Source organism: Anabas testudineus, chromosome 10 (assembly GCF_900324465.2).
Source record: "Anabas testudineus chromosome 10, fAnaTes1.2, whole genome shotgun sequence".
Classification (NCBI taxonomy): Eukaryota; Metazoa; Chordata; class Actinopteri; order Anabantiformes; family Anabantidae; genus Anabas; species Anabas testudineus.
The window spans coordinates 3,405,204-3,477,292 of record NC_046619.1 but is presented as its reverse complement, the minus strand read 5'-3'; the positions used below and the strand labels follow the sequence as shown (position 1 = coordinate 3,477,292).

General features: G+C 39.3%; 2 protein-coding genes and 1 long non-coding RNA gene across 3 annotated transcripts; 1 reads left to right on the top strand and 2 right to left on the bottom strand.

The window, feature by feature from the left end:
- The first annotated feature begins 43,954 nt into the window (after positions 1 to 43,954).
- Positions 43,955 to 45,274, top strand: LOC113160778. The gene is made up of 3 exons (XR_003298713.2): positions 43,955 to 44,100; positions 44,433 to 44,597; positions 44,999 to 45,274. It is a non-coding gene; the product is annotated as an uncharacterized LOC113160778 (long non-coding RNA).
- A 4,454-nt stretch (positions 45,275 to 49,728) lies between these two features.
- LOC113160887 (intracellular protein transport protein USO1-like) lies at positions 49,729 to 52,055 on the bottom strand. The gene has a single exon (XM_026358349.1). It carries the CDS (start codon positions 52,053 to 52,055, stop codon positions 49,947 to 49,949), a length of 2,109 nt encoding a protein of 702 aa, XP_026214134.1. The 3' UTR covers positions 49,729 to 49,946.
- A 2,462-nt stretch (positions 52,056 to 54,517) lies between these two features.
- LOC113160886 (intracellular protein transport protein USO1-like) lies at positions 54,518 to 56,843 on the bottom strand. Its single transcript, XM_026358348.1, has one exon. It carries the CDS (start codon positions 56,841 to 56,843, stop codon positions 54,735 to 54,737), a length of 2,109 nt encoding a protein of 702 aa, XP_026214133.1. The 3' UTR covers positions 54,518 to 54,734.
- Positions 56,844 to 72,089: the final 15,246 nt, after the last annotated feature.

The following is a 72,089-nucleotide window of genomic DNA, read 5'->3' as shown; positions in this document are numbered from 1 at the left end:
CAAAGGGTTCACATATTTTTTCATGGGCTTTTTCATTAGGGTTGTTCTTAATAAAGACATGAAAGATCAGGATTTGTATGTGTTATTATTTAAGCCTCATTATATTTGTTAATACGCTTAACAAATTAATGCAGAAAAACACAAAATTCAAAAAGGTTCATATAATTTTCCTTGTCACTGTATATAACACTGGTTTAATGAAGTAGAGAAGTGCAACACTCCAGAAAATATTTCCCATACATCCTGGTCTTGTGCTGAGCGGATGGAGTGAAATGGAACACTAACTTGCTCGCTGTGAAATCTCCAGACTATTACCTGCAGTGTTCACACATGGGCTGAATCGGACTGTGTACTATGGAGCTAGTTGGGTAATGTCTGTTTAATGTCGTTGCTGACTGACTCTGAATGGTTTCCTATAAACAGCTACTCCAAGTAATGTCTCAAAAGGTTAACGGTCCTAGTGTATGTTTGAAAATGACATATACAATGTGTTTTCTGCCAAAATATCTCATACACATCATACACCAACATCACATTTACTTCCCTGTCTGAATATCAGGTTTTGCAGTACAACATTCAGTTTTGACTCTGAAGTTGAACTTTGGCCTGTGGTTTATCAGTCATGGACATTACACACCCTCCATCCACCCCATCTTTGTCACTCGCTCTTTTAATAAACATAGGCCCAAGTGAATTCATTGCATGAAAACATAATAGGATTACATTCCCTACAACAATACAATGGCATTTGTAGTTTACCTTGAACATAATTTTAAAGAAAGAAAGAAAAAATAATTCAAGAGACAGGTGTGTCACGAGGCTTGGATCAGACTCTCTTACCAGAGACCACTCGGATACAAGAATGAATTTAAAATGTTTATTACAATGAACTGTACAAATGATAATGTGACGAGTTCCTGTCGGATACCAGCTGGAAGGAGGTGATGTCGGGTTAGTATGGAGGTCTAAGAGAGGAGACAGAGTTAGGCCGGGTTCAAACTGCGTAGTAAAATAGTAGCAACTATGTTGGATACTCACTGGATAGTGGTGGTAGAAGCAAGTAGTTGACCTGGGTGAGAGCGGCCGTAAGTTACAGCCAAGATGGCGGGAACAAACCGGAGAGCAAGTCGGGCTGAAGGGGGCAGGTGGAGACTGAATGTACTGGGATACGTGACTCAAACCTGTGGACAGGTTCCAGGAAAGTGAAAAGGTAATACAGAAGCACAATGAATAGTGAGCCCAATCCAATCACCGATGTAGGCAATTCCAAAATCCATTTAACCAGAGTCATACACAGGTGAGTAGTTCCAAAAGGCGACAGACAAAACAGGTCCAATAGGCTTAATCAGAGAATGGGAGATGGTCCGAGGTCATACACAGTGAGGTCCAATACAGAGAGGAAGGCAAAGGCGAGGAAGGGAACCAATCAGATTAGGGGAATACACTCATGGCACCGGAGGTTCACTCAGAGGCAGGTCAGAACGGAAAGCAGGTCCGATAAGGGGGAGTCAGGTGAAGACAGGTTTCAGGTCAGGCAGGATTCGTATCAGATGAGCAGTTCGCGGATAAATGCTGGATAGTACTGCTCTCAGGTAGATGTGAGACTATCTGGCAACGTAGGAGACAAACAGACCTGCTTATAAACGGAGGGGAAGACAGAGGGGCACGCAATGGGTAATCAACAGGTCACGTGACAGGAGGGAGAAAAAAACAGGAAACAGGCCAAATGAGGGAATCAGGAGCAGAAAAGCAGGAGGAGCTGGAACCGTGTCACAGGTGTACGAGTTAATAACATTCAGCAATAGAAAACATGAGGACACAAAAACAACAAACTTAACACCTCATCATCACCAATCATCAAGAAAGCACCTGCTCCTCTTTTGTCACATTTTAGTTCAATAAATTCTGTATGTCCCCAGAAGTGGCAATTTAGCCAGTCAGTTTCTTTGAAGATCTGATGCCTGCTTCCTTCACTCATAAATGATTTTCATCTTTTTATCTAATGAAGAGAAATCACTGACTAAAGTACATCTGGCGTAAATGGACACATACTTTTTACTGATGGAAATTTCCTCCACAGCTGGTGTTTGCCACTGCAGAGTGCCTTTCTCCCACAGTGCCCTTCCCTCCTGCTCTTCGCTCATCCTCTGCGTCTTCTGCAGAATGACAAATGAAGGATTTTTAGAGGATTTCTTACTCTGTAACCTCAAAGAAGAAACAAAACAAACATTGACAGACAAAATGCAAGTGACCTAGAAATAATTCTGTCATACAGGCCACAGTTGACTTGTCTGGTCTTGTCTCAGGCAGATAAGACCTTCCAAGTACTTTCTGTCTCCGTTTGTGGAAATGAGTTTCCCAGGTCACGGCTAGACAAAATTTGGTTTTCGTCCTTCAGAGGTGAGTTGTAAACAAAAGAAAAGTCAGGTCATGATATGTTACTTTCCTCCTCTTGAGGCTAACTTTCTCCATTGCTTCCTTTACCACCTTCTTTTTTTCTTATCTCGCATCTCCCTTTCCTCACAAATCTGCATCTCATCTCTCCTACAGTCTTATCCTCCATCTTTCTCCGCTCCCTTCCACTGTGTGAACAGCTGTATATGTGTGAGGGTGTCAAAGTGTGCATTTCGGGGTTATTTCCTGTGGAAATTCTCAGTAAATAAGGAGATAGAAGAGTAAAAGCACAATTGGCTGGAGCTTAACTTGCTTTACATAATTGTTGCCTATAAATGCATTCCAAGCGTCAGGGATTTAAGCGCCTGATGTGCTTAACAGACAGAGAAGGAGGGCTGAGGCTGTTGCAAGCCAACTTAATGATGGAGACAGAGAGCGAGAGAAATAGGCAGAGGCAGGGGTTATATGGGGAGACAGAAGAACTGAAGAAAGGAAAACAAAAGTCAGCAATCTACCAAGCAGGCAAGATTGGACCGTTCACCAGCACGTTTCGGCTGTTACTTTCACTAAGCTTTCATTAAGATTTTACAGGACAAATGACCTGCACCTCACAACAGTGTGTACTTCCTAATTCTATTGTTCACATGCTGATACATGCCACCCTTTGTAACAAAGGGATTGCACACACGCACTGCACAAACTGAAGTGCAAACCAGTGTGAACTTCGAGGCAGGTCCATTAAAATAAACTCCAGACCCAGCAAAATCCTTCCCATGTATAACAAATGTTTTCAGCCATGCTGCCTCGATCGAGGTGGTGTCAGAGGTAAATCTGCACCATGTGAATAACCTTAACTTCATTATGAATTCATTCATAACTTCTTTGCATAACCCATACATTAAAGTTTGCTGATCACGGTCTCGGAGAAGGCCTGCAGCCTTGTGGGGGTACTGCGATAGCAGGTCAGGGCCAGAGCTGTCATCCAGTCCTTGTATAACTGGAGTGAGAGCTGTGTGAGAATTCTCTGCGTGAGGAAGATGCTCCCTGTAGGTGTTGACCTCAGCCAGAATTGTCCCATGTCACCAATACTGTTTGTGGTTTTGATGGACAGGATTTCAAGGTAAAGCTGGCAGGAGAGATCTATTGATATGATTTATTGCCAAAAATGAATTCTTTCATGTAGAATAGAGAAGGCTGGACTTGGATAGTTACAAATGTGACAATACTTGCCTCAAGGACTTTGTTCAATTTGTTTCTTTTATTTGTTTGGTAGACTTACTCAAGATAATGCACTTTGGTAAGAGTGCTCTTAATAATAGAAAAAAAAAAAACCTTAGAATCGTGCTTTCAATATTATGTTTAAACAAGCATGAATAAGGTGAATACATTAATTTCTAATCTTATATCTGTCTTTTTTCAAAGTTTTATTTTTGTGCCTACTATGTTTGGCCTGAAGGTGAATCTAAGCAAAACACAATCTGTAAAATGATTGGATGAAAACTGCTATTCTCCGTCCTCTGTACCATTTGTTTATGTTTTGATTGTTGGATTGTTCAAAATGCTGTTTCGTCAGCTTGTCTTGCACCGTGATTGTGGCACGTGACATTTATTCAAAACAAGCAGGCTGATGATGACATATTAGTAAGCTGGTGTTTTGAAGGGTACAACGCCCATTTGCACGCTTGTTACGAAGTGCTTACAGATAGGAAAGAGAAAACCTAAGTGGTGCTCCGTCAGTTCTTATCCGCCTTGCTAAATCATTGTTGGATCGTGCAGTGCAAATTGTGTTCTCTTTTTCACCAAGACTGCCTAAGCATTCCAGGACTAACTATGTTATTATTGTAACCATGATGAAGTTAATCGAACTCACATATAATTAGCCACTAGAAACAAAACTAAGATGTAGTTCCAAAACCGAGAGGCAGATCTTAGGTTGGGTCGTTTCATGTCTATACTTAGTCACATAAAAATGTCGGATCAGACAAAAATGATTCATTAGCAAGAAATGCCTTTTTCCCCCTGTTCATAAAATGCCTACTTTGTTTGCATGCCTGACATCGTCTGACATATTTAACCTGTATGTTACAAAAAACTGTGGTTGCTATGTGAGAAATGATGTGATGTGATGTCATTTGCTTTCTGCTAGAGGTAACATACTACAATTATTCATTGGCGTACCACAAGGGAATCATTTGCTTAAATTGTTCTGAAGGCAAAATGCCAAAATAAAAAAATAAATAACAAACAGTTTTTATTATTACCTCTTCACTAGATGTTTCTGCATTAATGTCTCTGCTTTAATTACCTCATTGCCTGCTCTCTATTGTAGAAAATATGGCATTAGTGTTTGTGTCAATTATAGACCAGCGATGTCTGTGCCAAGTTCTTGTCAATGCCTCTTCCTTCCCTTGCTGGCTGATAGAAGTTGATTAAAGTCAGAGATTGCTTAATGTTTCTTTAAGCAAAAATTGAATTACTGACATCAAAGAGCACTCCATTACAGTAAGGAGAGTAAATGTATTTCCATCCTCGGGTAATGCCAGCAAGGACATCCTCTGACAGTAGCACTGCTTTTTGCTGCCAGTGCCATCAGCAGAGCCATAACCCCTCCTGTCACTCTCCACCTCCCGCTGCTGCACCTCCACACAGGGGACACATTGATCAAGTGTCAGCAGTGGAAGGGGGCCCAGCGGATCAAGAGCTGCTGGAGGAGGCCATAAAGTTGGAGCCCATCCACCTTCCTGTCTTTAAATCCTCTAGGCTGTTGGCGGCCGCTGGGTGTATCCTCTCCCATCCTGTGCTGGGTGCTTTGTCCGCCAACCGTAAGCCCAATCATCTGCAAGAGTCCACTTCCTCCTCTGGCTGCAGTCCTGGTCAAAATCCCGGACACTGCCTTGCTCCTGGCCTCAGTGCGGCCCAGATAAGAGGATTTCCCCCGACAGCATTTTTCTAGCTCAGACGCCAGCTGCTGACAGTGCTGAGGTGAGGCTGTCAAATGTAGTTTCACAGCAATGTCATGTCTTGTCAGGGGGTGTAATTTCTCTCATGCAGTTTCGCCATTTCTCCTACTGCTGCCGCTTGCATGCTTGTTGCACAGTGCAACATAAGGAGGAATCCATCCAGGAATCCTGAACTTTAGGATAACCACTAGAAATGCTGAAGACATTACTACCTGATAGCACCCTTACCTATGTGTGAACCCCTGGCCAGGATATTACCTTTGTTTTATTTCTTGTGAACTACAGACAATATTTCTCCTAAATTCTAAATAAAACGTTATTTAGAACATACATTTAAAGGAAATGAACACACAAAATAACTTGACTAATTTTTTTCAGAATTTACTGAATAAGTCAAAGAAAACTCTATACTAAGAACTAAAAAGAAATGTATTCACTTCAGAAATCACTTTTTAATTGAATAACCCCAATTTGCAATCACTGCTTTCTGCACGTTGGCATGCTCTCCACCAGTTTTTCACATATAACCATGTAGCACAGACACTTTCATATAGATGCTATTTTATAAAAAATCAATTGCAGTGGTCGGATTCTTTCAGTGCTCTCTCAAACAGTTTTCTCTGTCTGTCTGGCCTACACGTAGACAGTAACACATACAATATTGTCCTCAAATGAGTGTCCTTTGTCCCCTGAAAGACAAAGTTCACCGCTGGACACAACACAGTTGAAAGCCTTAGACACATTTCCACTCCCATTTCTCATTATTTCCCTTTCATCCATCTCTTTGAATATTAGGAGCCTGTTTGGCCACAACTAAAGATCCACTGAGGGGTATACGGCCTTGTAGGGCTTGGAGTCACGCTCCCTAGAGCCCAAAAACCTGGGATCAACTCACACCCTTGAGCCAGTAAAGAAATGTGCTGAAATTAATTAATTAAAGAAATCAAAACATTTCAAAGTAAATTAGAGAAGAAAAGTTAGAAAACTATAAAACATCCTGATCGAACAAACACCTGAACAAACCGATCTTAGATCAGGGGAGAGCTCATCAGCTGAGCAATGTGCGTTGTTTTGTTTGGCCTGCTACAATAAAGCAATATAATTCTAGCTGCAAATGTCATTTAAATGTGAACTGAGATAGTAGGAAGTGAGAATCGTGTGTGTGACTATTTTCTCAGTCCTGTCTAGGCTTTGTCTCTGATATGGGAATAAAAATCACAGTGTGCTGGAGGGACTTCCACCTCAAATCTGAACTGAGGCTTCGGGTTGCAGGTATGTACTTGGGGGTCGACCACTAGAGAATATTGATTAACGTGGCAGCATACCCATCCTATCTGATGTGAGATGTGTGACAGATTTCCTAATCCTACACATATCTATATCATCACTAACATATAATCAATACAGCTAAGGGGCAATGTGTCCAGGAACTGGGTTTTCTCACTAACACACAGATCAACAGAGAGAGGAATGGAAAAATGACTCACAGTATTTTCAAGTGGTGGAACATAATGATTCTATTGGCAGCATATGTTTGTGTTCGCAGTTGGATTTCAGTGCCCAGAAAAAGTCACCGGAAAAGACTTGGTATGGTACCTGCTCACGCAGCCGCTGAGTGTCTCAAATGTTATTTGCCATTTGAAGGGTCATGGAGTTTTCAGATTGGTCTGTCTTGTCTTATCTGACCATTTCTATCAGACGTTTTCTTATAGACACTGAGATATTTCTAAATATGTGTGCACATTGAATGGTATTCACTAAGCTGGTATGGATTTTAAAAGAGAGACACTCTCTACCGAGCAGAAACATAATTTCCCATAAACTCATGTTGTTCTTTCTCTGGGTGTTGAAAGTCTCTCACAACTTGATCAGCAACACCAGGGGTCAGGTCCAAACTGTCCTCACATGTTCTGTGAGTCTGTCCAAGATAAGAAAAGACTCGATTGATCCCCGTGGGTTAAATGTGTGAAGAGGTGGCTGGCCAACACAAAAACACTCCCAGCTTGCCGTGGCCCATCGCTGCCAGACAGTGTTTTGTAAGAAGTGCAACTTTTGTTGCACCTTCTAAAACTCTCCCCTACTCCGTTCTTTTTTAAAGGTCAGCTGTATTATCTCCACTTCTGGTTCATTTCGGGTTATCAAACTCAGTTTGCTTCACAGCCCGCTTCGCTGATGTGCTGAAACACAAACACTGCTAATTACTCCTGTCTCTGTCACTAACCACTAATCAAGGCTGATGCTGATAACAATCATACACACATTCACAGTTATTCAGCCAAAGCTAAAGGCATGCAGTGCTTTTGGAGAAAAACAAAATCCCACACACAGACACATCTAATGAGTTTAAATGGATGTGTTTTGAATAGGCTGCGTAAATAAATGTAATTAGTAATATAAGACAAGGAACGGGTGGCTCTCGACCACTTTCATTTTGTTGAGGCAGCTCTGTGGGGGGTGGGGGGTGGGGGGGTTTAGTAACCCATGCTTTAAATTATTAACTATGTGGGGATGCACTACCACCTTCATCCATCTGTGGGTGTTCAACCTCAAGGACCCTGACTCCTATATATTATCCTTCTCTATATGTTTTCATTTAAAATCTTTCATACTGCTTTTATGTACTTATGTAGATCAGGTCAAACATTGTGTGCACAACAAATCAGGACAACAAAATACAACATCTAACCACTAATAGTAAAAGTGAATATAGACGTATAGATGTATGGGGATTAACTGTGTTAATAGAGGAACAAGTCAACGATGGGCATCGATTTTCAATGTGACTGACTCTAATCTTTATTAGATGCTGAAAAAACAGTTGAGCTCTATGAGGATAATTATTCAGTGCTCTCTTAATGCTCTTACACATCACATCTTGGCAATTTCCATTTCCTAGTTTTATTTAAATCAAAATTTCCTTTAGGTGGCATAAACGTAACCTTGCCTTTAAAAGCATGTCATCAAATATGGGGGCTGTAAGTCTCCAGGCAATAGAAGTCATCACCAGGCGCCACATTCGCTTTGAACATGCAGCCAACCTAACATGCCTGCTGAGCCCTCTTGATGTATAGATACAAATATTCAGACCAGAACAGAGCATAAAGGAACATTTTGATCTGTAAAGGCTGCTATCCAAGATGTTCAAAGGTTGGTAAGAAAATTTAGGAAACTGAAAGACTAATGATACTTGTTGGTGTAGAATTTGCAAATGTGTGAAAAAAAAGTCAGCTTTAACTGCAGGCTACCTGAAGTGGTATCTTTCTGACACAGACAGGTCACAGCCCCTCACAACAGAGGCCATGACAGGGCACGAATTACTGTGATTATGCTTAATGGTTCGGAGACAGACAATGGCAGGCTGACAGTACTGTTAGTGTGGTATTAAAATGGTTCTAACACATTGTTGTGCTTGAAAATAACACTATGTTTGAGAAAAATATTTTAAAAAATGTTAATCTAGGCCATTAGTGGAAATCTACTGTGTTTGTACTATTCAAATGAACAGCTAAATGCTCACAGATGACTGTTGACTGTAAAATTATATTATTTAAATTGACAGTAATGTGATTTCAGTAGTGCTCACACATAACCAACTAATAAAACTGTGAAGTTAATAAAGTGCTTATTTATGAAGGTGTGCTGAGAGTACAATTGCATGCAGTTTTATTTGCAAAGACATGCATGTAAAACATACACTGCCTGTCCAAGAAAAAAAAAAGTCACACATTCTAAAATTTGTTGGACTGCTATTAGCTTTAATTACAGCACACATTCGCTGTGGCGTTGTTTCAATAAACTTCTGCAGTGTCACAATATTTATTCCTGTCCAGAGAGAGTTGCATTATTTATTTTATTTTTTTTTGTTTTTCTTGTTTTGATGATGGGAGAGTTGGACCACTGCATATCCTAAAGATTCACAATGCAGTTAAGGTCTGGACTCTGTGGTGGTCACTAAATATGATACACAGATGTGTCATGCGCCCTGAACCACTCTTTCACAATTTGAGCTTAATGAAGTCTTGGCATTTTCATCTTGGAATATGCCCGTACCATCAGGGAAGAAAAAAATCCATTGATATAATAACCTGGTCATTCAGTATATTCAGGTAGTCAGCTGACCTCATTCTTTGGACTCATAACGTTGCTGAACCTAGACCTGACCAACTGCAGCAACCCCAGATCATAGCACTGCCCCCACACGCTTGTACAGTAGGCACTAGGCATGATGAGGGTAGTGTATATTACTGCAAATAATAATAGTATTTTGTCACTGATCCAGCGGCAGAGGTCAGCACCCAGTCAGCAATGTGTTGTGAAAATGTTGTAGTCATAAGCACTGTCAATGGTTACTATTTCCTACATGGCAGAAGACATAATATTCTTAGCCACACTTATATTTTTACAATAGTTCAAATGTCAGCTCCTAATCCTGCTAAATCAAATAATCTTCAAAGCCTCTCTCTGAATCTCAGCATTGAATTCTCTTGTCTGAGATACACACTCCTACAGTTACCAAGTCTACATGTTTTATGATTTCTTTTTCCCCACTGTCAAAGACTAACCAAGAAAAAAATGTCTTCAGATGCCAAGAAAAACAAATTGCATATGGAACAGAGGGTTTCTGCTGAAGCTGGAGTTCATCTTTAGTGTTCAGTTGTGACTGGATCAAACATCACCTTTTACTTCACTTCACGAGCCAAAGGTTATGATGTTATTTTAATAACCCACCCTTACAGGTTGTGTATAATTCCATGTTTTCTATTCACTTCACCTTGCTAGCTTTCGCCAAGGTTTAACAAGGTGCAGCTCTTCTATTGGCTTCAGCTATACTGTGAAATGGTACAGTGTGTTTTCCTTAGAGAGGCACACTGTATCTTTCATTGCAGCTAACTCCCACTCTACATATTAAGGTCACAGAGTCCAACAGGTCACTCCAATAATTGGAGTGAACTGTAATTCACATGCTTAGCTGATAACAAAGTCAATGAGGGAGCTATCTATCCTGTCATGCAAACTGTGTAATTTTCGAGCATTAACATCAACTTTGGGCTCCCATCACAGATTGTCAACAGAACTGAGATCACTCGATCATCTTCAGGACCTTGATTTTGGTATCCCAAAGTTTTGGACCAACGTAGATGTATGTGTTCAACATTGTCTTGCTGACAAGACCCAGCTGCGACCTGAATTTTGACTGCCTACAGATTTTTCTTACATAATCCTTCAAATATCTACATAATCTTCTTTCTTCATGACCCCATGGAAAGCAACATTAAAAAACAGAGAGTTGTCTGTGCAAGTTTGCTAAAATAATGTTGGACTTCATAGTTTTCTCAGGACCTCTTCCCAATCTGACCAGTGACGACATGTTTAGCCGCATGTTGTCATTTAACTGCTGGCTGTCTAAGTGGTGTCCCGCAAACAACGTGGGCTACATAGACAACTGGAAGAGAGAGAAAACCTGGGCGGATTGGAAAAGACGGCATCCATCCCACTTTAGATGGTGCAGCTCTACTCTCTAGAAATATGGCAGAGTTTATCAGGAGACCTAAACCCTGATATGTCAGAGTGGAGCCCAGGACGCAGAGACTCAGTCTTACACACCTCTCTGCAGAGACAGTGTCTGCTCCCCAACTACCTAAATTATTTATTTATTTATTCAAAATAAAAAGAAAACAATCCAATATCAGATCTCTCTCTTCTAAATCCCTGTGAGCAACTGATTTAAGTGGCTATCAAATAGATTTATGGTCTTACTGGAACCTGGCTGCAGCAGGAAGAATATGCCCATGGTTTAAATCATTTCCACCAGATAGATTCCAGTATGTGCATGTTACTGATAAGTCTTCCATGCACACAGGTATCCTCGGCCTTGGAGTTGTATATCTCCAAAGTGGTCCTATCGACCTGCCCAATGTTTTTGCTGCTTGCTGTTGTTGTTGATTTTTGTTGCCTGTTGTTCTTTTTTCTCTCTTCTTTTTCCATTCACCCCAACCGGTCGAGGCAGATGGCCGCTCACCCTGACCCTGGTTCTGCTGGAGGTTTCTTCCTCCATAGTCAAACGGCCACTCTGCTGTTTGCATGCTACTTGACCAGCACCAGTGTTTGACTGCTGTGTCTGGAAATGACAGTAATGAGAACAGTCAACAATGAAACTAGCTGTTGAACATATAAAAAATCACATACACCGTTTTAACACTTTTCTGCAGCAATACTGTAACCGGGTACCCAAGACAAATCCAAACCTTCTTGCCCTGACTGGAGGTTGGCAAGTTAGTGGTCTCGCCCATCCTGTCCCTGTGCCATCCATTCCTCTTCCTTCCTTCCATCCTCTTCAATCCACCCAGTCTCTCAGTGTGTGAGTCATGTATTTCATAGCAATGGGGAGCCATGGGGAGTCTGGCAGCATGTCTGCCACATCATCACTGACCTTCCTCCTTTTTCCATCCTCCTCCTCCCACACTGTCTTTTTCCCATCCTCCTCTTTTCTTCATTTGCATGCTGTGTCCTGCCGACTTCTCCATCTCCTGACTCTCCCACTCTTTCTCACTGACCTTTTCTTTCCTCTTCTCTTTTCTATTTTTTTATCACTGACCTCTTGCTTTGCCTGATGCTGTTCCTCCAGTTTCCCATGCCTCTCCCTTTCTGCCTCACTCTGTACGCATGTTGATGAATGTGGCACACTGGCCGGCGCAATTAGTCAGACTTGTTCATTTTCATATAAAGTGTCCTTCTGCAGCCAAAGTGCAGCGAAGGAGGGACGGAACATATTCTCCAGAGTTTTATTAGTAGATATTAGAGAGATGGCGGGACCTCACTGCAGAGGGGGAGAAGAAAGTAGCAGGGAGAGAAAGCGAGACCACCACAAAAAAAAAGAAAACTGCTATATGGAGAGGAGGCCAAAAGACAAGGAGCATGTGCAGTTTCAACAACACGCTCCAGAAATGACTGGAAATATGCTGCACTGAGTGAAAAATAACGAATAAATATCACTGGATACATTTTTCTTACTTTGTCTTGTAACAGTTTGTGTTCAGTTGATTTGTTAAATAATGCAATTCAGTCACTTAAGTTGGCATTCACAAAAAGTTTTCCCATTGTCCTTCACTGCCCTGCAAATAGTGCTTCATCATTTTTAACTATTCTTTATTTAAACTAATAACTCCTGTTGGCCACAAGCTAACGAACCTGCTTGGTGCCAGCACTGCTCAGTGGTTTTAAGTCAGAATGCTGTCAATGCCAAGACAAAAAGAGAAACTTGAACTTCTAATGAAAATCTGTTTTCACAGTTTGCAAAGTTTATCATTTGTGTTCTAATTTTAGTCCTCAAATAAATATGATGTTCATGTAAATTTATTTCCCAGTCACATTTAAAGTGAATGATGGTGGATTTTAATACCACCAATGACTGCAGTTTACATGTCTGTCCAGACAATTCAAATAACTGAACATTTGTGCCAGATGCAATGAAATTCCATCCAGATATTTGTAAGATATAATATTGACTGTAATGGGAAACACATGAGGTCACAGTGACCTTGACCTTGAACAAAGGCGTGCCTATGAAATCGCATTCACAAGACTGGGATGAATGAATGAATTAAAAAACAGAAGACATAATGCCTCTGGCCACAACTTTCCCTGGCACACAAAGAAAAAACAAAAAGCAAAACAAACAAACAAACAAACAAACAAAACAAAACTCCATGTATAATCACATTTTGACCCCTATAAGCAGATTGGTCTGAAACTCTGCAATTCATTCTGTTTACCTGTGTAGTTGAAATCAGTATAGTGCAGACTTATTCCATCACTGCATTACCACTAAATGTAGTTCTGTTTCTGCACTACCATACAGGAAATGGAAGTAATTTACTTAGATTTTTGCAGGTAGTGTTTAAGGGGAATAATCCCCCCACCCTCTCTTTACTGGAAATAATTTAAGGCATTAGTTGATTAAAAATAAAAAGTTTCAACTTATGTTTCCCTATTTCTTACTGGAATATAGACTGTATAAACATTATGTCCTTTTTATGTCCTGTGAGAATTGCATTACGTCATATATTCATAGATGAAGGCTCGCAGCATATTGGAATTTTTCTGTCATGCACCGGCACATTGAGATGTTTTAAAAGATGCTGTCAGAGTGAATCAAAAGAACTGGTCTGCAGCTACACAGCTCCATACGCAGCAAGCTGTGAAACACAAGTTGATGAAGTCGGTAGTGATGAACCCACAACAAAATGTCTTTAGACAGTGACTAAGAACTAAACTATTTTGTCATGGGTTTCATTGATGAAATTAAAGCTGCAGGTCCAACATGGGCTGACTGCCCTGGTGTCCACATTCTAGACTTGTCTTCTCTATGAAATCAATTGTCTCTCTGTGTCAAATTATAATTGATAAGTGTGAGACATGTGGCCCCTTGACGCGGCTATTGTGTCCCTTAGCTGTGTCACCCCTTCTCCCTGTCAAACGCTGCACGCTCGCTTCTGACTCACTTCCAGCGTGAATCACAAAGGAAGTGCTGAGTGTCTAACTAGGGTTTGTTTGTGCTCCTCATGCCCCTAGCTATGATTAATGACTTGCTATTATTTGAAGAGCATTTATCAGAGACAGAGTCGACAGATCAATAACATCTCCCTGAAAATAAATGATGTATTACTTTACTGGACACACATTTGGCCTAATGTAATGTTTCGAACAGAAGAAGGGGTGACGTGAATATGCAGAGGCTTCACTTTTGTTGTTGCTCTGCCTCCATCATTATTTTTTAATGTATATTTCCATCCAACAGTCTTGTTTACTGTCATTTAGCAGCTCAGCAGACACCACTACCTGCAGGAAGGTAATGAAAACACTTCACCGTAAATCTGTTTTTATGGCGGCACTTTAATTTTTAGAGTTTGCATCAATTTTACTAATATCTTTGTAATCACAGCATGAGATGATAATATGCAATTATTCCCTATTTCCACTTTACCATGGTTTCCAAGGTTTCTTAATATGAACTCATTATTTAGAATGTAGCAAACTGTGATCTCAAAGCAGAGAACAATGCCTTTGTTCTCTTTGAAATTATATATGCATTTTTAAGCTTTCACAGAAATACAAACCATTAAGAATTTAAAAAACAGCACGCTGCCATTTAAAAGCTTTGTCATAATGTAATATTGCTTTTCTATTTTTCAAAAACAAAGTTGCACTTAATTAAACACGTGAAAATCTACAGCCACACCAGAGCAACTGAGCTCAGCGGTGCTAAATAATCTCAGCATGGCAAATGCTCACACTGACACAGTTCACATGCTGATGCTTTTATTCATTTACTTTTTAGATTCAGATCAGATGTAGATCAGATTTATTGACTTTTAAGACATCTTTAGCACTTTAGCCTTGATTTTATTTTATTTTTTAAGCCTGTTACGTTTTGGCAACATGTACAGTACTATATTTATTTTCATTATATTATTATATTATAATAGTTATACACCTCTAGTGGCCCTAACATTTATGCCATGAGCAAAGGATGAATATAACAGTAAAGAGACCTTCTGAACACAAAGCATTCCTTGACAGGAGCCCTGAAGGGATTCCTTATATAGGACTCACTCACAGCTAATGGAAATCTAAATCTGCCTGCTGCCACAGACTGTGTTAGTTGATTAGGCTATGGGGAGAGAGGACGTACTACTCTTTATTGACACAGTAGTGAATGCCAATGACTGAACTGAAATAACAATAAAAATGTAAAGACTTCATTTGGGTGAAAGGTACTGTATGTAGAGAACAGCAAAGGCAGCACGAGTTCTGGCAAAAGAAATAAATCAGAACAACCTAGTTAAAAGTTAATGCAAGTACACCTCAATCTTAATACGAGTATGTCCACACCACTATAACCAAATCAGATGGTGCTGAGTCTTGCACAGCATGTGGGTGGATGATAGCTTATGTTTGATTGGCAGGGGCTCTGGCAGCGCTGTGCTCTATTTTGGATATCCTTGGCACTGAAAGATATCCTCTGGTATAAAGAAGTTTTGGTTTTAATTCTGTTTGCTTTAATGTGTGTTGTATATGTCATTATTTCTTTTTAAAATCTTAATCACAAACATGAAGCGTGTGTGGTCAGGGTTAGGGTTAACCCTAAACCCCTTTTGAGCAAGACTTATTTGACAAAGGTTGTTTGTTTAGGAGAAATCATTTTACTAATAAACTGTAAAATAGAGATAAAATTAGCCTTTTTGTAGTCAGGAGTAAAAAAAATGTCTTTAGCTCTAAGGGGCCATGCCTCCCACAGGGGCAGGACAACTTATCATAAATCATCCCAGATTAAGATGCTTTTGAAGAACTCCAAGATTTATATCCTAGAAATCTGACCTCGTAGAAAGCTATAGGACAATAAAAAGCATGTGAGAGAAAAATAGAAGCATTGCTGCAGTTTATTGTTCTTCTACTGTTTGTGTGATATTTTAAGTTCTTCAGGCATGTTTCAAACTTTGCAGTCAAATTAAAATATAATGTGAGACAAACATGTAATGGTATAATATTTGTTAATTAGGATAATAATAACAGTCTATATCAAGAGGTCAGAATGAACAATTACCTAGGTTCACTCATTTAGAGGTACTGTATGTGCTATGCATCAACCTTAATCATTGCTTTGATATGAACAAAACAAAGACAGCAAACCTCTTTGAAACGAATCAGCTGAAATGGTTTGTGCCTTAACAGTAATGTTTGGTCCTTGGAGCAACTATAACAACAATAAGGTAGTTTGTGAGTTCAAACTTTTCAGCCCATGTTCTGGCTTACTAAAGTGAAGTGAATGGTGTAAAAGATGTGCTAGAGATGTGCTTAACAATGACCACTACTACCCCTTTTCCTAAGTTATCTTCCACAGTGTATGCGCATCATATCAGTCGCCTCATGTCCTAAGCATTTAAGATTATCTCCCTGCCCTTTTAGTAGACAACAAGTGGCCCAGAGCCCAATGGAATGTGGCTAAAGAAAAAACTGACTTGTTAAACATGCCCCTACAGAAACCATCAGCTCTCTGCACATCTATATCTTTTCCTCTTCACAGGCTATATTTATATCCTCCCATGTCAAAGTCGTTTCCACTACATACACAACTGTTTGTGTGCTTCTGACCACAGCACAATATCTGGTTTTAGATTAGTAGTCGATATCTCCTGAGCTGTCTCCATTCAAATTTCCTCTCTGCCTCTAGCTGTTGTAAGTTTACCTCTAACGGCTCACTCTCAATAACTTAAGTGCTTGATGATGGCTTCACACTGAGAAAATATGTCAAAGTGAATCTGTTCCCGAACACAAAGGATTTGTACAGATTGGGTCCTTGCCTCCCTATCTACTAACATGTGTCTAATCTCACCTGCTTCCATGTCCCACACTTGCCTCCAGCTGAGTTTCTTCACTTCTACACTTCCTCATCTACCACCTTTTAATCTTCTCCTAACCATCTGCCTTTACACACTTACCAGCTTTTTCTTTTCTGAATTTCCTCATCAACCAGTTGATTTCTGTCAACTACTGTTGCTTTGTAGGCTTTGATAAGCTTCAATCAAACCCACCCGGTCTATGCTGTATGTCACCTACAGATTTCCTTTGCAGTGCCTGAGCCTGCTTCTACTTCCTACATGCTGAGACGGCGGCACTATACTTCACACTCCTAGATTCTGACAGCGTAATCTCCAATCTAATTCTTGTACATTGAAACCCCTGTTAATCTATAGGTGGCTCCAGAAATTTACTTTTCCACTCAGGGATCCACTGATGAGGCAGTGTGAAGTTCCGGGCTACTTTCTCATTTAGGTGCTAAACATTGTGTCTAGATTTTCAACCTTTAAAGGTTAAATGCCAGAGTTGCATATCAATCAAAACTGAGACATTAAATAAAACAACACAATGATGGAAAATTACTTTATGTACCCTTACTACCAGCTCTAGTGGCCTTATTGCTATGAAAAGCACAATACCAAATATAATTCTAATATATGTTCTAAGGTAAATGCAACATAAGCACCACATCTTTAAAAACAAGCCTATGCCGTTGCTGCAGAGAGCATGAAAAGAGAATTGAATGATGTTATTTCTGGTATAGATCTGGAAAATGTTTCCTTTTGTAATTTCCTGAGTTTGGACTAAATCCTCTCAGTTACAGTTATTTTTTTCTTTTCAAAAAGAAAACTAACGTCAATAGCAGCAAGTTGTTCTTTTCAGAGCTAACAATAACCCTCAGTCAAGCAAAATGAAAAAGCCATATGTGTAATCAATAAGTCTGCCAAACTGTATTTCATGGAATTCAGCAGTTTAGACTCACAGCACTGAGGGTGGCTGTATGTTTGTGTGTGCAGATGCTGAAAGTCCAAAGTTTGTACTGGATGTATATGGCAGTACACGCGTGCCTGTGCGTGTGAGTGTGTGTGTGTATGTGTGTGTGTGAGAGAGAGATTTTAGCAGCTTGGTAATCTCCCCATGGATTGCAGAGAAGTTATCTTTTCTTAGAGAAAGACCCAACTGAGGAAGGAGGTGTTTCAATTCTGAATGCTCAATGGTTTGTCGATAACGCCGCTGCCAATTTCACAAGCCATACTGCTCACTTTCCCATCGATTAGGTAAACCCAGCATAGGCCATATTATTGCGCTCTCTTCCTACCTCATATATAAACTCAACCATTCTTTAGTTTCTTCCTTTTCTCACTCATGATAAGGAAAGTAGGGGATATTGGGGTTCCTTCATGCAGAGTGTACACAATAGTCAGTTTGTTCCTAGCAGTGGACAATGAACTATAAAAATGATGCTCTTCAACATAATGTCCTCTTTGACATATTGCGATGAGAATGCATGTTAGTGGCCTATTTGGAATTGGTGTTAACATTTGTTTCTGGATAACAATCAGAACATTACTGCTGTAGATGTGAAAGTCACTGCTCACTCTGTGAGTCTGAGTTAATGTGCATTCATCTCAGACAGTGTGCTCAGTTAGAACATTTGCAAATGCAAAGACCTATTACCAGATGTCATTATTGAGATAATATATCCTGATATTTTAAAAGCAGGTGTAAGTGGGGACTTTCGGTTCATTCATGTAAACCTTGTGCTCAGAAACCAAGAAAAAGAGCTCAAGATATAACCTGTGAAATAATACATCTGTGCAAGAACTCAGTGACTTGAAACCTTTTGAACCATCGTTGTTAAAAGAAAGCACAAAAGCTCTCAGAGGAAAAAATGGTTGGGATTCTTTTTTTTTTTTTGCTTTTGTTTGCGCCTGTAGGAGTGCAGTGATGAGCCACCCACCCTGGTACACAAGTCATACAGAGCTTTTTAGTCCGAATGTGGTGTGACGGAAATAAAAGGTTATGGACCAGGTCACCATTGACTTTAAGCTGCACTTTAGTTTTAAATGAATGTGGGAGATAAGTTAAATTTCAAAAGGTTTAAAAGTCTTACTTTCATTATGTAGGAATCATTAAATCTGTGGAATTGTACTTTTCTAAATGGCAGGTGGGTGAGTGTGGATGCGGGGGCACGTTTTTTGGACAATGAACTAAGACTTAAAAGCTCAATTTAAAGCATCAGCATGTACCTGAAACTAAGTACATGTTCAACCCTGACTTTCTGTAAGGTTTGAACCGCAACCAGGCTCAAGAAGGACATGACAGGTTACAACTGGTAAAAACTTTATTTTAAGAAGCTCGAGTGTTAGTTATTCATCACCAAACTCTGGGAGTCGTCACCATAATAATTTTTCTTACAGTGTGAAAAAAATGAGAAATAAAGTCATCAAACGGAATTGAAAAGTCTCTAAATCCACATCACATTAACAGCATTGTCTTCCTGTCTGGAGATGATCTACCCCCAGTGACCATACCCAACAGCAGAATTGAATCAACACACACGGACACATACACACACACATGTCGGGTACACTCAAACTGGTGATGGCAGGTCATTCTCTCCTTGGACAAAACCTTTTCCCATGATACAAAAGATCCATTATCACCTGCGTGTCCCTGGTGGCAAACAGTGAGTAGGGAGACAACACAAGAAGGACATTCACACAGAGACAACCACGCAACGTTGCATACACTCACTGTCAGACGCTTACAGTAGTGTACGGTATCGGCATGCACACCTTGTATGTAAATCACAAGCACACACACTCTGTGTTAACCTCCTAAAAGCCTGTATCTGGTTTAAAAGTACATCCATCTCTTAAATGTTCAACTGCTTCAAAGCTTTAGCTTTAAAGCCTGTGTTCTATCTAATGTGCACAGAGGGGGAATTCCAGGTCATCCTTCACTTTGAAAGCGTTTTCTTTTTATAATCTTTTCGAACAACTCTGTGGACAGTTATCTTCAAATATCAGTTTGAAGATCTTCATGGTATGAATTCAGCGCTGCCATCCAGGCAGATATAACCTGGGAAAAGGTATTCCTTGTGGATTGTGTTTGGTCAGACCTCTATGAAAGATAAAGTTCATTTTATTGTACATTGTGTTTTGTTTCATGACAAGCCTCTTACCTTCTTTATCTGCAGAAGGAAAACTGTCTGTAACTCTGACAGTGCTTTGCACCATCAAGCCTACACAGTCTAAACTGAAAAAAAAAACATCTATGCCATTGTCTGCCAAACCATTTTTGTGACCTTTACAGAGACATGTTGTTTTTATCTATGCCAGCAACTATGGCTGGATGGCCCATCACTTTGGTCTAGACTGAAATATCTCAAGTGCTAATTGATAAACTTCCATGCAATTTTGTGACATTTATGGCTCCGTAAGTACAAATCTCACTGTGTTTCAGTTGAGCTTCAGCCATGAGCTAAAGTAATGTTATACTCTTACTGTGTTTATGTGCAGAAACATTGAGCTGGTATCAGACTTAAAGCATTTACAAAATGCAGGCAGCCTATGTTTAGAATCATCACTTATTGATAAAGATAAAGGGCTACCTTTGTTTTGCGTACATTAGGATTTGTTAGTTGTTTTCTCTGGTTCTGCTCTGTCGGGCCCATACTGCAGCTACAAAACAAGACTATAAAACCAAAACATATACGAGCTAAAAAAGGCTGCAATATAGACTTTGCAGAGCATCACCAGAGATTACAGTCAGCAACTGGTGATGTCTATGCAACTCCTTTGCATTCAGTGACTCAAGTACAACTTTAATTTACTGTTATGGTCCTTTTCTAGGAGGAGTAATTTTGTGTTAAACTTTTCTTTTGGGACAAGTTTCTTTTCTCTATGAAATGCTTTGCCCTGGTCTGAGTTTGGGTCCTGCCTTTTTAAAAAAGAACCTTGACATTTATATGTACATAAAATAACATATTTTCACTGCAATCAAAATTATTCAATCCCTATTTCAAATTAGGTATATTGGCAATGAATACAGCTGTTTGCCATGAACATATCAAACAAGAACAATTGAAATAGCTCAACACCAGTGGTAAATAGTGGAAATTCAACATATCACTATGGTATCAATGCAGCAATCATTGGCCAGTCTATCTGCCTCCAGACATGACAACCTATTAACACATCATTACTGAGCTCCTATTAACACCTGTTCACATCACAGTGACTGTGACAGTGGAAAACAATGGAGTGGCTTCACAGGGATGTTTTGCTCATTTTAAAACTCGTTTTAACCAGATATGTTTCTAGGCAATGTTAAAATACTTGTCCTTGAGAACAACGCACTCCACCAGTGCTGCAACAGTACACACTGACATTGACCTAACAAAATAAGAGATTTTCCAGCACAGTAATTTCCCCTTCTCAACTCGTACACACACACACACACACACACACACACACACACACATTCTGATGTGATGTGCCCTGTTGGGTTATTAAAAGTGCTTTTGTGTTTGTGTGCTTTTTTTTTTCTTTGGTGATAATGGAACTCACACTGGAAAACAGAATGTCATTTCCCATGCTAAATATATTTTACACTCCACTTGCTCTCAATTTCATTCACTGGGTTCATAGTTTGTAATACATTCAGCCTGCATCATTAAAAGAAACTGAATAGGGTGATCACAAACACAAATATGGGGAAAAAGTTCAGATACAGAAATTTTCTATTACATTTAGTGATTCAGTAAGTACTTAAAATATCTTCCTGCTTGTGTTAGTCCTTTCCTGTTAGACATTTTATTTCTCTACAAATCTCATCTCCAAAACACTGGGAAAAACCTATCCGTCTAAAGTACAAAGAAAACAGTTTTAGCATTTTCACTAACTTACTAGTGAAAATAAAATTTGTATTTTGGAAATATAAGTAATGCCGGCAACACTTATGCCCCTAATAGGTCTTTAAAAAATGGTCCCTGAAGTCACCAACATGTGCCTGTACACTGTCGTGCTGAAAAAACTAAGTGAGCGGCAAGTTTGACACAGAACCTCTCAAAAACGACGAGGTTCTGAGGTGCCTCCTTCTGAAGTTCGAAAAAAAACAAACACAAATAACGCGCCATGAGTCCCAAAAACACATCAGCAGGATCACAGAGATTCTGTGGTAGCAGCAAGTTAGAATGGTGTCAGATAAAGATGCTACTTAACCACATGCAATCCACTGCTATAAAGGCAGTTTTACAGCATCTCTAGGACATACCATCTCTGGCTGTCAAAGTGTGTAATTAGCGATTAGAGATTACTTCTTCACTCGTTGAACATTCATTCATTTATGAGAAATTATCTCCTCAGATCAAGTGGTGGATATCTTGGATGGATCTTAAAGACACAGTGGTTTACCGAGGCACACCTACTAGAGAGTCTATAAAGCATCATTAGAGGTGTGTGATCAGTTAGTTACTTAGTTTGGAACCCGTCTCTGAGTGGCGTCTGAGCTGGTCTCTTCATGGCAAATGGATCTACTGGCCGTCTGAGCAGGTAGACACAATCAGTCTGCGGCAGCCAAGACTGAGCCAGCCACAGATGGGCATCTGAAGCATCGGCCTCTCTAGACGGCAAGAGATGCCGGAGGTACAGATAGTGTTGGTACTATCTAGGTGAGTGAAGATGTTCCAGCTGCGTGTGGGGGCTAAGAGGGCACAGGGGTGTCCGAAAGCCACCTGCTCTGCAGTAAGTTGGTGACATATGTAGGAACAGAGGAGAGAAAATGATTCGCATCAACATCCCTAAAGTCCAGCAGCAGGGGCACACACACCGACTGCTGGCACACTGCATCAGGTTTGTGAAACCAAGAGGGGACAGCAGGCAAAGATGCAGGGACAGGGAACTCCAGGGCCCTTGTCTCCTGGCTAGGTCCGAGAATGCAGAGTCCCAGGAGAGGATGCTGCCACCTTGTAGCAGCCCGATAGGTCACTCAGTGGCTCCATCAAAGAAGGTGAAGCATAAATCATTTGAATAAACGTCCTACATGGAACCTGTCCACCCAGCACCACAGCAGAGGCAGGGACCTAAGTTGGGTGTCTGAAAAGCTTTCGGGGGAGCGGAAGGTGAGGCACTCCTATGCTTAAGATACCTCTTTGGCTCTTAAGGTCCAGCCTTGGCCATGGGAGCACCGTATCAACACCAACACTCTTATTTCTCTCACATACACTAGCAAGGCGACTTTTCACTCAACAACAGTAGGAAAGCAGACACGTGACCTAGTGCTAGCATGTCTCTACCCCGAGACATACCAAGTCCACCTGCTGCAGCTACTTTCCCCTCTTTCTATCTCATGCGAAAAATGTATGTGGAAGCTCAAATGACACACAAAACCCCACAAACCACATGAAAAAGTTTGTTTGGATCATAATAGCATAGAAAAAAGAAGAGCGATTTCTGTGTTCATCCATGCATACGTACACATAAGTGAGCACTGTCTGTGATTTGCACTTTGATGCTGTTTTGCGTTATGCTATAGGTGCTACTGCTGTTTGGACTGAGCAGAGCTTGAGACTCGACAATATGTCATTTCCAGCGCACATTTTGAATGGACCAAATTACTGATTTCTACAAAACCAGAAAATGTAAAAAAAAAAAAAAAAGTAGGTAGTGTCCTTTTAACAGTACCTTGTTTCTACATGAGTGAAATCACCTTAGAGTCATATGTGTGCAAAAGGTGACCAAAAAGTGGATTTCAAGTAATGCACTTTAAAAAATGTGTCCTCTCTTGAGCATAGCCTTTGGTGGATGCTGTTTACATAGCCAATCATGATACCCTCACCCTAAAAAGCTGTCAAATATTATTGAATGTGTTTCACCACCAAATTATTTTGCTCATATAAAACATACAGTTAAGATGGTTAAAAATAGACAGTTAAAATACTCACAGTTATGTTGTTTGTATTTCTCTAAGATTAAATACAAGTTTAAGGTAACTGACAAATCCGATTTGAGATTTTATTGCATTTTATAAGTAATTACTTGAATGTCAGAATGCACAGTGTGACATTATAACTTTGTGTAGATAAAGACTTTTTTAGGTCACTGTACTGAATTATGTATAGTTTAGTGAGTGAAAACGTAAAAGGTGTCAAATGTACGTCATGTAAAACATGTAAATATTTTGGCAAGTGCATAAAGTGTCTATTTGAGTGTGTACTAGTGTGTATTAGCATTGGCTAAAAGACCTAATAATGTGACACACTGAGAGATGAGCAGCAAGAAGAAGAGAATTCACAGAACCAAATTTGCACATGAACATGAATACAAACTATCACACGCTTACATATCGAGGTCTGTAAACCCATGTGTAGAGATAGAATGTTGTGCACAAACAACACAGGGTGACTGTCGGCATAAACACACAAACAGGAGTGAGCTTGTGGAGGCAGAGACCACGTGTCTCGCTAGGTGATGGATGAGTTTTTTACTGACTGACACAGTAACAGCTCAGCTAGTGATAAATAGCTAACTTGTATGTGTGTGTACAGTATGTGTGGGTGTAAATGACTAAAACAGTGACAGATGCATCATGGATAATGGCAATAGTATATGAATAAGAAAGTGTGTATGTACGTGAAGTAAATAGAAGATTAGTGTGTCTGTATTATTCTCAGGCTTTAGGGAAAGACAAAAGACAACAGTAGGGTTTCAATTATACACAGCTAATTACACATGAGCTAATGGCATAATGAAAAGCTACCTGGAAGATCAAGTACAGCCCAGTTATTGTATTAGCCACTGGCAGAAACATGCCAATCATACAAACAAAAAGCAAAAAAAAAAAAGCTCTTAAAACACATTAAGAGCAAATAGACATGTGCTGCCTTTATTTATAGTCAAAAGTGGGAAGTTGCCAAAAGGCAAAAACATAGTTACCAAAGTGCGGATCATATGGATGCTGGCATCACAAGCTTTTCCTCCAACAAGTTTGACTAATTTAAATAGTTTTGGAGAGAAGCGTTGACTGATTTAAAACTAATTCTTGCTAAAAATCAAACTTTAAAACTACACAATGGAAAACAAATGTAACTACTAACTACTTAGTCAAGCACCTAGTAAGATAAAATGTTTTCATCTAGTTTCTCACGAGTGATTTGAATTTGCTTTCATAATGTGGTCTAAAACATTACTTTAAATAATAACTCCTTATTATGAACTTTCTTAAGCCAGTGATCACTATATTAGACAAAACTGTCACAAAGTTTGACTTGAGTAAGAGGCTTTAAAGCAAGAACTAAGTTAAAGAACAGATAACCAACCAAAAAAACTAAATAAAACAAACAAACAAACAAACAAAAAACTCTAAGGGCAGTAGAATAATAGATAGAAATAAAAAGGGGAAAAAAAGACCAAAACTTAAGGTTAAGGCTGAGAATAGTCAGTCAAAGTTCTTTATACAATAGCAAAGTGAACATGGCAGCAACGAACACAAGCCTAAAACAAGATAGACTGAATCGTGTCAAGTGCCTGCTACCTATCCATTTTTCTAACAATGAAAAACAGACGAAGTAAACAAGTAAAAAACACAAACTGAGTCAGTCCACTGATCAACTTAAAACAATGCAGAAGTTCCAAAGAAATCCAAGGAGCATAAAACAGAATAAAGGAATAAATTATAATTTGGTGAGGCTATGCTGGTCTTCAAATTCAAGTTTGCACTTCATGAGTTTAAATGCTCATCTATCAAATTCAAATTTGAAAACCTTAGAACCCAAAACCCGTAATGGTTAACATTAATGTTAGTTTACTGCAGTATAAATTTATTTCTACAATGCAGGTGACCTAAACTATGTGATGAACCCAAGCGCCTCCTGTATAGACACACATGTGGAAACAAACCTGCTGCTAATGCTCTGCTGACATGCTGACCACCCTACATTTCCTGCATACACATGGTGTAAGAGTCTCGAGCAGCACTGAAAATTTAAATTACAACAATCCACCCCAACAGTAAAACCAGCATGGCCCAAACCAGAGCATATGGGCTACGCTTTGCTCCTGCAAAGTACATCCAACAACTGAACACCCATCAATGAGCCCTGAATTGACATAACACCATTACCGGTTCATTGATTGTCGTCTAGCCATAGCCTCATTTACACATACCTTTGTCTACTGTATTTACACTGTAATTTAAAACGCGTTGCACATTGTAGAAATGATTTTTTTGACTCAAAACACATTTGATACATGCCAGGTACAACATGAACATAAACTATTATGATCACAAATTCAGTTTCTTGCAGCAACATGTTGGTGATGAGAAGCTATGCGATGTGCAGATGTGCAGCAGGAAGGACTTACTGGATAAAGTTCAAGTTAAGACTGGGGTCTAGTTGATCCTAATAATACATGACTGGTTGGACTGTGCGACCAAATAACTGACCATGTGTTTCTGTCTTTATCCAACCACTTGCATATTGTAGTGTTGCTTTAAGTCTCCCCAGTAAAATAACCTCACTGAGAGGTATCTGCTGGCTTGGTACATTTTTCCTAAGCACAGCAAGCAGTGAGACTGATATAAATGCAATTTCTAGTTACTGTGGTTCAGCAGCTAGAGTGAGCCAAATCTGTGATCTATTAATCACAGAGTTGGCAGTTTGATCCCAAGCCCCATGTGTGAAAGTGTCCACGGACAAGACTGAATCACTAAATGCTTTGCATGACACCTCGACAGGGTGTTATAAGGTGAATAACATTGTAAATTGGGTAACACACATTATAAAGCATTTTGTCTGTTATGGTAGAAAGGTGCAGTTTATAGACCATTTACTGCTGCTGGTTTATAATAAAAGCATTCAACTGGTTAAACATTGGGTTTTTGTTGTGAAGCGGTCACACCATCAATCACTTTATGTGCATAAAATACAGAAGGTTTTATTTTCCCTGTAAAAGCAATGCCTTTCTGAGACCAAATTCTGTTTTTATTCTATTTTCCTTAGTGCAAGTCGATCTAGTTTCTGCCTCCACGCTACCAACAGCTGTAGCCAGAGGCATTTCTGCAGTTATGTGAATGCAAACGCCCCATTCATTCATTGATATCCCAGTAATAATATATTCTGCCTGTCTTAATCACTGGGCCTGGCTGTACCCTCAATGCCGGTACTGCAATTACAAATAATGTAGCTGGACACATTGGACATGTCTATAACGCTACACATGCATTTGGACTGTGCACTTTCACATTTTGTACTGAACACCTGAAGCACAATGGCTTTTCAAACATGGACTATATTAGAACTGATCACTTTTGCTACACATGTTGCCAAAACAACCAGAATTAAATTTTTAAGAACTCTGACCGTCTGAAAGATTTGTAAACTTGTCTCGTTGCCATCTACACTCACCAATATTGGCACCTTACCTGGAAACAAACAGAAACATTTGGGGATTGTTTTTCTTTTCACATAGAAACATCTCTCAGTTGCAGCTTGTATGTCTGAAGTATTGCCATCCTCTGTTGTCTCTTTTTAATTTGTGAAACAGCTTTTTTTTTTTAATATTACAAACAAAAAGGCACTGCAAACCTTGTTGAGTTTGCACATCAAAGGAGGAGAATGAAACAGTAATCACATTTTATTAGCTATGTTTAGGAATAGTAGGATTGCTGTAGCCAATCCAAGCTGTCATTGGGTGAGAGGTGGGGTAAGCCCTCGACAGGTTACCAGTCCATCACAGGGCTGGTGACCTGTCTTTAATTCAAACCTATGGGCAATTTAGATTAACCCAGAGGAGCATGCAAACTCCACACAGAAAGGCACCAGGTCAAACGGTGTTTTTGAGTTATAAATGGCATTTAAACTTGACTATCCTTTAATCTGCTGTGCAGATGTATTGTGTATTCAGAGTGGTGATTGTTTTCATTTTGAGTCTAAATGAAAAAAACAAGAACAAATCATAGGTCTGAGACCTGCTCATTAAATTCATTGTCATACTATAGAAATGTCCAGTCACGGTTAATTACATATGTAGAGACACTGATCTACAGCAGATTGTGTTGATGTAAAACAAACTTCAGGGCATGCAGTGTGTGACACATGCAGACCAACATTTTAACTTCGAAAGAGATATGTACATATTAGTAATATGTTCCTACACTCATGTTTGCAAATTATATTTAAGAAAACAGGTATTTAACAGAGGTATCATGGAGGACCATATGAAAAGCCCTGGAAGAAAATCAGCTGACAATAGTGTTCTAGGGTTAATATTTATGTTGTATGTGAACTTTTCTTTTTTTAAGCCGCATTCAAATCTATCCTTAACGTTAACCAAACAGTGCGAGTGACCGTAAAACAGCTTAATACAGCTGTAGTCACACAACATTGTGCTTTTCCACCACATTTTACAATCTTGTAGCGCAACATCCTGTCACAGAAAGTTTTGTTAATACTTTCAGTATAAACGAATTTGCATGTTGTTGTTAATAGACACCATAATGTGGTTGATGTCGCACTGTAATCCCTTCAAAATGAAATGTTTAAGTGATGGGATCAATATCTGCTAACCAGTAAAAATCCTGGTTAGTTGTCAGAAAGGACTAAAAATAAAAATTCAACCAATGCTTCATATTAGTGTTTGCTAAAAAGAAACAACTAGGTTAGGTAGGTACAGTATTTTGCCAACAGCAAACTGAATTCAAAATAGAACCACCTGGAACAACTGGAGACCAGCCCTATATACTGCATGTACTGCCACAGTCTGCATCTAAGTCTGAAACACTAATGGAAGTGGCAAGCGTGGTAACCATGTGATAACCACTGTCTCCTGTGTTTGTTGGGATGCAGTACGAAGAAGAAGACATGCTCTGAAATATCAACCTAATGTAAATTAAAGTATTTTACAGTTTCGTGATTGCTATCAGATTTTATTAGGCTATATTATGATATGTGCAGAATATGATATTTCCAGATCTATTTCAAGCCAATTTTAGTTTGATTTATTATTTATTTAGTGTCTTGATAAGACATGTAATCTGTAAGCGAATAGGAGCACGCATTGAAACGGAATCATTTAATTAAGCATGGGGAAAAAAAAGAAGCAAATGAACCATCCTGCTACATGCTCCAGAAGAACTGATCGTAACACGCACACTCAATCCAGTACTCCATCATAGACAGATGTTTGAAAATGTCATCCATGTGGCACCACGAGTACTTTATCGTCACGCTTTTGTACTTAAGTGGCAGCTTCATCAGCGTGTGACTACTGGAGTTTAACAGAAGGTTAGTCTTCTGTTTATCTCCAGTAAACAACACCTATTCAAAGATGGTTCCCTTGAGAAAGATGCACAACTCTGAAGAGCAATAGAGAAAGCACGTTATAAATAATGGAAGCGAGAGTGGTGCATTTTTTTTCCTCAGGGGACGTTAAGCACGCCAGCATGTGCAGAAAGACGTATTTCCTAAAGGAGAAAGCAATCGTAAAGAGTGGAGGCGTGAGACAATTTAAACCTTTGAACAAATTATCAAACAGAATTTCTTTTGGAAAGAGCTATCTTCTTTGGAAACCCAGCCAGTGTTGAGTGTAGTTTCTGTGCTGAATGGTGGATGGATGGTGCTGAAAAGGGATGTTGCTTCTTTCTTAGACCGAGAATGTGAGGAATATATGAACAAGTGAAATTATATTGCCTTGCTTCTGCTACAGAACACATATTTTCTCTTTAAATCAGGGATCCTTGAGGTCTAACAAACATGTTGAACGTGCTCTTGGAGACTTGATGTGATAACGTCAATGGTGTCATTTGTAAGGACACGTGTCAAGTCTAGAGATGAAATGGTTGGTTTCACCAAAAAACTACTTAAAGATCCAGGCTGAGCGCCAGGAACACAAACAAATCAGCTGCTGATTCCTAATACCTAAAACTGTAACCTAATAAGCAGCACTAGTGGAGCATTTTAGCTGTTGAGAGAGCATCTCCACACCAGAAGCTCACTTTTCCCAACCCACATCTTACCATTCACTTGGGGGATTAAAACTAGTCATGTCTAACCAGCAAGCCTGCTGCTTGAACCTCAATAGGCGCCTGGCAGTAAAATGAATTCCGGATTTTGTGTGCAAATCCTACAGAGAGGAATAACATTGCACCCACTTGTCAAATGTGTGGCACTGACCTTTTGCTTGAGCATTGGTGAGAGAGAGCCGTGGCCTCTTATTATTCCAGCTCCGCTGTTAAACCGTGAACAGCTTCAGTGCCACACACGCTGATTGTTGTTTGGCCTTGAATCATATTGATTTTCAGGCTTATTTCATAACTGCCTGCAGAGCCAAGACTTTGTCTTTGTCAGAGAAGATGAAACAATCTTTAGTCTCATTCTACCAAACAACAAAACAAAAAACTCAAAACCATAGCAGCAGCCCCCGAGAGGCTGCAATGTTTTGTTTTGCTCTTTTTAATCACATTTGACAAACAGGTAGAAAGCTGGGTAATTTAGCTATTTGTATGTCTTTACCAGCAATCAGACTTAAAGTGTGACAGAGCAAAAATCGAGGACGAGTCGCGAGTCCTTTTAAGAGCATAAATGTGCAAACAAACAGTCAGTGATTTTGCAGTTGATTCATTTTTGTCTATGTAAAACTATTTGGTAAATTCAGTACATGCAGTACAAAGCAAGCAAATGCTTCACTTTTTATATTCTGAATATCCGAGTGCTAGCTCAGCCTGGTTATGTTCAATACAAATGGCAACTGTGTCAGCAGTCAGTTATTTTCAAGATCACATCATAATTGTTTGTGGAGCTTTCACAGCCGTTCATTCAATATTAAACATTTATCCTTACACGTGTTGAACACGTCTAGCAGTGAAAGCATCAGTGCCTACTGTACACTGAATCAATTCAATTCACCAATAACACTACGGTGGAGGTACTTTCACAAGCTTCACAGCCTTGACAAGACTAAAAAAAAAAAGCAGCTAGCAGCTCCAAGAGGCTGAACTTGAAGTATATGCTAGAGTCAGGAAGCGAACATGTTTGGGCTGTAACATGTTTTTGATGCATTCTGTATTTCTACGATGCCTTCTCCTTTCTGTGGGCGCAAGCATCTGCCATTCAAACATGAAATAAAGACGCAATCACAGCCACTGCAATCGCTTTCAGATTTGATAAATCACATTGCAAGACAAACTCACATCTTCAAACACTAAATCTAAGAAATATACTGTGTACAAAAGAGCGTTTTCATATGGTATGGTAATGCACATTCCTTATTCTTGTGGATAACTGACCGGACGATGTTCAGGTCAGTTGCACAGAATCAAAAAAGCAAGAACATTCTTTGTAGAATTGCTGCTTTGACCACAGTTATCTTCTGAATGGGATGCAGAAATGTACTGTAGCATTTCTTAAGAAGATCATGCAGGAGGAAAAGCAAGTACAACAAAAATCCAATTACAACACACGTTGTATCACAGTGCCTCCTATACTGAACTTTATAAATTCAGAATATCTAAAGGCAGAAACTTCCTCCAACAACCCATTTTCTGTTTAATTTAGCTGTTGCAAAATGAATGCCCTCTTGAACTGTGTACTGTGAAGTCTTTTTGCTTTCCTTCGTGTCATCATTCCATCCTCTTGCTGTATCGGTCACTCTGCCCTAGTCCTCATCTGGGCATTATATCCCACTGTCAATTAGAGCGGTTGAAGAGATGGTCTCACCATCTTCCTCTGACTTTTCCTTTGATGCTGCAATCCTTTCATCATCATATTATTTCTTCTGAGTGTCTAATTAGGGTATTTGGAATTCATTTTGCTTAGTCATATGCCCTTTTGTCTATGAGAAGGGAAAAGAGAGGATAATTTGTCAAATAATTTGCAAAGGCAGTGAAAGTTTTTTCTTCTTAAATTAAAATGACTGTTTCACGATAAGAAGTGGGTTAAAGTGAAACAAAATAATTTCCACCTGTGTGAACACAGCACAGGTCATCTTCAGAGGTCTTGAAGAGACCACAGCTTAATGGGCTGGAGATTTTTTGCCCACTAAAGGAGGAACAGTATATTGGGCAGGAATGGTCAAAATGTCATATTTGGGGCCGTTTGGCTGATATTGAACAGTGACAGAACTGCCTCATTAAAGGCCAAGTCATGCCTTCCACATTTGCGTCTGGTACGATATCCATAACACAAATCTAAAAAAAACTATCTTAATATTTCTTCAACTTTTTGGCAGTCCAGGTAGGTTGCAGTTCTGAAATATGACAGCACTGAAGGATAATGGGTTCCTTGTAACTTCACGTTTGATTCTTCTCTTTGGCAGAGGTTTCTTGTGACCTTGTTGACTCTTTGCAACCAAACGTTTCATGGTTTTTGATCCACCCCAATATCTTTGCAATTACGAAAGCGCTTAGCAAGTCTTCTCCAGCACATCCAAAAGATTCTCAGTAGGGCTAAGGTTTGGACTCTGTGGTGGCCAATCCATGGGTGAAATGATGTGTCCTACTCCCTGAACCAGTCTTTCACAATTTCAGCCTGATGAATTCTGGCATTGTCATCTTGGAATATGCCCATTTCATCAGGAAAGAAAAAATCCATTGATGGAATATCCTGGTCATTCACTATATTCAGGTAGTCAGCTGACCTCATTATTTGGACACATAATGTTGCTGAACCGAGACCAACTGCAGCAGCCCCAGATCATAGCACTGCCCCCACAGACTCATCAGACCACATGACCTTTTTCCATTGGCCAGTTCTTAACCCAGTTTTAGTAGTTTCATCAATCTCTTTAGATGTTTTCTTTGCTTGATTCATGCCAAAAATTTGACCCTTCTGAAACAGATTAACAACTTGTCTACGATCACAGGATGTGTCTTCAGACATGGTTGTTTAAGAAATGAGAAGCTACTTACTGTATCAGTTCAGGTTAAATATCTTGTTGCCAGCTGAAAAATAATCATCCATGCAGTAATTATCCAGTGGGAAGCTCTTACCTATTTGCTTAGTTAAATCCAGATGGTGACTTTTTTTTTGGATGGGCAGTGTATAACTGTGCCCATGGTGTGTGTTTATTATGCATTTAACAAAGACACCTTTGGTCATTAACACTGCATTTGGAATAATTGGATAAGTAATTGGGGATATATTATTTGTCTATCTGAGTGGATGTTAAATGTGAAGTGAGAATGTACAAATACATTCCTGCACAGATAGCTGCATATGCTGCTTATTTTAAATTATTTTAAATAACTAATATAAATACCTTGTTGCAGCATTTCAAAGCACTTTTTCATATAGGTGGTTCATGTTTTCGGTTTTATCTGCAGATTATCATGTATTTGCTGATGTCCTTGTCTGTTCAAAGGTAAGGGCATTTCACTTTATATTTCACATTTCATAATACAAAATAGAAAGTTAATTTACTGTTCCACATTATTTGCAAGGTCATCGTAAAGTGCAATAGGGTTACACCTCTTCAGCTCTACAGAGGCTGCATTTGTTGTATTATCATATTTTGTACAAGCTGTGTGGCAGCTATTGAAGGAATAGTTTTACAGTTTAAGGAAACATAGTAGCTGTTTAGTCTTCAGGTTCAACTAGTCTAATTACTGTGGGAATTGGGAGAATTATGTTTTTGGGTCGGGAATTATATTTTTAGGTTGACCATAGGTGCATCCATACCATTGTCATGAATGAGACCCACCCACTTGAACTCAAGGATCAGCTTTTGGTCCAAGGTGAAGGTCACTGTAACTTCACATCTTGTCTTTCTCATGCTTTGATGGCATTTCTAAACATATCTCTTGGACTGATACTGTAAACCGAGCTTTGAAAACCAAATTTGAAGTACATCATGACATTGGGTTTGTCTCACTCTTTTCGAGTAATGCGTCAGGAATATCTGGAGAAATTTTCATTACATCTGGCACAAATATCCACATGTATTCATGGATGATCTGATTAGAATATGAGTCTTCACAGATATGCTTGCAAATTGCAACTTAACTGGTCGGTGGAGACATACAATCACAAGGCATTAATTCCAGTTTTCTCTGAGAAGGACAACATTATTCAAATTTACCAGAAATGGTAAATTTGTCTGACAACACAATTGTGTACAGTACTGGATGGTAGAGAGTCAAAACTATAGGTTCATCTGAATAAAATATTACCTTCTTTATTTCTGTAATCTACATAATCTCATTTCCTTAATCTCACTAATAACTTTCTTTCCAAGACACAATGCTATGCACCTACACAAATACAAACGCACACACATCCCAACATCAATTTGAGACACACTAATATTTTTAGTATAATAACCCACAATTTCTGCCCCACATATTTGCACCCATGACATACTCAAGTTCTTGCACACATCTATGCCAGTAAAAAGACAGTAACACACACACACACACACACACAAACACACAGACCTCCACATTTCTACAACTGTCCTAGAATGAAGCTACTGCTTGCTCCACAGTCTGTCACTAAAACCAAATGAAGTACTTCATTACAGCAGGATGAAGATGAAGGTCAACACAATAAAATGATTTTACTACAATGGGAAAAGAGTATATATGAGTGCTTTGCAAATGGCTGTTGAAACTAATACAGTTGCCGGTTAAATCAAGTGGGGTGCTTTGGAGTGCTGCTATTCAAAAATGTGTCATGAAATAAGTGTAATTCAAAAGGGACAAAATAGAAAAAAATATAAAGCTTTATATGATGACTAAGGGATCAAAAGAAAATATAACTTACACATACTGTTACTACATCAGTGCATCATCTTTACTTTTATAGGTGGTGATGGAACAAGAAGCTACAGTTAGAAGTTATTGGCTCTTACTGTGGTTTGTGAATTAAGCACCTCACCAAATCAAGACAAACAACTTATAACAGACCATTTTACACTGCCTCTTCAAGGCAGCTTTAATGCTCTAATGCTGCACCTATCTGTGCTGTATAAGATGTACCCAAGTGGTGGGGGGTATCCGTAAAGACCCTTCTTTAAACTGCCTTCATTGGGTAGTGCCAGAGGTGAGGTGAGGTTGTCCCTCTTTAAAAGCATGAAGGAGCCATTGGGTAGTTGGGGTTAGGGGTGTGACATTTGTATTTTAGGTTTTATTGTGAGATCTGCTACTGAGGCAGTTTAATTCCTTCCTGCTTCGCCTAATAGTGATCTGAGAAGCGTTTCTCCTCCAGCTTCTCATCACCCACTTGTTGCTGCAGGAAACTAAATCTGTGACAATATTAGTTTATGATCATGTTGTCCAGAGGATTTATTAAATGTGCAAAATTAGCAAAATAATATACCAGTTCATTCACCAGCACTGAAATGTATATTTGACATGCTTGTTATACATTTACATTTAGTCATTTAGCAGACGCTTTTATCCAATGCGACTTACAAGGCGAGCAAACAAAGTCTAAGTCAAGGAGAAAAAACATCACATCACATTAAATATCACACTACTATAGCTGGGGTGTCGCCACCTATAGTGGCATTTTAAAGTGCAGTGTAAATAGGCAAACATGTCTTAAAGAGGGACACATCACCCTAAACAGTCGAGGCAGATGGCCGCTCACCATGAGCCTGGTTCTGCTGGAGGTTTCTTCCTCTAAAGGGAGTTTTTCTCCACTGTTGCCTAAAGCTTGCTCAAATGGGATTGTTGGGTTTTCTCTATATTTTTTTTATACAATTATGTAAGGTCTTAAACCTTAAACACTGTTACTGACTTCTGCTGTGATTTTGTGTTACACAAATAGAATTGAATAGAATTGAATCTTCTCACCAACATAGTGGTGTTTCTGTGTAAAAGGGATTACAAAACAGAATGTTGGGACCTGTGGTTTTGTATTGGCATCAACCATTCCTGTGGCACAATTGGGGACAATTTTCGAGTGTAAAGAATACATTATCATATATTACAGGTGAGCGTGTTAGAGTCTGTGACATTTAGAGCCAATCACATTCACTACTTTCATCCCCTTTAAATACGCTACTCATGATGCCCTGACAGTAGACGAGTCCTGTGGGGAGTTTTTCTCAGCTGAAAACCCATTGCTGTCTGTGATATATAGAGTTTCAAAGTATGAATACAGAAGCTCAAGTATGCTGCCGGTGGCACATCGTGTTTCTTTTATGTGGAATTCGCTTTTTCATTCACTTTGGTCATGCTATAGATCTGCCATTCAATACCGATTAGTGGTATTGCTCTGGTTACCCAGTACTTTAAATAAAAACACCAAAGAAAGAAAAAAGAATGGACAGGTCAAATAGAGTTATTAGCAGAGAGTTCAAGACTGTGAGAACTGTTTTCAGTATACAATACGGCTGCTGACATCCTTGATCAAATGACAAGTTCAATGTTCACAGGAGAATGGTAGTCTACTGCTGATGATATAGTATGTGTGATTATGGTATTATAGAGCACAACATCATTCCTGTTTGAAATGCAGAGACCAGCAGCCTTGAGATGGCTGAAATGAGAGTAAAGGAAATGCCTTCAGTGTGAAAACATTAGAGAAGCTGACTTGTGATCATAAGGTCATAGGTTAGATCTCTGAGCAGGTGGGATGCTAATAGCATTAAACACATCTTGGCACCAGCTGAAGAAATAACTTTGGCGCTCCACATTTAAATACCAGCTCACTAGTGCATCACAGCATTCATCGCTGTGTTCTTCTGTACTGAACGATGCCAGCAGCGGTGGTCAGTGTATCTGACTGGGACGTCTCCTTGGGGAGTCATTCCAGGTACGTCTGTCAGTGAGGACAATCCAGCAGTGATTCAATAGTACCATGGACTCCCAGGAGAAGCTGGTAGACACAGCTGGGAAAAATAATATTTGTATTACTTTACTTATGCTGTGTCTACTACTACTTTGATCTAATAAAATGAATGGATGGTTTGAAATCATGCCAAACACTTTGTCTTCTAAGTAAGTCTACAATAAAATAGCAATCCTGAGAATAGTGCAGGTAGGTGCTAATGTTTTAAGCCTACGTGAGAGCAGGATGTACATCCTTAAGGTGTTACAAAATTGCACGCATCAGTTTTCAAACTTTAAAGGACTCCCCAGGGTGGCATGGGAGGGTTGCACAGGGGCCGCAGAGGGAGCGATATGAAGTGAGATGCTGATGTTGAAGTTCTTGTACAGTTAGTTTTGCCCAGTTATTGCTCAGCAGGGTCAATATTTGGAGAAGCAGCTGTGACTGTGACACACAGCTCATGGCGAGAGTTAAGGTACATGTACTGCACAACAGAGTTCCTATTTCTACAAGATGAGAAGTTGGGGAGATGCAGTCGACTCATCTGAATGCTAAGTGCATGATTTTAACAGACTGATCCATGTGCCTGACTGCTTTTTACAGATTCTGTGCAACACATGTTCAGGTTTCAAAACAGATACAAAATATGATAATCATACATATATACACTGCATTTATTCACTTACCATAGAACCCCTCATTTCAATTCAGGGTCAACATGAGTCTGGAGCCCGTTTCGGTTTGAGTTGGCCAAAGAGCATGGAAAAAATAATTTAGACTTGTCATGAATGAATACACTGCTGAATGCTAACATGACTCACAGCGTGGATTAAAGCCGTACCTGAGTGTGAGTCACTGGGCATGAGTGATGGATTTCCTGTATTCACTACAAGGTTATACATGTGACTGGTTGTGGCTAATATTTCATTTAAGTTTCTTTTATGGTTGTATATATATAAAAATTGTAGCTGTGCCTGAAATTAGCTCCTATACAGCAGTGAATTGATTGCCACTGACAACCATATACTCTCAAAATATATTAAAAATATATTCAATGTTCTGGCATTTTTTTGTTTTGGTCACTCATCCAGTGGCATATATTTGGGTTCAGAAGATGAGTTTGCCAAAAGAGACAAAACACATCACAACGGTCAATAGGATATATTTTCCTGTACCAGAACATAGGTAGAAATACAAATATAAACTCTAAAGGTGCATATATGTGTGTATCTAACATTTGGTGGTGATTGATGCATACATTCTATAAGAAATGACTCAATTGGGTATAATGAAGCAATCGTATCCAGAACCTGAATAATTGGCAGACATGTCTGTACCAGTTTGCGTCAAACACTTCCATCTATTTTTAAGCAGAAAGTCGTGTTTAGTGTTTAGCTGGCTTCAAAATGACACGACATGCCTGTCAGTATAAACTTGACAAAACTATATGTATAGCTGAACAGACAGCAGCCTGGCCCACACCAGCGTGTTGGACGAATGCCAGAGCTGCTGTCACTGTCACAGACGGTGGTAAGGCACAGGGACCGAAAACATGGACAAGTGTGCATCCTATTGCACTCAACATAATGCTCAACAGACCGGAGCAATTCGTGTTTACGTGGGGGAATGCTTACTATATTGGGAGTTACAAGCTGACACACCTGATCAGCTCCATAGCCATACATCAGTTCTGTGCAGAAAAGTAGCTGTAGTGCTGTGGGCTCATGTCAGGTGGACCGAAATGCAGTGGAAACGTGTTCTGTGGTCAGATGAGTCCAAATTCAGGTTGTTTTGGGGAAAAAAACAGCTGTGACTGTTACCTGTGAAAGGTGTTAAAGCCAGCAGTTTGTATGGGTGACTTGCATTTGTGTGAAGAGGGGTATGTTGGCAATGTCGGTTTCCAAGAAGTCAGCACATATTTCAACAAGGCCTGCTGGTCCTCATTCTGCACGTGCTTCTTGTCATATCCCTCCTCATATTCATAACTGTCTCCTATTAAAAATGTATGGCACATCACGAACAGGAGAGTCAGACTGTTGATCAGCTTAAGTCTTGAATCCAGCAAGAATGGACAAATATTCAACTTATAAAACTACAACAATTAATATCATCAGCTCCTAAATTATTAAAAAGTGTAATTGAACATTGGGGTGATGTAATACAGTGGTAAACAAGAGTTGGTTGCAGACGCTAAACTGTAAATGTACTTACATTTGAATTTGCTATCAGGGCTCTATTACTATGGAATGATCTACCAGCCAATGTTTGATTTGCAAAATACTAATGATGAAAAGTATAGTAACTTCAAATTAGTATTTACTCTACTGAATAGGACTTAGTCCTCATCATGGGGTAAAACAACATGAGGAGGACAATTAAAGGCACGCTGCTTGTGGAGTCTTGTGTTTCTGCTGAATATTGTGACAGGAATAAATAACAGCTGTCAAATGTTTATGATGGAAGAAAAAAGAAGATCTGCATATTAAAACTGCGGTTGCTATCATTGACGTACTCGCAGATTTGAATATAAAAAAGCAAACAATCAGCATTGTGTATGGTGAAAATGCCTGCTGATGAGTATGCAGCGTGTGTCCGCACATTGTTTCTAATCAGACAGCAGACAATACAGATGAGTTTGAATCCCTCGCAGAACAAGATAATGACAGATAACAGACTGAATCAGACTGTACTGACACCAATAATGATGAGCCTGTACTGTTGCCTCCTTGTGTCTCTTTCGCTATCATTTTCTCCCTTTTCTATCCTCTCTCCACTCATTTGTAACATATCTTTCACTCTTCCACTATCTCCCCGTCGACACTCTCTCTATTAGAACAAGGCTGATAAGAGGTAAACAAATTCTCCATGGGACTCAAACAACACTTTACAATAATGTCATGCACCAGGCACCAGAAAACATTCATTATTGTTTTCACAGTGTTTATCTCCCATGACCAAAATTATAATTTTGTACCAGTGACAAAAAAGAGGCAGTTATGTCTCAGTCACTCACCTGAGATGAGTTAAACTGAAGCCCAAATGTAAGATATTCATTTTGGAAAAAGCTTTCCAGGATGAGGAGACAGAGAACGAAAAGAAATGAACTGCTCTACATAATTTGCCTGTTAACCCACTTCATAACAATGCACCTGCATTACATAAAAGTAAGGCCGTAGGAGTTGAGCAACTGATTACCCTCTGCCAAAAGACAAATGTCATGGCTTTAAATTAGATGGGCCTGAGTAAAACTATTTGGCCATTAGTTAGTGAAATACTGTGAGATTCAAAAGGCATCAACTATTGTTATTAAATATATTAAACATGAAATATAACTCAGCACTCCCTCAATTCTTAATACATGAAAATCCTATGTTGTTTAATGTATCGATGTGTAAATACCTTAAATTAAACGTTTTGTTTTTGCAACTATTGACCAGAAAGTATCTAGGCTTTGATTAGTTTGATTATTTGAATTTATACTAAATAATGAGCTACAGAATTAACCAGTTAAACAGAAATGATTGGTCTCCTTTGACTGGATGTACAACCTACACTCAAAACCCTTTAGAAGGGAATATATCTGCACTGCTAACAGACAGTGTGTGAGTCACAGAGGTCTTTGACAGTGCCCCTCCACTTAACAAAATGTTTTAGAGCATATTTCTACTAAATCAGTGATTGGTCGTCCAGGATTTAGAGCTTATTCACACTTCTTTCAGGCTGTCAATTGGTCAACTGATAGTGCTGCTGCCCTTCGATTTTATAGAGCACAAATTAACTGTTTTGGTTCACTCTCACTGTTTTTATCAAGCTGCTTACAGCAGCAGCAGCAGGCAGCTGTTATTAGCACAGATAAATCCACAGTACACAACCTGCAGCACCAGACAGCAGACAGGCTATTAACAACTAGCAGGTGAACATATTGGAACATTTAGCAGCTTTGGAAAAATAAATATTGGGCTTAAATTTGTCAGGTGTCCACACACCAAGACACTACTCCAAGTAAATGTTAGATATACAGTATACTGTATATCCAGAATTCACAACTAGATACTGTATAGCTTACTGAACTGCCAATGAGTGGCCTAATAAATTATTAAATGAATTAATAAATGTTTTATACACATAATTATATCATCCCTGCTGCTGAACCTTGGTGTGTGTCACTTCCCTTCCAGTAGGCTAAAAGCAAAAGATCATTTTAATCTCTTTTTTTTTTTTAATGCTGATGCTCTCTGGACTATATACAGTAAAAAAAAAAACCACTGAGAACCACACCAAAAACTGAAAAGCTGTGTCTCAGTCTCTTCACCAGCTGGTGCACATAGGACCTATTCAAAGTAATTTGAGAACAATCTGTTCAACTTAACTCACTTGAATTAGCCTATACAGCTCAAATACCACAGCCTTACCCACTGACTCATCTGTTGATCATGAGATCCACTTTTAACCATCATAAAGAGTTTGTTTCTTCCATCATTATATATGAGGGATGGAGTCCACTTATAACTTCAACTGATTGTATCCAATTATTTCTTCCTGAACCACCTGTTGACTTGAAAATAAGGTTTGCCAGTGAATTGTCACATATCCTTACCAGCCTGTGGTAAAAACTATGTACTTGTACTTGTACCATGTACTTTCTTGCTTGTGAACACAGAGTAAATTTGTTAAGACCATAAGTAAAATAGCTGGTTATACTTTAGTGTGTTTCAGTGCATTCAAAATCCCTGTTTGTTAATGGTAGTGTAACAAATGATTCTATTCAATAAAATATCTTCTGTATATTATTAACCTAACCATAATTTTATTGCATTGCTCTACGAAGAGTTCCTTGAACTTCTTGGTTTCTGTGAAGATCTAAAGTATTGTTAATGGGACTTCATGCACACATACTATACTATATGTGTACCAATCAGTCCAATTTGCCACAGGTGACCTCAGCCGAGCTCTATGCACATCTCAAGCAAAATTCAAGCACACAAGCTGCACCTGACCATAATTTAGCCATAAATGTGTCACATCAGAGTGTCTGAATTTTAAGGATTGGAGATTGCAATGCTTTACAGAGTTTTCATAAACTTGCAAACAATCCAAAACACATTAAACTGCATAAAGTGAAAGGAACTAAAGCATATGTGTTTGTAATAGGATCTGTTTCTTTCAACAATAGAGCAGATGTGGCCTAGAGAACAAGGCAGAGATCGAGTTTGTTCTCATCTTCTCATTCTGTATAGCGTGATAAGTTATTCTTCCTAGAGGCATACTCCAGATTCCCTGATTCTGAAACAGCTGGAGCATTTTGAAACCGTGTGGAGTATTCTCACAATAGAGGCGATTTTACAAACACACCACATAGTTTCCTTTACTGCCTTTCCCCTACAGTAGTGCCAGGAAGTGTTTGGAATATGAGGGTGAATGGAATGTGGCATAGACTAATTTGCTGATTACTGGGGTGTTGTGTTTGTTTACCCTTTATAAATGCTCTTCAATCAGTGTGTTATTTTCATACCAGCAGGGAACTAATGGAACTTCTTAAGACTGCAAGATTTCAAATGAATGAGAAAATTAACCTGGAAGAATCTATTTTAATTGATTAGTAGTTACAATCCCCTTATAAATCGGACCATTCACTGTTTATGATATTACTGTCATCAAAAGGAGGATATAAGTATGTACTATAACTTCATGGCCTGTCCACAATAGCCCTCAGTGATTCAGCTGTTTGACTAGTAGTCTATACACAGACATACACTGTAAGAAATGTTTGTAGAAATTACGGTAAAAAAGTGCTAAATAGCAGCAGTATATTGCCGTTAAATGCAAAACAATATATCACCGTAATAGATGTACTTTATTACTGTTAATCAAGAAACAGTACATAACTTTACTTTTTACTGTGATAGTATGTAGACACACAAAACACACAGTTTTACTGTTAAAAGATCAAATTTAGCTAAAATTTATGGGAAAATACCGTAAGACCACAAGCAAGTAAATACTGTAAAATTAATTGTATTATTTGGTTTGAATTACAGATTTTGTTGACGTATACATTGAAATTTACGGTTTAAAACCTTTTATTATTCAACAAAAACATTTCCTTTTTTCTACAGAAAGGAGATGTTAAAAATATGGTATTTATGTAGATTTTGAAATAAAATATATATTTACATATACTGTTATTATCTGTCATTTTATGTTATGCACTTGTAAGGCTTTAATGTGTGATGGAAAACTAAAACATGAATAATACATTTCTTGAAGAAATTAAAGTCATTGGTGTTGAAAAATATCTCATGTATCAAGTTTCTGGAAAAGTTTGTCTTAATTATGTTGTTATTGGTTTTGTTGTTGACCTCTGACCTCTAATGTAGCTACAGCACAAACTGGAAATATAATAAATAGGATTTGAAATGCGGCCCATACTGGGATCAGCCTCCATACTGGTGATGACCAGGTCCATTTATATCACCGTAATACTTAGAGTTATGTTAATTCACCGTAAATCACTGAAAACATGGTGAGTTACGGTAACATATGGTTTACTGGTTGTAAATGTATTGTATTTTATTTTATTTTCTCAAACTAACTGTGAACCACCGTCATTTAAAGACTAACAGACGGAGCACTGACGTATTCAGAGAGCGGGAAACTGTGGTCCGAGCAGCACCGCTGAATACAGCGTCTCCTAAATGTTAGCCTGGAGGAGCAATGTGTGGAGGTAAGTTTGAGCTTTAAAATAACGCTTCGGTAATTTTTCTTCTTAAAAGTTACGGTTATTGTAATTGACATTAAAGTTGAGGTTGACGACGTGTTCCCAAAACGTTATGTAGTTAACGTTTTTAACGGTAGCGGCTAGCTAACCTTAATGCTAATCTTACAAGTTAACTTGCTAGCTAACATTTGTCTTACATCTAACTGTCTTAGATGTATTTGTGTTAAACATTAATGTGTTTAGCTAGCTCGCTAAGTGTACAACAAAATGTGTAGTTATCATTTCATTTGTGATTTCTGCTGACAACATTGAAGTGCTAAGTCCTTCACGGCAGACTTCATCATAATGAACCACATTGTTTATTCAAGTGTTGAGCTGGTTGTGACCAGACATTTTGTAGATATGGAGCGTTTGTAGCTCATATTTAGTGGAGGCACAAGGTATCTGCTGGTGTTAATGTTAGTGTTACTGTTGGGAGGCAATAGCGCAGTACCAGTGTGAAAATGAGCAGTGAACTGTCCAGTAACAGGATGTACTAATGTTTTCAAGGTCAGATCTTCAGTTAATGGCCCCATGTCACGAGAACATAGAGATTTCTCTAGCTTTTAAGGTAAGTAACTTGCATTTATATTTAATATATATTTTTTAAATAAATAATATAAAAAATTATATTATTTGTTTAGTTGAGTCTTAGTTATCTGTCTTCAGTACCTTGTCTAACAAGTTGTTTTCTGGCTGCAGAGGGGATCGTGACAGTCCAGAACGTAAACATGATGGGCAACTTGAGTCTTAAAGCCAAACTGGTGCCAACATCTGCTCACTGTTCCAGTTTCAGAACACCCTTCCATGTCTCTTTTCCATCATGTCAACCCCAGTGATGTCAAGGCAAATTAGAGGTAAGCTGTGGCATAGTTTAGCAAACAATATGTAGATGCAAGCACAATTTCAATTTCACACAGTTTATGTTCCTCAAGAAAACAGCCTCATCTTACACAGAAGAAATAGCAGTCTGAAATGTGACTGTGGATTTTCTGACTGCTTCAGTGAATGTATCATTGTATTAAGGCTGCTGTTGATGTCTTAGTGACAAATATGTTAGTGTCTGTGTTTCACACTGATACTGTTGATAAACATTTGACCTGCAAAACTATATATCAGATATCTGTGTTTAGGTGTTATGCTTAAACGCTGCATCAATGTAACATTTGCTTCTGTTTTCTGGCTGGAGAGAGGATCATGCCAGTCCACGTCATACTTGACGAACACGAATGATGACAACACCTGTTCAAAGTTCCAGTTCCTGAACATCATTCCACATCTGTAGAGGAATTCAGACTTCATTCAAGTGTGAACCTTATGAGTTAAACACCGCTGATGTTTAGACAAATTAGAGGTAAGCTGTATTATTGCCCCCCTCATTCATGTTAGTGTAATAAACAATAGAAAGATGCAATCAAAATTTAAACTTGACTCAACTTGATCTTTCTCAAGGCAACAGCTTCATTATACACAGAAGAAACCAGAACTCTAAAGTATAGTTGTGAATTGTCTGACTGCCTAAGTGGAGACATCTGAGTATTTAGGCTGGTAATGCTGTTGATTGCTTGGTGATTAATATGTCACTTTCTATATTTTGCCCATATACTCATAACATGCTCTACAAAACTATACTTCAACTTTCTATCACATAAAATTCATTGGAACTATGTATGTAAGGCTGTATATATGTGTGTGGGTAAAATGTTTATCACTGCATCAATTTAATTTTGCTTTGTTTCTGTTTTCTGGCTGAAGAGAAAAACCTGCCAGTCCACAGTGTGCACCTTATGGACATCTTGGGAATCTTCTAGAAGAAATGATGACAACATACATCTTAGGTTCTAGTTTATGGAATATCAAGTTCATGAGAGACTCTAAACCATGTTGAGCACCATCTTCAGTCATGTCTGACCTATTACTCATCCTGGGCAAGTGGCCACATTTTCTTATGATGTTTATATTGTTAATTCCACTGTACATTGACCTAAAAATACATGCTGTTTTTCAAGCTCTTAAAACTACTTTGTGAGTTAAATGGGGTTTATTGGATCTGATCAACACAAAATGCTTTGAATCTTTGCAGTAATGTGTCATACATTTTCACCCTATTTTTTGGGGTGAAATTCTGGCAACCCCAGCTGCCGGTATTTTACCGTTAATTACACAGATTTTTATTTACAGTGTATGGTGTAATAAAGGAGGAGTAGTCACAGAGCATTTCTCCTAGATGAACAGTAAATGTCCTTGTTGGATTTTATTCCACTATGTTACTCCTGAAATAACTGTTACTAGACTATAATGTGCAGTTCTGGAGCAGCTTTGCTTTCTGTTTTCTTGTCGGGAAACACTGCTATAGGCACCAACTATCATTTCTTGAATTAAAAATGGGGAACATTAATGTAGACACTAGTGTGCGTATGCAAAAGCTCTGAGGAGTTCTGAGGAAATCAGATGTCAAACAGCTTTTAGAAAACATCTGCCAGTGTTGTAAGCTTAGAATCCCATTATATCCTATGATTATTAAAAACCATTTTTATTTAATGTGGCAATATTCCAAAAAAAGTAGCACTTTCCAAATCATATGCGAGCGAGAACATAACTACTGTACATAGTGCACCAGCATACACCAGCTGTGTGAATGACTCACTGACTAGGTTATTCAATATTTATTTGGAAGCTACTTTTTCTCCTGCACTAACTCACATTGGATCCAATTCAAATTCAGCTTTAAGAAAAAAAAAAAAACTCTCCCTCCATCAGTTCCCTCTGCGATGAAAACAAATGTCACATACATCAGGATTCCCTTCTGCTGCACATGAAGCTAACAGAAGAATAGCACTAGTTGTTTTCCCAACAAATGTCACACATATTAAGAATTCCAGTCTGCAGATCAGAGTTGCACAGGGGCATTTGTAGCATAATGTGAATACTAATAGGGTATTAAATAAATCTTATGCACCCTGTATAAGAGTGACATGTCTCAGTGATGACGCTTGTTGGCGGCAGACGACAGGAGGATATGAGTGTGTCGGGCACCTTGCTTTCTGGCAAATGCTGGCAGGTATGTGTGGGAGTGTTTATGTGTGAAACAGGGTGAGAGTATATGTCATGGACAGTGTGTAAAAGAGCGTTCTCCAGTCTGCATGCTTCTGTGTCAGGTTATGTCACTGTTGGCGAGCGGTCAGTGAATTTGTGTAGGTGTAGGTTTACGACTGTGTGTGTGTGTGTGTGTGTGTGACACAGGCAGGAAAATCAAAAATGATCAGTTTCTGAAATTGAACATGGTCTGTACAGAAGGCCAGTAGTTCAATCTCCTTTTGTCCCAATAATTATTTATACATTACAAATATAAAACATTGGGATGTGCAAGAACATGTCAAGATCATTTTTCTAACTGTATAAACAGCATTTTATCAAATTGAAATGATGTTTTTCACGAGATTCAGCATTGATAAATTAATGCAGAAAACTATTACATTACTTTTACATACGTTATACCACCGTATACGTTAGTACAGCACATACACCAATTAGTCATAACATTAAAACCACCTGTCTAAAACTGACCCATTAAAGCATGGACTCATGTATCTGGCACCAGCTTATCAGCAGCTTATCCTTCATGTTCTATAAATTGCTACGTGGCAGCTCTGATACCTGATACATGTTGCTCATGGCCAGCATTACATTTTTCAGCAATTTTTGCTACAGTAGCTCTTCTATTAGATGAGACCAGATGGACTACCCTTGGCTCATCACATGCATTAATGAGCCTTGGACGCCCATGGCCCTGTCACCAATTCAGCAGACATCCTTCCTTGTGATAGCTACTCACTGTTGCATTCTGGGAATACCCCAAGACCTGTCGTATTGAAGATGCTCTGACCCAATCATCTCACATCACAATTTGGCCCTTGTCACAGTCCCTCATATTCTAACACTCGCCCATTTTTCCTGCTTCCAACACATCAACTGCCCAGTACATCCTAACAATGTCTGGTGCCACTGTGGATAATCAATGCCATTCACTTCACATGTCAGTGTTCTCAAAGTAGATACTGGGAGTAATTTCCAATCGATGCATAAATGCATTGACTTGAAAGCTATCTGCCAGTGCTCTATTCTATTGTGAATTTGCATCGATACACTTCTGGATGATGAGCAGAATATACTTTTATTTATCAAATCAACACACATTCAGGTCCAAGACAAAATAATCTCAGATGCTTCCTAAGGGACATTGTCATCAAGGTAACAGTCAGAATGCCTTTAGGTCATAACATATCCGCTTGAGACAGAACAACACAAAGATTGATCCAGTGCAAGGACAAGTGTCCTCAAATGCATTTTGCATGATTTTCAATCTGTTCTTGATGTCAGATTGTCAAGTAAATAATCAGTTTCCAGCTTACAAAATACAATATAACAATAAGACCCGTGGGCATTAAGAAATAACAACAGCAGCCTCACATACTACCATCTTAACAATTTATTAACAGACTCAGATAACATGCAGCTAGCGAGTCTTCACCTCACTAAATGCATGTTCAAGTTAATTCCACCCTGGGGTTTTGTTCCTCATCAGTATACAAGAGACACTGGATAACTTGCTGCAACAAAATAAGCAGTAATATTTTTACTTGTTTATAAATTTAAATTTTGCCCACTCAAACATGTCTCTGTGAGAGATTGGCTATGTGGACTTAAGGATTGGAGATTTCAGGAAAAAGAGTGAAATGATTAAATAAGAATAAAGTGGATATCGGTTTAAAGTGATGAAGTGGGCGAGAGAGTGAGACCTGGGAAAGGGCAATCAGATAATGTCTGTATAACTGACAAAAGGCTAATGTGGTTGTGATGAGATGATGTGCGGAGAGGGAGGAAACAGGAAGTGGATAAAGGTCAGGACTGATGGGAACTGTAGTCGGGGCAGAGTATAGGAAGATGTAAACCCGGAGAGCGAACAGAATCTGGAGATAGCCAGAGTAACACAAAGTTCAGAGGGGAAGACAGAGACAGAGTCCAGAGTCATACACCAGAGAATCAGATTCAAACTCACTGCAGGGGTCAGAGGCAGAGAGACGGGTTCAAAGCAGAATTAGACTCAGGTCCAGGTCCAGGTTACAGGGTTCAGAGAGGCAGTCAATCTAGCGCTAATGTTGCAGTAGAGGTAAGGCTTATAAAGGGAGTGGATGACGGGTGTAACAATTAGAGTTGATTACTAGCTGAAGGGAATAAAGAAGGGTCAGGACAGGAAGTGAAGTGTATAATTGAAAGCAGGGAACCAGAAGTCAAGCTGCGAGTCATGATGGTCTCTGCAGTTAACACTTGACTGGAATAAGGATAAATAAGTCACCACCTTTTATCTCTTATTTTGGTAATTTGAAACTTTATTATTGTATAACTAGAAATAATGGTGTCTTTCATATTCTATTTTATTCTAATATAAACTGTTGTGTGTGATAAACTCTATCATATGTAGACTTCAGTGACCTGATAACAAATGTGTTGCATGATCTAACTTTTCCAATATACATGCACAACTATTTTTATGCAGGTATGTCTATAATTCGTGAGTAAGTAGTGTCTCTGTTCTCCCCAAACTACAAATGGACTAGTCCATTATACCATCTTAGGAAGTGATTCAGGTGTAAAACAGACAATGATGATTTATTCTGGTTTTTGGACTGTCCCCTTGGAAACATTGACCCCATCTGTAAAAGCAACTTAGTACAACTCTTTTTCATTTTAATGTAGTGTTTTATTGAGTTATGTTTGTACCTAAAAACTCACATCACAGCTGTGAGTTTTTTGGGATTTTTATTTTTTAACTGTGTTTTTTATAGTTCACTTTTTGTTCAGTACTGTCATTTGCTTTGTGTTGTGCACGTCTGTATTGTGTAGAGTAGACCTCTGTTATCTAAGTAGTCTCAGATCACAGCTCCCACTGGGCGAGAAGCGGGGAACACTGGACAACTCGCCAATCTCAGGGCTATTTTCTTAAGCAGTAGGTCCTGTCCTCGAACGCCACCAGTCAGAATAAAAACTGATGAGCAATTTAATTTGTCCCATTTCTTAATATTTTTAAATGGAGACATTTTATCTCTTATTCTTAATAAAAAAAAGGAAACTTGCTCCTCTGTTGGGATATTATACAAACCGTTGTTGTAGTTTGTTACTGGTTAAATCTACCTCAGGGTCTTATAAGGACAAAATTATTTTTCTCTCTAAAGAAAAACACACTGGTTTCTTTCCATTTTTCTTTTCTCCCCCTCCCTCAGTTAAATACCATAACACAAACCTCATTTGACCTAAATCATTAAAAACAACAGACAATTTGTATTTATTTATTTTGATTTTTTTTTTTATTTTGATTTTTTTTATTTTGATTTTTTTTTATTTTGATTTTTTTTATTATTGTTTTTGTTTTAGGAAAAATTGAAATTGAATTGAAAGTAATTAAAAAAAATGATTATCCTGCCAATTACCAATTACAAATTTAGAATCTGTACCACAGCATGCTCTGTCCTTAGACCCTCACATAGGAACAGGAAAAACTCCCACTTGGTGGAAGAGACCTTAGGAAGAGCAACAGAGGAGGGATCCCTCTTCCTGGACGGACAGACGCGCCTGATGTTAGAAGTAAATGCTGTGTGTACAGAAAGAGAAGCCAATTAGAATGAATTGGAATTCCATTTTGGTGTTAATCTGATTCGTAACACCAAAATGGATCAGCATATGGCAGAATTTGCTTATATTTTCTTGTCGCGTTCTCAAGGTCGGTTGTGAGAGTCTCCTGTTGTTGACGCAACTTGTCGTTTTCTGCCTGTATGCTGTCAAAACTGAGTGTAAGGTTTTTGAGTTCTTCCTGAAGTTTACCGACTTTCTGCTCCTGATCTCGTAGGAGCTCGCTGTTACGGTTTATGGTGTCTTGTTGGTCACTGAGTTTCGTGTTGGCCTCCTCTAGTTCCCTTCTGAGCGTGTTGCTTTTTTCACTCAGTTCCTTACAGCTGATTTGTGACTTTGTGGCTGTTTGTCGTACACTTATGATCACCTGTTCCTTTTGCTTTAGGACCTCTGTGATACGCCTCACGGCCTCCTGTAGCTCACACACTTGTTTTCTGGACTTCTCTAGTTCCCCTGTGAGTGCCTCCTTTTGTTCACAGATATATTTATTTTCCTGAGTCAGGATGTCCAAGTTGTGTTGAAAGTTTGTGATTTTTCCGTCTTTCTCTCGTAGCACCTCTGTGTTACGTGTCACGGTCTCCTGTAGCTTACAGAGTTGTTTACTGGACTCCTCTAGTTTCCCTCTGAGCGCCTTGTTTTGTTGACCAATGGATGTGTTTTCCTGATTCATGATGTCCATAGTGTGTTGAAGGTTTTTGATGTTCTCGTCTTTCTCCAATAGCACCACTGTATTACGTTCCACAGTCTCCTGTAGCTCACAGAGTTGTTTCCTGGACTCCTTTAGTTCTCTTCTGAGCGCCTTGTTTTGTTCACAGATATACTTATTTTCCTGATTCACGATGTCCAAGTTGTGTTGAAAGTGTGTGATTGTCCCGTCTTTCTCTTGTAGCACCTCTGTGTTACGTGTCACGTTCTCCTGTAGCTCACAGAGTTGTTTCCTGGACTCCTCTAGTTCCCCTCTGAGCTCCTTGTTTTGTTGACCAATAGATGTGTTTTCCTGATTCACGATGTCCAAGTTGTGTTGAAGGTGTGTGATTGTCCCGTCTTTCTCTTGTAGCACCTCTGTGTTACGCATCACAGTCTCCTGTAGCTCACAGAGTTGTTTTCTGGACTCCTCTAGTTCTCTTCTGAGCGCCTCCTTTTGTTCACAGTTAGATTTATTTTCTTGATTCACGATGTCCAAGTTTGATTGAAAGTCTTCACGTTCTTCTTGAAGTTGTGTAATTTTCAGGTCTTTCTCTTGTAGGACCTCTGTGTTACGCATCACAGTGTCTTGTAGGTCACAGAGTTGTTGTTTGGTCTCCTCCAGGTCTCTTGTGACGACCTCCATCTGTTCACTCAGAGAGCGGTTGTCGTGTTTCAGAACATCACAGTCATGTTGACTTTTTACGAGTTCTTGAACACTATTTTTGAGCTCCTCGTCCTTTTCCTCCAAAAGCTCCTTGTTTCTTCTTAAATCTTCCTCGACCTTGTAAAGTTGTTGTTCCAGATTCTCATTGCGCTTCTTTAAAGAGTCATTCTCCTGCTGAATGGTGTGATTCTTGACTTTATGGTCCTCCAAGATATTAGCAGTTTCCTGACAATGTTTTTCCATGGCCTGATTGTCATGTTCCATGCCTTCACTTACATTTTGATTTCTTACTTCCAGGTAAGAAATGGTGTGTTGCATGTCAAGGACTTGTTGTCGCAAATATTCATTATGTTCCTTCAGTAAGTCACGTTGGGATTGAAGGACTCTAGTATATAGCTGTTCTGTACTGTGCTCCTGGTGCTCTTTGTGTAGATCAGAGTACCTTCGTTCCCTGGTCTGTTTTTCTGTCTTGTATTTCTTTGTCAGATCCTGTATCTTTTGATTTAAAGTCTCCCTCTCAGTGTCCATGTACTTTAAATGAATCTGCATCGCTTTCTTCAGGGCCTCATTCTCAAGTTGTAAGTTGTCGACTCCTTTGAGAAGAGTCTTTTTGTCCTTGTTCTTCCTACGAAGTCTCTCAACGTTTTTGGTGAGGTTGTTGTTCTGTCTGGAGAGATCCCCATTTTCTCTTCTTAGTTGCTCGTTGTCTCTGCACAGACCTGTATTTACATCCATCAGATGTCCGACATTAAACAGCTGCTCCCACTGACTCATGTCTGTGTGTTTTCAGTTCCACAAAGTGTGTATTCTACGCTAAAGTGTGCCAAACAGCACTAGTATCTACCTATCCCCTTACCTGCTTCTGAACTTATCAGAATATGACAGATCCTTAGGTTCCACCTAGGTATAAAGTGATGAAGTGATGATGTCATTTCCTGTTGGAATCTGAACCTCAAAGCCATAAAACAGATCAAAGCCATTTTGAATAAAAACAATTTTTAAAAATTGAATGATGACAAAATACAATCCACTGGGTAGTTCTGGTTTGTACTGGGTGAGGTTACACCTATTGTTTTTTTTTAAAGGCAGTAATTTAGTTTTGTCTGTGGAGAACATGTGTCTCTGTAGAAGAAGCTTACAATAGAGTTTTAAAAAGGGGCCTCTTCCTCGACAGGGTAAGGGAGCTAAAACCTAAACATCAGATTGTATCATGTAAATAAATGTCAATGGAAAAGTCATTCTACCGAGGTGTAATTAATTTTGCATCCACAGTAACAGTATTTTTTGACACTTATCCAATCAGACAACCAGCAAAAGCTGCAATTATCAGTTTATTTTACCTCTGTGGACTGTATCACGTTTTGATAAATAATGTTGATTGTGTATGTTCTGTTACTCATTCTTTGAAGGTCTTTAGAAATTATTGTGTTTTTCCTTTGTATTTCATAGCCATTAACCGATGATATGTACGTAGACTCCTTAAGCACCCATTTCACTGAGGTTAAACCATCACTGGGAATGGGCTGACCTGCTGTGAATGGCTTAATAGATTCTAAACTGTTTCACTTTCTCAAATTAAGGCTAGATGACAAAAGGCTAATGTGGTTGTGATGAGATGATGTGCGGAGAGGGAGGAAACAGGAAGTGGATAAAGGTCAGGACTGATGGGAACTGTAGTCGGGGCAGAGTATAGGAAGATGTAAACCCGGAGAGCGAACAGAATCTGGAGATAGCCAGAGTAACACAAAGTTCAGAGGGGAAGACAGAGACAGAGTCCAGAGTCATACACCAGAGAATCAGATTCAAACTCACTGCAGGGGTCAGAGGCAGAGAGACGGGTTCAAAGCAGAATTAGACTCAGGTCCAGGTCCAGGTTACAGGCTTCAGAGAGGCAGTCAATCTAGCGCTAATGTTGCAGTAGAGGTAAGGCTTATAAAGGGAGTGGATGACGGGTGTAACAATTAGAGTTGATTACTAGCTGAAGGGAATAAAGAAGGGTCAGGACAGGAAGTGAAGTGTATAATTGAAAGCAGGGAACCAGAAGTCAAGCTGCGAGTCATGATGGTCTCTGCAGTTAACACTTGACTGGAATAAGGATAAATAAGTCACCACCTTTTATCTCTTATTTTGGTAATTTGAAACTTTATTATTGTATAACTAGAAATAATGGTGTCTTTCATATTCTATTTTATTCTAATATAAACTGTTGTGTGTGATAAACTCTATCATATGTAGACTTCAGTGACCTGATAACAAATGTGTTGCATGATCTAACTTTTCCAATATACATGCACAACTATTTTTATGCAGGTATGTCTATAATTCGTGAGTAAGTAGTGTCTCTGTTCTCCCCAAACTACAAATGGACTAGTCCATTATACCATCTTAGGAAGTGATTCAGGTGTAAAACAGACAATGATGATTTATTCTGGTTTTTGGACTGTCCCCTTGGAAACATTGACCCCATCTGTAAAAGCAACTTAGTACAACTCTTTTTCATTTTAATGTAGTGTTTTATTGAGTTATGTTTGTACCTAAAAACTCACATCACAGCTGTGAGTTTTTTGGGATTTTTATTTTTTAACTGTGTTTTTTATAGTTCACTTTTTGTTCAGTACTGTCATTTGCTTTGTGTTGTGCACGTCTGTATTGTGTAGAGTAGACCTCTGTTATCTAAGTAGTCTCAGATCACAGCTCCCACTGGGCGAGAAGCGGGGAACACTGGACAACTCGCCAATCTCAGGGCTATTTTCTTAAGCAGTAGGTCCTGTCCTCGAACGCCACCAGTCAGAATAAAAACTGATGAGCAATTTAATTTGTCCCATTTCTTAATATTTTTAAATGGAGACATTTTATCTCTTATTCTTAATAAAAAAAAGGAAACTTGCTCCTCTGTTGGGATATTATACAAACCGTTGTTGTAGTTTGTTACTGGTTAAATCTACCTCAGGGTCTTATAAGGACAAAATTATTTTTCTCTCTAAAGAAAAACACACTGGTTTCTTTCCATTTTTCTTTTCTCCCCCTCCCTCAGTTAAATACCATAACACAAACCTCATTTGACCTAAATCATTAAAAACAACAGACAATTTGTATTTATTTATTTTGATTTTTTTTTTATTTTGATTTTTTTTATTTTGATTTTTTTTTATTTTGATTTTTTTATTATTGTTTTTGTTTTAGGAAAAATTGAAATTGAATTGAAAGTAATTAAAAAAATGATTATCCTGCCAATTACCAATTACAAATTTAGAATCTGTACCACAGCATGCTCTGTCCTTAGACCCTCACATAGGAACAGGAAAAACTCCCACTTGGTGGAAGAGACCTTAGGAAGAGCAACAGAGGAGGGATCCCTCTTCCTGGACGGACAGACGCGCCTGATGTTAGAAGTAAATGCTGTGTGTACAGAAAGAGAAGCCAATTAGAATGAATTGGAATTCCATTTTGGTGTTAATCTGATTCGTAACACCAAAATGGATCAGCATATGGCAGAATTTGCTTATATTTTCTTGTCGCGTTCTCAAGGTCGGTTGTGAGAGTCTCCTGTTGTTGACGCAACTTGTCGTTTTCTGCCTGTATGCTGTCAAAACTGAGTGTAAGGTTTTTGAGTTCTTCCTGAAGTTTACCGACTTTCTGCTCCTGATCTCGTAGGAGCTCGCTGTTACGGTTTATGGTGTCTTGTTGGTCACTGAGTTTCGTGTTGGCCTCCTCTAGTTCCCTTCTGAGCGTGTTGCTTTTTTCACTCAGTTCCTTACAGCTGATTTGTGACTTTGTGGCTGTTTGTCGTACACTTATGATCACCTGTTCCTTTTGCTTTAGGACCTCTGTGATACGCCTCACGGCCTCCTGTAGCTCACACACTTGTTTTCTGGACTTCTCTAGTTCCCCTGTGAGTGCCTCCTTTTGTTCACAGATATATTTATTTTCCTGAGTCAGGATGTCCAAGTTGTGTTGAAAGTTTGTGATTTTTCCGTCTTTCTCTCGTAGCACCTCTGTGTTACGTGTCACGGTCTCCTGTAGCTTACAGAGTTGTTTACTGGACTCCTCTAGTTTCCCTCTGAGCGCCTTGTTTTGTTGACCAATGGATGTGTTTTCCTGATTCATGATGTCCATAGTGTGTTGAAGGTTTTTGATGTTCTCGTCTTTCTCCAATAGCACCACTGTATTACGTTCCACAGTCTCCTGTAGCTCACAGAGTTGTTTCCTGGACTCCTTTAGTTCTCTTCTGAGCGCCTTGTTTTGTTCACAGATATACTTATTTTCCTGATTCACGATGTCCAAGTTGTGTTGAAAGTGTGTGATTGTCCCGTCTTTCTCTTGTAGCACCTCTGTGTTACGTGTCACGTTCTCCTGTAGCTCACAGAGTTGTTTCCTGGACTCCTCTAGTTCCCCTCTGAGCTCCTTGTTTTGTTGACCAATAGATGTGTTTTCCTGATTCACGATGTCCAAGTTGTGTTGAAGGTGTGTGATTGTCCCGTCTTTCTCTTGTAGCACCTCTGTGTTACGCATCACAGTCTCCTGTAGCTCACAGAGTTGTTTTCTGGACTCCTCTAGTTCTCTTCTGAGCGCCTCCTTTTGTTCACAGTTAGATTTATTTTCTTGATTCACGATGTCCAAGTTTGATTGAAAGTCTTCACGTTCTTCTTGAAGTTGTGTAATTTTCAGGTCTTTCTCTTGTAGGACCTCTGTGTTACGCATCACAGTGTCTTGTAGGTCACAGAGTTGTTGTTTGGTCTCCTCCAGGTCTCTTGTGACGACCTCCATCTGTTCACTCAGAGAGCGGTTGTCGTGTTTCAGAACATCACAGTCATGTTGACTTTTTACGAGTTCTTGAACACTATTTTTGAGCTCCTCGTCCTTTTCCTCCAAAAGCTCCTTGTTTCTTCTTAAATCTTCCTCGACCTTGTAAAGTTGTTGTTCCAGATTCTCATTGCGCTTCTTTAAAGAGTCATTCTCCTGCTGAATGGTGTGATTCTTGACTTTATGGTCCTCCAAGATATTAGCAGTTTCCTGACAATGTTTTTCCATGGCCTGATTGTCATGTTCCATGCCTTCACTTACATTTTGATTTCTTACTTCCAGGTAAGAAATGGTGTGTTGCATGTCAAGGACTTGTTGTCGCAAATATTCATTATGTTCCTTCAGTAAGTCACGTTGGGATTGAAGGACTCTAGTATATAGCTGTTCTGTACTGTGCTCCTGGTGCTCTTTGTGTAGATCAGAGTACCTTCGTTCCCTGGTCTGTTTTTCTGTCTTGTATTTCTTTGTCAGATCCTGTATCTTTTGATTTAAAGTCTCCCTCTCAGTGTCCATGTACTTTAAATGAATCTGCATCGCTTTCTTCAGGGCCTCATTCTCAAGTTGTAAGTTGTCGACTCCTTTGAGAAGAGTCTTTTTGTCCTTGTTCTTCCTACGAAGTCTCTCAACGTTTTTGGTGAGGTTGTTGTTCTGTCTGGAGAGATCCCCATTTTCTCTTCTTAGTTGCTCGTTGTCTCTGCACAGACCTGTATTTACATCCATCAGATGTCCGACATTAAACAGCTGCTCCCACTGACTCATGTCTGTGTGTTTTCAGTTCCACAAAGTGTGTATTCTACGCTAAAGTGTGCCAAACAGCACTAGTATCTACCTATCCCCTTACCTGCTTCTGAACTTATCAGAATATGACAGATCCTTAGGTTCCACCTAGGTATAAAGTGATGAAGTGATGATGTCATTTCCTGTTGGAATCTGAACCTCAAAGCCATAAAACAGATCAAAGCCATTTTGAATAAAAACAATTTTTAAAAATTGAATGATGACAAAATACAATCCACTGGGTAGTTCTGGTTTGTACTGGGTGAGGTTACACCTATTGTTTTTTTTTAAAGGCAGTAATTTAGTTTTGTCTGTGGAGAACATGTGTCTCTGTAGAAGAAGCTTACAATAGAGTTTTAAAAAGGGGCCTCTTCCTCGACAGGGTAAGGGAGCTAAAACCTAAACATCAGATTGTATCATGTAAATAAATGTCAATGGAAAAGTCATTCTACCGAGGTGTAATTAATTTTGCATCCACAGTAACAGTATTTTTTGACACTTATCCAATCAGACAACCAGCAAAAGCTGCAATTATCAGTTTATTTTACCTCTGTGGACTGTATCACGTTTTGATAAATAATGTTGATTGTGTATGTTCTGTTACTCATTCTTTGAAGGTCTTTAGAAATTATTGTGTTTTTCCTTTGTATTTCATAGCCATTAACCGATGATATGTACGTAGACTCCTTAAGCACCCATTTCACTGAGGTTAAACCATCACTGGGAATGGGCTGACCTGCTGTGAATGGCTTAATAGATTCTAAACTGTTTCACTTTCTCAAATTAAGGCTAGATGCAATGTGAGTGTATGACCCTTGCAGCATGGCAAGCTGAGCTGAGCAGGTAAGAGCAATGGTGTGCTGGCCATCTGTGAGGCAAGTGTATCAGTCTCGCAATGATGTGTTAGTCCTCCATTAGAGAGATCTTTCACTTCATTACCTCTGAGTGCTCAGACCCCATAGGGTGCAGTGGGGGCACTGGTGGCCAGCGGACCACTGCTCCTTTACTGAATTTCATTTGTCTCTTCACATTTTCCCATTGCTTAACTTTACCTTGAATTCTTTGTCTGCACCATCACAGCAGTTACCTCTCACAGCTACTTGTTACTTCAACAGGTTATTAAGGTCAAAATTAATTTCAGCAATTTCCCCCAAGAAAAATTGTGACTTTGCTTGACCAAATGTCAAAATCAGAATAAGATTTAAAATTTCAAGGTGGACAGATAGAATATTAAAAAGATAATGGAGCATTTAGCAGCTAAAGAACCAGATATTTCATTCAGGAGCAGAAAGATGCTAAAAGGAAAGCTATGGACATAGAATGAATTGAATGAGTTGGACATACCATTCTCGTAATATAGTGCGTAATATAGTGATGCTTTGTTAAGTGCGTGGGCATGTTATTCTGACGCTCATGATAGCCCTTCACATGTGTAGGAGACACATGGGGGGTTAATTGACTACAGTATTATCTGTGCTGCATCAATATTTGATGCCTAGAGCAATGCTGTAGTATATTGAGCTAAACCTCCACATACGCACGTTTGGCTTCACATAACACAGTGCAGTTGGATGGGTTAATAAAATGCAAGATTTTCCCAAAGGAGACACATTTTTAGGTCTTGTGTGAGACACAAATGTAGTTATGTCTTGTTTTCAATGTATGTAGTGTCAAATAATGTCACTCCTGATCGACCTGGCGTCAGTGAAACACCAAAGGACTAAGAAAGCATAATTCCCATATCTAATAATATGGGAAATGTCATTATCCGAAACTGTGGGATGAGAACTTGCTTTACGTGTTCAATAAAAACAAACATCTTTTGCATAGATAGGAAAACATAAATCTACCAACATTAGCTTGGCCTTACACAGCTTGCTTTAATTAAGTGTTGCAGCAAAGACATAGGTTTAACATCTTTTCCCAAGCTACATATCCACGTACTCAGGCGTAGATTATGGACACACTCTACCTGTGACACAGATTTTTATTTTATTCATCATGGAGTCTAGTTTCCTCTCACAGCTTCCCTGCATGAGCCTATCAAATTACAGTGAAGAGTGACAGGAAAGACTGTGGAAAGTCAATTACATCTGATAAGGCACCCAGCTGCACTAACACTGCACACTGCCACAAGTTAGCTTTCTTATGCATGAATTAAATATGTTATATATATTTTTATTTTTTTAAATGATATTGTGAAAATAAATTCAATAAAATTACTTTTCTAAATACATGTTTTAGACGTCATGAACATGTTTCAATTTCTTTAAGTCAAATAATCCCAGAAATTAACTGCATTTCCTCATTTATGTCGTCTGTCACACAGTGGATTTGTCCACCCATGAGTGACGTGAGAACTCAGCGAGTCAATGCCTCCATGTAACATACTGTCCTAAAACAACAAAACAAGGACATGATACCCCCTCAGTCACATTACAGTGAGTCAGAGAAGACGGGCATGTGTCTGCTTTAATACATTTCCAAATTACGACATCTAACATCTTGGAGCGAAGGTAATTGCAGATAAAAAAAAAAAAAAAAAAGATACAACAGCGTGTACAGAAACACAGTGGCCAGACATGTTGTCCCAGCTTTTCCTTGAGGCTTTTTTTGAGACTAAATTCGGCAAAGCACAGCATAGTAAAAATACTAAACCCCTTAAACGTGCTGCCATCTCTGGGCTCTTTTGCTTCAGGCTCCAGCTGAGAAAATGATTTGCTGTCTGAAGAGTGGAACCTTGACTTAAAGTCCTGAGGCAAACTGTATCCTTGCCTGAAAGCCAGTAGTTCTAACAGCCTCCTGAGCTGACAGGCTTTGCTGGTAGCTCCAGCACGTACAGCTTTATTCTTCATACCCGGCGAGCATTTAAAAAAGAGTGGCCAGCAGGGTGACCGATAGTTTAAATAATCATTTTGGAAATGTTTAAAGATGTAATGTGAAGGTACCGTAAAGTTGAAGGTGAATTCAGTGACACTCTGGATGTATTGTATTGTACTGTATGATGTATATTCAAAAAAACGGAATATGATGTAAACTATTATGGGCTTTATGAACCAAACACAAAGGTATGTTGACACTTGACACTAAACCAATATTTTCAGAGTCCCTGAGATTTAGTTTTTTGAAACATGTGCACATTGAAATTCCATGAATTTTGAAGGGGTCGAGGTCAAGGCTAAGGGTTTTTCATCCAACAGAGAACTGGTTCAGTTCCTGTTCTGAGCGTTTTGTTCAAAAATAGCTGATGTTGTTCTACTTTGTGTTGTATAATGATTTGTTATGTGGCCTTTATGGAGCAGATTTAGACGTTACTGCATTTGACTTTCTCTTTAAAAACCATGGGCACCACATCTTCCGGACTAAAGAGCAGAATGACCTTCCAGCGCGTTATCAGCACTCAGTTCAGTGCATCGCTGATGGAATGGGGGGGTCTTAATGTCTATGGAATGGGCAGTTTGCACCTCTTTAAAGTCACCATCAATACTGAAAGATATATCCAGGTTATACAGCAGCAAACGCTCCCATATGACATCTACTTCAAAAAAGATTGACTGCATCTATGACAACAGCGTGGCTTTGTAGTAGTCCAGGTGCTAAGCTGGTCTTCCTACAGTCCAGACCCCTAACCAACTGAAAATATTTGGCTCATCTTGAAACATGAATTGCGACAAAGAAGAACCAGTTGAGCAGTTTGAATCCTTTATCGGGCAGAAATGGGACAACACTCATCTCCATGACCGTGCAAACAGAGCGTTAGTTGTGGAACATCGTTTTGTTTTACAACACATCAGCCTCAAATTCATCCCATGCTTTTGAATAAAGCGTTGTACTCTGTCTTCCTCCCTCATTCTCTGTTGTTGGACACACACATGCTGCACTCTGCATCCTCTTTCTTCTGAGCTCTATGACGGATTGGTCCAGACTGCCTCATGTGCACTCTCTGTATTTACGCGCATGTCACGGTGATATATTGCTTCACACACTTAACGTAACCTCTAATCCGTCTTATTTGTCAGCATCCTGATTAGCAGGCATGATCGCAGCAAGTTTTGTGTGGCGATGCTGTGAAGCCTCCTCAGCTCTCTCCATGTTCTCGGAGACATATTGCTGCGGTGAAGCCTAATTTTTCACAATAAACATCTATCTTTACTCATTTGTTATGTGTGTTTGTCCTAATGCCCTCGCGTGACTTCAGAATAGTGTGTTAGTCGGTGCTGGTGTGAGGAGATTGAGTGAGCAGGCAGTCATGTTCTGTGTCTGGGCGTGATGTGTCGATTTACTATGACTAACAAACTGTGACTTCGTGAGCAAAATAAGCAGTGCAGGAAGTACTGCAACAAGCTGTGACTGTTGGGATTCCCTGGACATGAATATTGAGGGGTGGGATGTATGTTTCATTTGGGTGTCAGCAGGTGGTCAAATGGAGAAAAAAACTGTTTTTTGCAGGCAACATGCATGCGAATATGATGTAATTTGGTCATTTCTAGATTGATTAAACTTGGAATTATGCTCCTGTGAAGATCTACAAACCCTAATTGCAGAAAAATGAAAGAAAAATTTGGTGAATGGAAGTCCCCCTGATTCCTGGTTATGTATCAAAGGGTCCCTGGAAATTACACTGAAACCTGAACCTGTGGCACTTGTAATGTGGCTGCCTGTCCACAAGATTTCCCATGAGAAGATTAATACAGTATTACTTTTCATCATTGACACTCTGTGGTCCCCCTTGTTTGATTGACCTATTTTGCGCTTATAATGGTAGTAAGTGTTTTTCTCAGGCTGAGATGTGGACTCGTCTGCCCACAGAACACGTTACTACTGGACTGCTTTCGGTTCAACTGACGTGAGCTCGGGCCCAAAGAACACTGCAGTGTTTCTGCACAGAATTAATATGCGGCTTCCTTCCTGCTCTGAGGGAAAACTGAGGGAAACATCAACAGGAAATGTTTTTTGCTCAGAATGCTCAGATATCTGTCATGATTATCATTCTTCACAAGCTTCATAAAAGTGACTGGAAGAGCAAGGTGCCAAAAGTGAACCACATTTGAAGCAATACACAACAAATATCACTTGCTGTATGACAGTGCAGTGACCTCTCTGCAGACATTCCTACTGCTCTTTCTAATAGCTGTTATCATCGCTGTTCCAATCCTCAAGACCTCACAGTCGACATTTACAGTGTGTCTAGATGTGACTTCCATATAAAAGTCAAAACTGTATACTGTATGTGACAGTAGTGTTTGGAAATTAATCCCATTTGGAAGATTAAACTGAATATTAAGCAGTTTAAATACATTAGAGAAAACATTTTACACACCCAGACCATGAATAACTGTGATTTCACATTTCTCTTTGCAGTTTGTGTTAATGTTGGAGATGACACTGCTCAACTTTGATAGTGTAACACAGTGAAAATATATAAAGTTCACACAATAGGTATATGATCCTCTGTTGAGGACCCAACAGATCTGCCCATCATCAGATCTGCATCATTCTCATACACTATCTTATCTCTTAGTAGATGTTTTGTGTCTCTTTGGTCATTATGTGTTTTCTTTTTCAGTCCTATCTAGTTATTTTTGTACCAGAACGAAAAACACAAATATATGCAAAGCAAAACCATACACTGTTTTGTTCAGCAGTTTTAAAAGATCATGTGGAATTCTTATGTAGACCGAGCAAGAGTAATATTATTCTGTCTGCTCAGTTAGTTTCTGTTAATGCAAACATAACACTTCCTGTTGCCGCTGTCATCTGCCATCTGTTTCAAGACTGTTACTGCTTCACAGTAACAGCTTACTGTAGCCTTAGGCTGCATTCAGACAAACTTCCACTCTGCATGAAAAACCACTGCACTTCTCTTACATTTCAACGAGGTATACACATTTAAGCAGCGCCTGGGTCAACGTAACATCATCAACATCATCGAGCAAGTCACTGTGCCTGCCAGTAACGTGCAGGAAAGGTTGATTTAGCTAGTGGATTACTTTGTAACATGAACTGTGTGTTTCTGCAGTTTGCATCACTTGCATTCTAATGACACCACAACATTAAAACCACCAGGTAGTTGTGACTGATTGATGTATGTTGGCATGTTGGCCCCTGCATGTCTGTAGGGATAGCTTACTGAGTGTGTATATATATATATATATATATATATATATATATATATATATATATATATATATATATACAGTCTTTTTGGAGCACAAAGCCTGTACCTGGCCAGTCATTATAAGAGTGCTGTGAGTTTACTATTTGAACCCTCACAAGTACAAATGTGCACTTTATGCATAGCTCATGTCCTTTCAGCCATGCTCATATAACTGAATCTGCTTCCTCTGCTTCTCTAAATGATACTGTATAAGTTCCTGGTGAGATGTATTCATACAAAATGAGCTGTGATGAAACTGAAAACCGATGTTTACTCCAGCAGTGACAAGTGCAGTGCATTACTGCCCGGCTGCACCAAGTGTTTGCTTAGAAATTCAACACTCCAAAGCCCATGTACTCATGCAAACCAGAGATGTATTGTTATCCCTCGTACTTGAAGTTTTAAAGAAAAAAAAGTAGGTTGCATAGCGTTGTCCTACAACACTCCTTGCCTTTGGAAGAACTTTTGTAGCGTTGCCAGAAAATCACTGTCACAGTCTCTAACGTTTATCTGCTTAGAAAAAAGCAAAACACATGAACACCAGCTGGTGTCTCTCATGCACAGTTCAGACTGGAACTCCTATAGTCATAAGTACATCACCACACAAAGTCATTTAACAACTGAATACCCTGTTAACATGCCACTCTATAAGAAAGTCTCTGGTGAGGGCCACTTGTGAAGTACTTCTCCATAACCATTACGTCATTTGATACAGATGGAGATCTCTGAACCTTTGACAGTGGCTTCTCCTAAAATCTGAAGTGTGGTTGCATTTGGTGGTTGATTAACGTGCTAAAGCTGTGAAAGTGCCAGACTAGTCTACCAGTGCTAGAAAAAAAAAAAATACATCGATCTAAACAATAAATCATCCATTCAAACACCATCAAACGTTATGAACACTCTTGTAAAGCTCTGATCATAACCATCTAACTAAAGTCAAGTTGGCACAGGCTGTGAGCTGTCCTCACAATTCCCCCCTGAAGATAACAGGATTCAGGAAGAGAATAAGTCATTTAGTGATGATGCTGAGCTGAAATCAAATTCAGTCTTTATGGAATAAGATTCATTATTAGTGTTTGATGTAAGCCAGAATCCGCACAGCACCATTTCTATTTTTACAGCAGAGCCATGATGGTTAATGTGCTACACACTAACTAATGGAGGAGAGGAGTGGACTTGTCGTATGTTGAGGAGAAGTCACATGCCGCTCAGGTGTCATATTTTATTTATTACCTGTGATGTCCGTCCCCTAACAACAATACTGAATATCAGATTGGTGCACCCTACTGATAAACAAAATCATTTTTATATTGTCTGCTGTCTAATCACCACCCACATTCATTACAAGTAGGAAAAGAAAAATAGACATAGAAGTGACATCAAACAAGCATCAGTTCGTCGTGGTTGTGCAGGTTGTTGCAAGAAGAGTTTAAAAGCATATTGCTTTCATTGTCTTGAACGAATTAACTTAACAGCTCTTAGCAACTGCTCCTGCAGCAGTCAGCGGACAGAAAATAACGTCTGTGGGAAGGTTAAGCCACTCCCTTCTGAACAGCAAGAGCAAAACGAGTAACAACTGCAGACGAACAGTTATTGGCTTAAATGAACACGTCGGGTGAAATGAAGTGAAATGGAAGTTGTTGTTTCTTTTAGTTGCATAATATCCGTTATGGCTTTGCTTTAAGTCTTGTGTGAGATTATTTTATTGGGCCACAAAAATTGGCTGGCTCCTCTCACTGAGCTTCGTTTTGTTTAACCAGATTATTTCGGCCTAAAGAATAACTTTGCCTCCCAGAAATGTTTGTACAACTCAAACTCCAATCTGCATTCACGCCAATGAGCCCAGCGCCACGGCCACAGTAAGACATGAGCCTCAATGGGGCGTGAGCTGCAGCCACCCATCTAGAAGGAGAACTCTGTTCAGATCACTAAACTATTCGAACACACATGAAAACAGGCGTGGGATTCCTCCCAGTGCCTTCACCGAGAAGGAGATATGGGTCCTGACCTGTACTTTTCAGTGGAAATTGTCCAGGCACAATTGCTCTGTAGTGGATGTGAGCAGTGGACTGGTCGCGTAAATGTCTGAAAGGCCTGGCTTACAGGCTTCACAGCCATCTTTTCATTGCCAAGTCAGCGCTGCATGGTGAAGTCGAAGAGGTGAAAGCCCCTTTTTGGCAGCCGCTGCAGTAATATGACATAAAGAGCTGCAGTGAAGAATTACTGAAGCACAAACATCAAAGGAGGTTTTCTTAAATTCTGTCAGCCTGGGACACCAATGAGAAATATAGCATTACCCAAGAACCAAGGCACAGGAGGTATCTCTCTCTCCCTCTCTCACTCTCACTCTCACTCTCTGGGAGCATTATTCATGCTGTGATCGTGTATAAAGCTGAACTAACTGTGCGTATGCAGCATGAACCAACGTGGTGTGCTTGTGCTGGCTTAATAACAACTAAATATAAAAGAACAGCAGCCATCACGACTACTGACGAGACAATGCTCCACGTATGCTCCCAGAGGGATGTTCTACTTTTAACCTTGTGTCTGTCTAACTTGGGTAACCATGGCGACTGTGGAAGCATTACATCGCATTAGGCGTGTCATGGCAACAGCAGAGCCCACGCATGTCTCCATGCCCACGCTATATGCATGTGGGGATATCCTTTCTCCTGTTGCAATTGGATGACACGAACACCCGAGAGGGTGAGATGATGATGGGTCAGTGTCATCAAAGCAGGTATCCAAAAGGGGTCCCACAGGAGACAGGCTTTCATATCCTCACAGCTCCACACATGCGTAAGAGTCATACTCTCACTGGAATTTATTTTTATGTTTCTAAATACAGAATATGACTTGCATGGAACTGTCTTCACTCTCCTCTAGTGATTATATCCTTACACTAAATCCTAATTTGTGCCAGATACATATGAAGATATTTGATTTTAAACATAATCAAAGTCTATTCACTGGCTTTGAGAGAGTACTGCTGCATAAATGATTTTAAATGCATTAAAATGTGGGTCTGTGGAGTTAATAGGAAGCAACCGTAACAGAGTTCTGTTGCACGCTTCTCACTTCTTCTTGAGCGTACCCACTGTACGATAGCACTTATATTGCTGCATTGTGGGCAATGTAGGGGGGCAAGTCCCGACGAGGAGGAAGAATGGCTGCACAGCTGGAGCTATTTTCCTCTCTATTTCAAACACACTGCCAATCTCTGGTAGGTCTCAGAAAGAACTGCCTCTGCTTGTTTGAGTCAGTGGCTGACACACTGAGACAGATTTTGAAATGAAACTTCTCACTAAAACGTTATGTGCACAACAAAATGACTAGTAATGTTCCATTCTGTTTGGGAGATAGCATCTTTAAAAAACTAACTTTTTTTTTTCTCTCCTGGTTGAAACTATTAGAGATATGATTTGAACATTTGTAAGTCTAGCACCACCTAGTGGTATTTATCAAATTAGACACTATAACACAGTGTAATGCACAAATCTATCATCCGCCCCCCCACCCACTCCCATGGATTCAGACTGCGGATATTGGTACAAATGGGTTGAAAGCAACACATATACAATCAAGCCATTTGTACTCCATCCATTAGTCATGAAGGTCAGTTGCTATGGTTCTGCAGACGTGTGTAGGAATGCCTTAAGAATGAGGTCTGGGTTGAAAGGGTTTGTCTGAGTCAGTGGCTTCAGCTGACATCAATGACGTTTTTGTGCTTGAGTACCTGCCGAAATGTTGCTTCTTTCCTTTTAGAGGATATAAAAAAAACAAAAAACGGAACAACATTGATAATGACCAGCATTCAGCTCTGCCAAAGCAAATCTGAAATGCAGTGATTTAGTGATTTGCAAGGAACCATATCAAGTTTGAATCTCTTATTATTATTCCATTAGAGGATCGCTGTGTTGGAGCTGAACTTCCATACGTATGATGACACTTGGTGGAGAATCTTCACAGTGTTTCATCAGAAAATCTGAATAACTTTGTTTCATTAAAGCCTGAGCACAGAGCTGCTGGGAACTGTAATGATCTATATTGAAACATTTACAACAGCAGACCTGACAGGAGACTGAAAGACACATCAAGCTAGTCATTTATTCTGATCAAGCATTTTACAGCTGTATTAGAGAAGTTTATAACAAAATGTATTTTTTAAAAACTTACTCCTATTTTATTAGACAATGCATTTTGTATATTATCGTATTGTAAATATTTCTTGTGATATTTTCCTATAGAAACAAAAAATGTAAATGCCATTTCCCTAAAAGCTTTTTAAATGCAATAAAATGAAATCTTTGACTTAAATCTGTAAATTCTCTTGAAGCTTAATTTATCTAATACAATTACAAAAAAAGTGGCTTTTTATTGACCAACTTAATTGTATCATGTAAATACAGTATAAACAAAGTTCGATGCCTGAAAACACAGTCAGGAAACACTGGGGAAGAGGCATGTTTTACGCTGTGTTGCATCACCTTTCTAACAGTCTGGGGTCAGCTCTTCAAGACACATTTTCAAATAAAGACAGATCTGGACTGCTGGCAGGTCAGTCAAGCACATGCACTCTGTGTCTATGTAGCCACACTGTTGTAGCATATGCAGAATGAAGCCTTTTTCTGTCACGCTAAAATATCCACTAACCTGCTGGGGAAAGATGTTGCCTTGATGCATATGGCTCTCTAAAATCACAATTTAATATGTCGACTGTACCTTCATACATATGCAAGTCATCCATGCTGTGGACAGTGATGCACCCCCATAACATTTCACCAATGATACCCAGTGATTATGTTTCTTGAAATCAAATTCGCCTGACATGAGCTCGGGCACAGAGAATGAAGAGGTGTTCATTTGTGATTTTTGTTCATTTGAGCTCATTTGAGATTTAAGTATTTACAATTAGAAGAGATAATGCATGACTAACACCTTGAGGATTACTCATCTGGGCTCAACACCTACTTCACAGCAGCCCATTTAGTAGCTGTGAATATCTGTCAACCTGTTGGTGGAGCTGGAGTAAAAGTCAGAGAATTCCGGCGCAGTAACCTTCATCCATTGGAAACCAATAGAAATCAGTGAAATGTATTTAAACTTTGTGGCATTTAGACCAATAGTTGTTGAGATACTTCATCCTGGATCAAAGTGGTGGACCAACAGATGCACTGTCCATAGAACTGTGGTGCCCCAATGGATAAAAGCTGCTCTGTCTCTGAATATGCTGTTAGACCAGCCAAGCATTTCTCATGTTGGACTTAAAGAGCTAAAGCTGCAAACCTCTAACCATTACGCCATATGTTTACCCCTAGGGAAACATTCAGATCTAAGTAAACTTTATTTCATGCTCACAAAGTTCTCTTGTTTAGTAATGATTGGGGCATTGTGGGGAAAAACTAAAGCAGCACATTTGTGGCAGTTGCATGATTGATGATGTGAAAATGTGACTTGATAAGAATAAAAATAGTGCCACTCCTTCGCCGCAGAAAATAAATCCGCTTTAGTGGCTGCATAAAATATAACATCTTAGCGTGATTGTGCATGCTGACGTACATTCTGAAGTGAGTGGGCTCTTGAGATCTGCACTGCGGGCTGAAAACAAATAAACTTAATAGAGTAAATATGATAATATAGATAGGAGGTTCAACAGTGCAGGTCATGGGAGTGGAATAACATTAGATGAGGAAATACTGTGAGGGGAATGGAGATCACTGGACGAATGCATTTGGCATGTTAAGTGTAGGGAGGAGATATTTTAGATTTGAGTTTTACGTGTGCACATTGTTTTTGTTTCTGGAATTAATGATACTGTACTGATGTACCCTGCATGTAGCTTTGGAAATCAACCTTGAATTAAATATAGCAGACAGGGTTGAGATAATCAAGCCATACATCAGTGGCTGGGACATCACCAGGGCACTCTGGGGATCATGTAATTGTGTGAGAAAGACCCAACTGTCAACATTCCCTGATATGGTGACACTGTGCAGCCATTCGTTGTATTGCACAGACAACAAACATCTGCTGAATGGCTCCTCAGCAGAGCCAGAAAGAAAGCGAGAGAGAGAGAGAGAGAGAGAGATGAAAAGCAGCGAGGCAGACAGAGAGGGAGAAAGTGATGAGATGGGAGGGGATCGTCTCTCTTCAGCAAACACCGAGCTGGGCCTGATCATAGCGAATGCGTCCTGAAGGCTGAACAATGCAGGGAGCGTCACATCACTTTTGTTATGGAAGCCTACAGAGCAAAGCGCTCTGCTGGAGTTTTGTGTCGTTGCTGCTACTTGAGTTGTGATGAACAGAATGGTGACAATCTGCTGTCAGTCACTAAATAGTCTAAAGGCATGCTAACATTAGTTTTAAAGAAGAAATATTCAATTATGATGCAAAGGTTGTCAGAAATTTGGGGGCACCATAGTGGGCTCAGTGTAAATACTGGTCAATGAATTTGGGTCTTTCACCATCTATAGTACATATTATTGTTGAAAGGTGCAGGGAGTATCAGGGCACTGAAACCATCACATGACATGTATTTGATATAGCCACATACTTTTTTACATACTTTTTGTAACTTAACACAATCTGCTACTGCATCTTGAAATGCAACCTGTAACCCTTAGCGAGGAGGAAGCCAAACATAACTTTGTGCAGAAATGGCACCAAGTTCTCAACAGTGGAAACATGTTCTGTTGAGTCCAAAGTGAGTGGAGATTTCAGAAGGACAATACTAGGCTTCTCTCTGCAGGTAGCACAACAGCGTGCCCTTAGTGTGTGTGCTTGACTGGCCAATCTGCAGTCCAGGTCTACAGTATCTCCTATTGAAAATGTTTGGTGCATCATCAAGAGGAGAATCAGACAACAGAGACAACACAGACTGAAGAGGAAGTCTTCTATCCACCATAAATGTCTTCAGTTCCCAAACAATTAAAAGGTGTCCTTAAAGGGAAAGATGGTGTAACAGTAGTTATCATATAAATAAAAGTTTAGGTGAATTAACTTATTTTTAGTTTGTGCTGCAATTCAGAAAAAGTCCCCACCTTTCTGGGGTGCATTTTGTGTTATACTGTGTTATAATAAAAAATGAAAAGTATTGAAGTATTGAGTACTGAAAAAATACTGAAAAGTTTAGTTTTTGAGCCTAAGAATCTGTCATATTACAAAGCTATTTTCCATGATTCACTGGATAAAATAAGCATAAATGCAAATGCCATAACGGACATGGGGAAGGAAAACAACATTAACATTTAAATAAATTATAGATTCTCTGTGGAAACATTGCTATTGTTGTCTGTGTTGTCTCGCAGAAAAGTTCCCAACTGCAGTATAGAAGCACTTTATATCTATCAATCTACCACCTACAGTGTTACTGAGTTTATCCCATTGATCTTAATTCGGGCTCTTTGAGATTTCGGGTGTTAACCAACTGATTTAATTACTTCTTCTCTCTCCATTACACTGACGTCCATTCAGCTGCTAACCATAATGAATGGATTTGCTGGTGAGAAGCATAAGCCTTACCGTCAATACATAACATCTCCTCCATTAGTAAAAGTCGATACATGACTCGTGTGACAGTATGTCCCCACAAGCCCTGGCCTTTCCATGCTGTTCCAGTGACAGTGAAAAGCCTAGAGCTTGTTCTCCTCACCGAACAAGCTTCATGACAGAAGGGCAAATGAGACCCAGGAAATTATATCCTCTTTCTGTTCTATGTCAATGTCAAAATACTATCACATTTTACATTCCTGGAGCACTCATGTCAAAGACAGCATTCTCATTCATCGCTGGTCAATAATGAGACCAAAAATACTCACAAAGCCTTTTTTTTATGAAGCTTTTTTTTTTTTTTTCTGAAAATTAGACAGGATTCTTTCACTTTACATAGCCTTGCCTCCAACAAGGTAATCATTACCATTATTTTTCCCCATTTCTACAGCTCCTTCTTTTTTAGTGTTTTTCCCTATTCACACTTCTCTTGCATCAATCATTCCTCCTGTGTCCAGCTGTTGATCGGCGCTGGATCGGGAGATCTGCAAATGCATCATTCAGACTCCTCTGGCAATGAAGCATCAAAATCTAGACAGGTATGTACGAGTGTTGATGACAGTATCATCTGTGCACCACTAGCAATAATAGATTTTCTAGCTATAATATCCAGCAAGGGATAATATGCAACTAGGCAGATTATCCTATCCATTATGTAGTGGCTTGGAGACTCAACGAACAGTTCTCATGAATCTCCAAAGACCTTTGTGACAATTATTTTTGGCACAAACTTTAGCACTTAAATGAGTTAAGTAAGTTAAACTCAATTCAGATACATTTATTTAACTTATTAGTTAGATCAACTTGAATATTTTCAGTTGACCTAACTAGTAACTTGGATAAACTTAACTAAATGAAGTCCTGCTTACTTAACTCCTTTAAGTGTTACCTGATATTTTTCTTCAGTGTAGAACTTTTCCCCTACAGAATTACAATGTGGCAAGTCCAAATGTGACCTTGATATCTTTTTTAAATTATCACTTTCAGGTGGACACAAGAACAAATGCCCTCTCGTTGGCCCTGGACCTTTCACCATATGGTTTGTCAGGCGGGTTAAAGTGAGTGCCCCCAGAGAACCACAAAAGCATTTAACAACAATGTGACCCTGCTCTGTTGGCCATAAGGTTTTCAAAGCAGCTAGAGTTGTCACCTGTCTGGGGATGGTTCACCCGCTACGCCAGCATCTGTCCCTCTAACACACACACTTAGCCCCATGCTGTTCCCACTCCACTCTCTCCCACATGGCCATTGTTTCTCGTCGCTGTGTTGCAAAAAGTACAGTATGTTTGATGTATGAGCTTCATTTTCATATTATAATGCCATATTATATGGTGATAACAGTGGTGGTGCTTTCATTTTAAACTAAGGGTTCAACGTAGGATACCACAAATCCCCAACTTGTAGAAAAGCAGTAAAGAACTTTTTTTGAATAAAGACTTCAACAAGGTTAATCCTGAAAGGTAGGTAGTATGCTTTCTGGCAATGAAGTGGTGTGTATATGTTTTCAGGGGTCAATCTACCAA

Bases quoted from the DNA above. Each gene is read 5' to 3' on its own strand.
- LOC113160887 (XM_026358349.1), bottom strand. From the start codon at position 52,055: ATGAGTCAGTGGGAGCAGCTGTTTAATGTCGGACATCTGATGGATGTA.
- LOC113160886 (XM_026358348.1), bottom strand. From the start codon at position 56,843: ATGAGTCAGTGGGAGCAGCTGTTTAATGTCGGACATCTGATGGATGTA.